We start from the raw sequence: 72,089 nt of genomic DNA, 5'->3' as shown, positions 1-72,089 counted from the left end.
CAAAATTACTGGGTTTGCAATTGAACTATGGGGCCTATCCGGCGTTTCCTGCTAAAAATTAAAAATAAACTTGCGTTTTACTATATTTTCTTAAGGATTTTGGTTTTAATTTAAATATTTTTATTTTTCAATAATTTATGTAAGTGTGAAACAATTCATTGATGTCGGACCACTGCTAAGAATCGGGAATAGGGCCATGTAAGAAAAAAACAAAATATACAATTTTAAGTGGTTGCAATTGTGAAATATTTGTGATAGTCATGCATAAATAGTTATCTGATTTACAAATGTACATTTTTGGTAAATAAACCGCCGATAAAAACTCAGAATTAATCAAATAAATTTCGTTTTAATTTAATTATCTTTACTTGGCAATAATTTCTATGAGTTTAAAATAGGTTTAATCTAAAAAAAATATCTAGTGTTAATGCCTGTTTTCGTAAAACAAGTCCACTGATATCGGTCCACTACACGGCTCCGTATAGTAGCATGTGTGAGAGAGAGAGAAAAATACTTAAATCTGTTACCAATAACAATATATAGCTGTGATTTTCACAAGTAATACTAATGCATTTAATATTAAGCAGATTTTAAAGTAACCTTTAGCTTAATAAACCGGCGAATAAACAATCCCTCAGTTTATTTATTTGGAGCAAAGAAAATTATATAAAATACAAAACAAAAAAAAAACAATTTTAAATGTTTAAATCCTGTACTATGCAAAGAGCTACCGAAATACACGTTTTAAAACCCATGCTAAAGATAAAAAAAAAATAAATAACTTCCGATGTAATGTGGGCGGGAAGGGGCACATTTTCACGTCAATGTCTTTACCTATGTAAATTTATGTAGTAAACGTATCCGAGAGGTGGAGCGGTTCAGGCATGCGCATATGCTAAAATACTTTTTAAAAATACAGTTTTACGCTGTCCTCCATCAGATTACCCAGTCCTTAAGGTAGTAAAAGTGAATATTTTGTTCTAACTTACATATATTGTGCGTCTGAATTCCTGAATTTAATGCCAGTTCGGGAATCATTATTATCCGCTTTGAATTGCAGAAGTTTAAGCGAGGCATACATACACATATATGCATGAAGTCAAGCATACTAAAATACATTTTCCTTAAATATAATAGATAACATATAATGGTTTATAAACCAAAAAACAAAACCACCAAATAATACAAATTAATTCCTCTCAAAGTCCATCATTACATTTCCAAACAGAATCTCCCCAGGCATAATAATATATTTATAAATGTATAAAGGAGAAGTGCTTTCCAGCTCCCTGGAAGACCTCATCAGTTTGCCCTGTATTTAAGAACTCACGTGATAAGTCATCTCCCTCTCAGTACAGACCAATAAGTCTCCTGTGTGTTATGAGTAAGTTGCTGGAATCCATATTAAATAGAGAAATAGTCAACCACCTCAACAGAAACAACCTTCTTAGTGACACACAATAGGGTTTCCGCTCTGCAAGATCTATCGAAGATGTGCTGACGGTTATATCTCACAGGATTAGTGAATCTCTTGACTAAGGCTTCCTTTCTAGGGTAATTGCTCTTGACATATCAAAGGCCTTCGACAAGGTATGGCATAAGGGTCTACTTCACAAGATTTCCAGCTACGGTATAACTCGAAATGTTTTCTCAATCATTAAATCATTTCTCTGCGATAGGCTCATAAGAGTAGTGGTCGATGGACAAGAATAAGAGGCCAACAGTATAAATGCTGGAGTTCCTCAGGCGTCAATCCTGGGCCCAACTCTCTTCCTGATCTATATCAATGACCTCCCTAAACACATACTTAAATCATTCGTTGACATCTATGTTGATGACACGACTATCTACGGCAACACATCAAAGGCTGTAACTGACAAAGTTCTCTCTGATTCTCTCTCCTCTGATCTCGAGCGCGTGGTTCAGTGGGGGAAGACGTGGCTGGTTTCCTTTAATGCATCTAAAACACAACTCCTATCCTTACATCATCAACGCTCTGATCTCCATCTGGCATCAATTGGGATGGATGGCTCTCTTCTGGGAGAGGCCCCGTGTTTTGACAAGCTTCTGGGTTTAACCTTTACTCCTGATCTGAAATGGAACACGTACATCAAGTCTGTTGCAAAGGTCGCTAGAAATATGGTGGGATCCTTCTACCGCTCCAGAAGATATCTCACTACTGATGCAATTATCTATCTATATAAAAGCCAAGTACGTCCAACGATGGAATACTGCTGCCATAACTGGGTACGAGCTGCTAAAACACATATCCTGCCTTGACAGAGTACAAAATAGACTTCGTGGCTTAGTGGGTGATACCCTTTTATCTTCCTTGCAACCTCACACCCACAGAAGAGACTTGTTTTATCGTTATTTCCATGGCAGGTGCTCGTCTGAACTCCAATCTGTGGTCCCCCCTCTCCAATCTTTCACGAAAAAACACCCAGGCAGGATAGGCTGTTTTTAGCAGCTCTTTCCCAGATATGGCAGCAGTATTCCATCGTTGGACGCTCTTGGCTTTTATATAGATAGATAATTGCATCAGTAGTGAGATATCTTCTGGAGCGGTAGAAGGATCCCACCATCTTTCTAGCGACCTTGGCAACAGACTTGATGTACGTGTTCCATTACAGATCAGGAGTAAAGGTGAAACCCAGAAGCTTGTCAAAACACAGGGCCTCACCCAGACGAGAGCCACCCATCCCAATTGATGCCAGATGGGGATCAGAGCGTTGATGATGTAAGGATAGGAGTTTGGTTCTGGATGCATTAAAGGTAACCAGTCACGTCTTCCCCCACTGAACCACGCGCTCGAGATCAGAGGAGAGAGAATCAGAGAGAAATTTGTCATTTACAGCCTTTGATGTGTTACCGTAAATGGCCGTGTCATCAGCATACATGTCAACGAATGATTCAAGTATGTGTTTAGGGAGGTCATTGATGTAGATCAGGAAGAGAGTTGGCCCCAGGATTGACCCCTGAGGGGCTCCAGCATTTATATTGCAGACCTCCGATTTTTATTTGTGCCTAAATCAAAACGTGGATTCCATGAACAAAGCTTATTTCTTAGAACCGCGCGCCTGTGGAACTCTGTTCCGTCTGCCTGCTTCCCACCTGACTACAACTTGGATGTGTTCAAGTCCAACGTTAACAAATTCCTAATATAGCGCCGCCTTAAGTAAACATTTCATCAAATCTCCACACTAACGTAATGTACTTGCAATAACCCTTACCCCTGAGTGGCTTTCGGGCCTCGATAAGTGGTGACCACTGTGTAAAAAAATACGGCTACATACATTTTTTTCTTTTACATTCATTTCATTCACGGAAGGAGGGAATCATATTTTCTAACCTTATATCTTAGTTATTTCCTTCATCACTACTCTATTTTTTCATTATGAAGGACTTTCCTCTATAATTCATGACTTTAATATTACTTGTTCTCATAGGATTAGTGAATCTCATTACAACGGTTTCCTTTCCAGAGCAATTACTCTTGACATAACGAAGGCCTTCGATAAGGTATGGCATAAGGGCATACTTTACAAGATTTCCAGCTACGGTATTACTGGAAATTTTGTCTCAATTATTAAATCATTTCTCTCTGATAGGTTCATACGAGTAGTGGTTGATGGGCAGAAATCAGAGGCCCACATTATTAATGCTGGAGTCCCCCGGGGGTCCATCCTGGGACCAAATCTCTTCCTGCTCTACATCAATGATCTCCTAAAACCCATAATTAAATCATTTGTTGACATCTATGCTGATGACACGACAATCTATTGCAAAACAAGAAAGGCTGCAAATTACAAAGTTCTCTCTAATTCTCTCTCCTCTTATCTTTAGCGCGTGGTACAATGGGGAAGAGGTGGCTGGTCACTTTAAATGCATCTAAAACCAAGTTTCTATCTTTACATCATCAACGTTCTGATCCACATCTGGCATCAATTGAAATGGATGGCTCTCGTCTAGGGGAGGCTCCATGTTTTGACAAGCTTCTGGGTTTCACCTTTACTCCTGATCTGAAATGGAACACGTACATCAAGTCTGTTGCCAAGGACAATGGGAAAATGCTGTTATCCTTCTACCGCTCCAGAAGATATCTCACTACTGATGCAATTCTCTATATGTATAAAAGCCAAGTACGTCCAAGGATGGAGTACTGCTTTTTTAAAAAAAAAATATTCAATTTTATCCCCAAACGAGGCACAGTGGCACTTTGAAGCAGGGGGCTACTATTAGGGACTTAATTAGCGGGGTATTATGGAAGGAGATGAGTAGAAAGATGTGTGTTAACATTACACTTGAACTTCTGCATATCATTGCAGTTGGGAAAGCAGAATCCCGAAAGGGAGTTCCAAAGACCCGCAGTTCTGGGGAAGAAACTATTGGAGTAAAAGGCTTTCTTGCACCTAGGGATCTCTACTGTAAAGGGATGAGACTTAGTAGCTTGTCGGTTTTGTCGGGGGTAGTTACGTCGGGGAGGTACAAGTGTTTGCAGTTCGTCAGAGCATTCACCATTAAAGTATTTGTAGAACAGGCAGAGGGGTGCAACATCTCGTCGATGGGACAGAGGCTGAAGCGTAGATGACAGTTCAGGACCTATCAGGTTGGCGACTCTCTTTTGAACCCTGTCCAGGAGCGAGAGACAAGCAGCAGATACACACGTCCAGATGTGACAACAGTACTCCATACATGGGCGAATGGTGGCCTTATAGAGGTATAGGGTACTGTCAGGCGTAAGTAGTTTTCTAGCACGGTAGAGGGAGCCAACCTTCCTTTCAGCAGCCTTGGCAATGTTCTCAATGTATCTATTCCAGTTCATATTCCCTGTAAACGTTAGGTCGAGGAGTTTAAAAGAAGTACTTTCAGGCAATGTGTTCTTGGTCATTGCTATTGGTGGTAGAGAAGGTTTCTTGTAGATATTGAAGGAAACAAGCTTAGTCTTAGCAGCATTGAATTTGACCAACCATTTTTGTCCCCATTCCACTACGGATGGGAGGTCATCCTCTAGAGTTTCTGCCATTTCCTTGGATATGTGTTCATTTGTTTCCCCTCATATCTGTTATAGAGAGTGGTGTCATCGGCAAATATACCCATCTCCGAAACAATTTTTCAGGGAGGTCATTTATCAATATCAGGAATAATGGAGGTCCAAGGATAGACCCCTGAGGTACTGCCGCATTTATGTTATATTGTTTGGATGTACGACCATCGAGGACAACTTTGATTTTTCTATTACTTAAGAAGAATTTAATTACATTATGAATTCTTCCAGTGATTCCATATGATCTAATTTTCCTTAGAAGAGCATCGTGCCATACCCTGTCAAAAGCCTTAGATATATCAAGGGCCACCGCTCTACCCTCCCCTGTTTTATCCAATGAACTGTATATACGTTCAGAAACTACAGTTAAGATATCTGCTGTTGAATGGGCTTGCCTGAATCCATATTATTGGTCAGTCAGGAGTTTAGCAGCTGTTAGGCTTGATTAACTAAGGACTCAAATATTTTGGCGAAAAGTTGGAGCAGGCTAATGGGGCGATACTTTAGTGGGCCAGTTCTTTCACCAGAATTCTTGAAGACTGGTACCACAGAGGCAGTTTTCCAGCAGTCGGGAAAACAAGATTGGTTAAGGCATTTATTGTAAAGTTGTGACATAACTGGAGAAACCTCGACTGAGCATTTTTTTAATAGCACAGCCGGGATGAGATCTGGTACACATGCTTTTTAAGGTGTCTAGGTTTTTTATAATAGCATGTACCTGAGAAAGCGTGGGAAAGGAGCTGCTAAAACAGCCTATCCTGCCTTGACAGAATACAAAATAGACTTCGTGGTTTGGTGGAGGATGCCCTTTTCTCTTCGCTGCAGCCTTTCCCCAACAGAAGAGACGTTGCGAGCCTGTCTTTGTTTTATCGTTATTTCCATGGCAAGTGCTCTTCTAAACTCCAACTTCTCGTCCCCCCTCTACAATCTTTCACGAGAAACACCCGTCTGGCTTAAACTACTATCAATAATTTTCCCCACTCTTTATCTGTGCCTAAATCCAAATTAGATTCCATGAGCAGAGCTTCTTTCTCAGAAGTGCAGGATTGTGGAACTTTCTTCCGTTCGTCTGTTTCCTACCTGACTACAACTTGGATGTCTTTAAATCCAACATAACCAAATTCCTGACGAACCGCCCTCTTAAGTAAGACACCTTATCAAATATCCGATACTAATGATCACTACAATACTATCTCATTGATTACTGTACACGCAATAACCCTTATCCCTGAGTGGCCTCCGGGCCTTGGTAAGTGATTTTAAAAAATAAAATAAAATAAAATAAAAATATATATTCGTTTCATGAAGTCATCCGTTTTTGGGGCAGTTTTTCACTCATATATAAATTTTTATTAAGTTAATAGCGAAATCTTGATTTTTCTCACATAATGTATTTGTTTTAAATATATTTTTTGTTAATGATTTCTCTTGTCATATTTTTATTTAATTATATATCCGTAGACTACCTTATATTAAAATACACATACTTATTTTAAAAATGTTATAAAATCCAAGTGCTTCATAATTGGCAGGGAATAGATGCAATTCTTTTTTCAATCCTTGCCACTACTGGTATATAAAAAAAATTCTTGGAGTCCATACACATTTTACTGCTTATGGTTTTCCAAATTTCTGTTTTGTAAAATGTTTAGTTTCTGAATATGTAATACACGTTTATAATAAAGCAGTGATTTGATAAACCCGCTATGATAAATATTCTTAATTTATTTATGCATTATGGTCTAACTATTTATAAGTAACGAAGGGTTTAGCTATTGACAAACTGATAAAAAACTAGTCGCCTGAATCTGTGCGTGTAATTATATTCGGTTATTAAACTCTATATTATATACATCATCTTGAATGTTGCTCATATAATCTATGTTTATCTGTTTTCTAGTTTCAATGTTTTATTTAGAATAGCATCTTATTGTTTTGCTCATCTTTTAAAATATGAAAAGAGATTTTATAAATTGAAAGTTTTCAATGTTTTCCGCAGAAAACCTTTTGTCTTCATTTGGAAACTTTAACAAATATCTACTTTAAAATAAGATTTATTATCATATTGATTAAATTATTCATTACCTTCGGGAAACAAAATTTACATTCAAATTTTTAACTAATGTTCAACGTCGCAAACGCGGACGAATCATACAATACACTTTATCAAATAAAATGTTCCTTCTTAAACAATATCATGTATATGATTATGACGTCACAGGATAAAACGCCCGAAACAATATCTGATATATGTCTGTAGTATAAACTTACATTAAATAAAATCCTGCAATATAAATGTTGTTATTGTGCTCAGTTATTCAGATAAGGATTAATTATCTGTATTATTTCAGTCTGTTGTACGATTGTTCTCATTTTTATGTTTTTCTCATAACCTTCAGTCGAAGTAACCCCGATCTTCCTCGGGTGTATTTTGTCGAACTGGAGAATTTTTTTTCGATGTTTGTGTTTACCACACAGTTTCCTGAGTTAAGCAAGGTAGAGTCAAAGACAATGTGAGGTTTCATCGACTGAGACGTTGCGACAATAAAACTCAAGATGAAGAAAGTAGTCCAGAGAATACACATAATACGTGTAATGTCTTATGTTCGCCTTATGATTATCTAAAAGTGAGGAAGTAATTATTTCTTTATTTTCATAAAACCATACGTGTCTACCAAGGGTCTTATTTGTCATATTCATTATTTTCCAGTATATATTGCTTTATTTCTACGTTTAATTTTGTACAGTAAAGCCAAAACTGAAAATATATCGGTGTTCAATATTCAATGATAAAAACGTTGCGCATTTCAATGAATGTGTAACTGCAGATTTCTTTTACATTTTTATCGGTCTTAATTTAAAATTAAAACAATGAACGACCTTATGATAATTTTTTTCTGATTTAAATAAGTTCACATATCTTATAAAATATTTTTAACTTAAGAGACATTATATGAAAAAATGTAGAGATACATCAAATTAGCTAATATATAATTTACTATGTGTTAATGATTTGCAAATTAAATAACTTTCAATTCATGTTTTATATTTAAAAAATGCCAACTAATATTGTGAGATTAATATTGTTCTATACTGTATACATCTATAAATGGCGATATGCTTTAACACACTAAAAAATAGAGCAAGGAGTATGATACAATTTGTTTCGTAATAGAATAGGAAATGTACGTCCGTACGAAAAATATACTAGTATGAATAAAAGAATAGTATTATTATTTTCTACTACGAAATCGTACACCTCAATTTTAATAACACAGACGAACCGATTAATCGCATGAATCATCATGCAATGAAAAGCGATTAATCGCACTGAACAACTAACAAATAGTTTATTGTTCGTTATATCGTCTTCCATACTGCGTTATGAAATTCTTTAATTTATCATAAAACAGGCAAAAACAGCTGACGAAATCTTTAGCAGAACTTTTCTTTACTCATATATGATATTAAATGTATATAAATGATAGAATATATAATCAATAAATTGTTTTGTATAATTGCCTGCAGATCCATACATCTATATTAATAGATTTACATGCTTATATGTTGTACATGTCTAAATATTCACAAATGATGTAATATTAAAAATGATTTTTTTTCAAAATTAGCAATGTATATAGTATAAGTATATTCATAAATATTCAAATAACTAATAAACAAATGAATAACATAGTAATCTATTTCTGCTTTCTCGTGTTCATATTCTTTTCGTGATATAAACATTCACATATAATTGCAACATTTATGCGCTCTTATTAAAAACAAACATTTGTTTTCTAAGAAGGGGATTTATCCATCAGTTGTACAGTATATATAATTTCCATTATCCTAGTAAATAAAAAAAATGTCTCAAATGTACATAAATACGTAACACAATGCTAAAATCGATTGACCTATAAACGTAAATTCCATGTCCAAATGAATGGTTATCATTTCAGTAATTCGGGCGCATGAAGTAGAATGATTCAGGACTCTATTCTGTTATTATTTCCTGGGGAGTGATGGCGTTATGAAGCGCCGTTATCGTGAATGGTAATCTACAATTATAAAAAAAAAGTTTATTACAATCGCGTTAGTTTACATTGACAAGATTAAATGAATCTGTCTCTGTTTCTACACCATTAAACACGTGCAATCGCGGCTCGCGATAGCGTCTCCTTAAATTTCGTTTTAGAGCAAAAACACATTTATAATATACTAGACCCGCTGGGTTAGTATATGTCATAGCTTCCTATGGAATAGTAGTTATACAGCAATAATTAGTAAATTGCAAATCATATAAAGCATTAATATATAAACGCGCGTGCGAACACAAACGTGACGACCAGTAAAAACAATACACAATTTCGCGCACAAAATATTGAATGCTAACGCGCGCAAAAACCAACATGGGGACCAGTAAAAATAATGCAGAATCCATTGAATAATAAAAAGCCTTAACATCATAGCCGTTAAATTGAATTAAAACATACTTTAAATAAAGTGGGTGTAAAAAAAATGAAAAGAAAAAATACAAGGAACGACTGTCCATCTTATTTTTTATTGTGTGTGTAAATAACCTTAAAATCAGGAAATAATAATAAACTGATAAAGTAATATTTTACGGTGAGACATTTTCAAAACAAATTTAAAAAAAAAATTAATACCCCCCGTCACACGTTTTGAAATGTTTCTAAGTATTTAAAAATTGTTTTGAACTCATGAGCCTCTACCCTGTCTCCATTTCCTTTTTCTGCACCCACCACGCTACTAAACTTTAAGAATTTCTAAAGGTTACATGTCTCGCTACATAGTCAAATGTGAGGTCTTATTTAACGTTTAATTTATATAGGAAACTTATAGTCCGCGCTAGAATGATAAATTTTAATTATTAAGAAGACGAATCCATTTGTTAATTTATGTTTAGAAAACGTTGAAACGTATTAGACAAAAAATGTAGAATTTAGAAAGTAAACTACGCTGGATTAGGTCGTAAAAACATCTAAATATATTTTTTTTAAATATGCAAATCAATCAAGAATTTTTTTATATTAGAAAAAAAATGGTTTGTTTTTTTTGTTCGAAAACAATTTTAACTTGCAATGAAAAACAAAATTAAAACATCCATGAATAAATAATTTTGGATATGAAAACGTAGTTTTTCTTATAACATTCTAGTTCTTGTCACGAAAAACTTGGGTAAAGAAAATATCTAATAAAAAATATGTAAGTGCAGTTGAACAATCGGCACTCATCTCACAATGTTTCCTCTTCGTCTGTTGTTAACTATTTCTGCGGATTTTAATACACTAAGCTACCGGATTATAAAACAAATTCAATAGAGCTAATATTTTAAGATTTGGAAGGGATTTCGGTTTCATATACAGCGTTCAAGAAAATCGATTCCCCATTTTCATAACCGATTTAGAGCCTCGACTTGACGTTGCATCTTTAACTCCTCGGGACATTCTTATTATTTTTTTTTATTTTTTGCGACTTTGATAAAAGTTCCGTCGCCCAGCTCCGACATTATTTATTTATTTATTTATTAACGGCTTTTTAAAGGGAATATTTTGCATTTATCGAACTGCGCTATTTTTAATAATATTTTCAAGTTAAATTTAAGTTTTACAATATATTTTTTAGTTAATTGTTAAGTGAAACTGCAGAATATTTACAAAATACCATAAACTCCCCATGTAAAACAATACGATCTAAATAATAACGTTATAATTTCAACGGGGATCGTTCAATACAAAAGAACCTTTTTTGTTTATCGTTATTTGTTGTTAATTAATACATCTCACCTATATAGTCTATATGTATTAGCGCGAAACCGGAGATCCTAAACTAGACCCTTAAATCAGAACCGGAAGGACGGTTTAAACACCAAATCAGATAGGCAAGCAAGGCGATTTTGTAATCATATAGTTATAAATGACGTAGTTTATCTTTTATTATTGTTATGACCGCTTCGAAATTTTAGTTTATAAATTAATTTATTGATTTTTGTTTCCCATTATTATATCTCTTACACTGTCACAGCTTAACTGCATTGAAAAAAACTGTGAAATACGTGTTATTTGTTTTATTTTTGTTAGTTTTAGTTTTGCTTTTCATAAGATCAATATAAAACATTTATAGGATAAAGACTTAGGCATGTATTTTTCTGTCAATGTATACCTAGTAAGTATCTAGAAATTCTACCCCGGGAGACCGTTCTCTCATGTATGGCACTTACAAGTGCTCCAATAATCTTAAAGTGTCAATAAGATACCTAAGACGGTAAGAATTAAGGGTTCTTGAAAAAGATGTGGTTAGCCATTTAGTGTATATGAACACATTATGTGGTATTATAAACAGAAGTCTTTCATAAAAAGTATGAATGCAATGATTCTTTATTTTATCAGAATTTTCGCGCAAACGAGTTATTACGTCGCTTTTCTAGCATTAGGCAAAAAAGTTATAATCATGTCAAAAGAGAAAAAAGTATAACACGCACAAGTTTTCGTAGAAATTGTTGTAGTAAAATTATTTCAGCCGTGCCATGATACTTTTTATCACATTTTTAACCCAAGCAAGACACAGTGCCACTTCGATGAAGGAGGCTATTATCAAGGACATAAATGTAAGGGATTATATGCAGGGAGTTGAGCGGTAAGATGTATGTTCACATTACACTTGACCTTCCGCGTATAAGCAGAATTGGAGACACAGACACGCAGTAGGAAAATCCAAACCTTACAGTTCTGACGAAGAAACTATTAGAATAAAAGGCTTTCTGAAATCTAGGGATTTCTACTTTATATGGGTGGGACTTTGCTGTTTTTCGGGTTTTCGGGAGCATATAGATTGTAGTTTGTCGGAGCTTCCAACTTTAAAATACTTAGAAAAGAGGCAGAGAGATTCAATATTTAATCGAGAGGACAGAGTTGAAGATTAAATGACAGTTCAGGACGGACCAGGTTGGTGATTCTCTTTGAACCCTGTCAAGGAGTGTGAGACTATTAGAAGATACACCACCCCAAATTATATTAGTCTAGCACACCTAATCGCTAGTACAATTACTACTCTGACTTAATTCCGAACATCTTGATCTAGAAACTAAAAATGTTGTTACCAGCTATACTGAGATTTCACTCAAGTGAAAACGTCACACAGAAAAAAAAATCTAATTAATCTACTTTGAAAATCATGAACACCCGTTATAAAACTAACAGCACGTTTATATTTTTATTACGTTTATAAAAAAGTCACCCGACACATCCAAGTTATAGGCAGTACTTATTATAATAATGTTTAACGGTAATTTTTTGATCTTTTTTATTTTTTTAAGTAATTTATTTCTTTTTAACCATCAAAGTTGCTTAAAGCGGCTTCCATTTTTATTAAGAATTATTAAAATATTGGGCAAATCTTACCTTAGCAAATTAAATCGGTTTAGACACTATTTCGAAAAAAAAACTTTCTCTTTGGTTATATATCAGGAAAACAACATTTATATTTTCGATGGCGATTCATTTATTATTATTACATAAATAATGAAATTATGTAATAGGGTAGAGAGAGTACGTCAAAGTAAAACATTAAGTAGATTTTATGAAGTAAAAATAAAAATTTGGAGAGGCAAGAATTATGTCAGGTGAAAAGGATTAGTTCTCTTCTGACTGATGAGGAAAAAGCAGATACAAACTTTTAAATAATTCCTTGGAAAATAAAATTTTATTTTTCCCATGATGAACACTATACTTCGGGATAATTTATTAACAAATAAAACACATTTTATTTATACATATTTTAATGAGTTCTTACAAATGTCAGATGCAAAGAAATAGATTTTCTTTACATGCCCCGTATATTTTAACAGTTGAATTGATCAAATTAGAACATCATTTTTAAGTAAATATCATTTTCAAAATAGGAAACAAAATTTGGTTATAGTCCTCTCATAAAATCTCACTTTATCCAAAAACAGTTTGGAAATACATTTTTATGCGGATGGATTTTGAGACGTATCATTTTATGATCAGAAATAATTTCTTCAATAGTCTTAGCAATAATGAACATCTTTTCCATCAGTTTGCAGTTGATAAGTTTGCAAAAGTTAAGCAGAAGGACGTTTATTTATCAAAACTCATTAAAACAAGCTGAAAGTAGGTCCCGCACCTCGAAGATAATTTAATTAATATATAAGTCGGATATGCATATTACCTTCATGCTTGACAGATACTTTACTATATATGCTTGATAGGACCTAAAATACAATAACTTATGCCAGAAAAAACATACCTTTGACCAGAGTGTTTCGCCTGAGAATAATTCTACCGATGAATCTGATAAACTAATCAAAAAACTTCGGCCCACTACGATGCTACATGTACATAATTCATTTACTTACAAATCGATTCTAGTATATCAGCTGGCTTACCTGATATACAAGCTGATCCACCCTTATTTGAAAGAACCACATAGTGCATGTGACTTATGTAAAATCTATGGAAATTACATTGTTTGATACCTAATGTACAAAAATACATCCTCAAAAACTATTCACTTGAAACTCAGTTTTGTGAGGAGGGTTACCAGTTTATAGATGTTGACTTTAAAACTGATTAGCAAGCTTGAATGAGAGAAGGTGGATTTTAACTAAGTCTTCCTCATTTTCAAATAGATGCAATGCTCACATAAATGTTTGATTTTGACCCTCTGTGAAATCTATCAAATATGTTTGCAGATACATTAATAAGGGATCTGAGGCAGCCTGGTTATCCGTACAGAAAATATTAATTATGAAATTACTCGATATGAACTTGGTAGATATATCGGCATCAATCAAGCATTTTGCCGTATTTTTTGGCTTTCATTTCCATCAAAAACATCTTCAATTCCAACAGGAAAAGTGTCAAAGTGTGTATTTCACAAGCAAAATTGTTGGTCGAATTGACCCAAACCAAATGATACAAATTTTACGTCATTTTCTAAATTTGTGAACAAGAAAATTTTGCAAAAAGATCCCATCTTATTACACATGGGAAACACACACACAAGGAGTTGATTTTGAGGGTCATCCAGGTGTAAAGTTTGACACTACAATTAGAAGAGTTCATTTATATTTCCAAAAAATATTGACGGACAAACTGTTCGCAACTATTATATAGTTTTACATATTTTACATTCTCTTGCAATAAGAAAAATGAAATATGTCCATATATGATGATGATAAACTCTACGATTTTTCTGCTTTTGTAAACCGATGAATTTTCTTGGTTACTCTTAGTTATGAAGGACAATAACGGTGATATAAAAAATATATTTCTGCAACATTTTACTTTACTTTTTATTATATTTTGCTTTGGTTTTGATACCCAAAAATTTGAACTTCTTTTCCTTACACGCACACTTATTTTCCAGGACTTTTCACATTATCATACAGCAGAGTCTATTTTTGAAGGCTTCTTCTTAAGCCAGTTAATTACACACACACACACACATATATATATATATATATATATATAGTATGTAGCAAAGGTTTTTGACAACTTAATTTTTTCATAGTTCTCAATAGAATATAAAGTTTATTTAAATGAAATTTACTCTCGATCTCTGAAGATATATTATCTATCTTAAAATAAAAATGAATTTTATAAATACTTAGTTGACCAATATTTATTAACGAAATATTAAATTATCCATATCCATATTTAGTTGTATATCCTCTGTTTTGCCTTACAACCTCCAGACGTTTTCCATAAGAGCCTACTAGTTACTTCCAATCATTTGCTGATATCTCAACCCATTCATCTTCGCAAACATTATTCAATTCCTTGATATTCTTAGGATATCTTCCATGCTCCCTTTACTTGAAAGTTTTCTACAGATTTTCGATGGGATTTAGGGCAAGTGACTGGCTACGCCACGGTAGTACACCACGCCTATTATACTAAAACCATTTCATACTTATTTTAGCCGTGTTCTTGGGATCATTGTCTTGCTAAAAATCACGCCCCAATCCTATATCAGCGGCGCTCTTGAACAATTCTGTTGAAAAATTCGTCATGTTTTTGTTGCATGTATTCTTATTTTGATGTTAAGAATTCCTCAACTGTATTTGCAGCAAAGAAGCATCAAATAACCACATTACCACCCTGACATTGAATGGTATTAGATGATTCAAATTTGTGCCATTTTTCTCCATACATGTGTGGGCATGTTTCTATCGAAAAGCTCAAATTTAGTTTTACCTGCCGAAATGACTTTGTTCCCGAACTCATCCGATTAACATTGATATTTATAAAAAAAAATCAAACGATCTTTCACGTGTTTTCTCGATGATTTTGAATACAGACCATTACGATTCACTGATGTCTTGATTGTTTCCTTGCTTATTTCAACACCTACTTTCTGCAAATCCTTCGGAATTTCTGGCCGAGTTAGAAAGAGTTCTGTCGTCTCGTTACGAGCAAAGCAACGGGCAGTAACATCATTTAATTTACGTGCCCTTCCATTTATTGAGTAATTTTTTTATTACCACCTGTTGTTTTTCAAATTTCTCATGACATTCCTAACTGTACTCACCACACAATTTAGTTGTGAGCTCATTTTGCTGAATCCCTTTCCTATCTTTATACTTTGCTATCATTTCCTTGTGTATATAATTAGCCAATTCCTTTGTTTTAACCATGTAAAAACAGTAATAAAAGGGGAAATCTGCACAGTGTCTGGGAGCTGTTTTCAATTGACGTATGAGTCAAAATCCTGGGATGAACTTTGATTGGCTGAAATATTATGGTAAGATCAACTGACCGCTTAAAATAGAATTTATGATTGGTTGAAAGTATTATCGAAAGTATCGTAGTAAGATAAAACGACTACTTAAGAATGAAAATTGCAAGTGTGCTAAATACTTTTGCACATGAATAATTTGATTTTTGTTAATACATGTTTGTCAACAAAGTATGTCTTTATTTCCGTTTTATTTTAAATAGAAAATATTTGTTTAAAGATCGAGTGTAAATTGCATCTACATTAATTTGATATTTCTTGAGGAATACGGAATAAACCAATGCACCAAATATTTTTACTACTCACTGTATATATATATATATATATATATATATATATATATATATATATATATATATATTGTACTATGTCATTTATTGATCCGTGCGGAAATAAATCGTTATTATTTAGAAAGGCATTCTTAACATGGAGAAGTGAGGGTTTTTTGCATCTACTCCGTACTTTAACCGAACAATTTAATAAAAGACTGATATAATAAAAGTAATTGAACTTGAAAATACTATCTAAAAATAGCGCGGATAAATAAGTTCACTAGCGATATATATATATATATATATATATATATATATATATATATATATATGCAATATATATGTATATATATATATATTTTTATAATGTTTATCGGTTATAAAACTACAGCCTGCACAAGGCAGTGGTGAATAACACCTTGAAGCATGTTGAAGTTTATAGTTTATTCAATAACATAACTTAATTAGTTACCTATGCATGTGTAAACTGTGACGGTATTAGAGCTCATACAAAAAAAACTTAGAAGAAAGATTAAAAAATGCAAATAGACTTGAGAATACGGCATCCCAATTCATGATAGGGAGAACTAGTATAAGAGCAAAAGAATTCGGAAAATGTATGATGTCAACATTTTATTTGGAAGTAATGTATTTAGACTTTTATTTATATGCGTAAGCACACACACACACACACATATATATATATATATGTGTGTATGTGGTTTTGTGTGTGTGTGTTTGTAAATAAGACGTACAAATAAATATATACATACATGATGAAGGATACATAGATACAGTTAAAGTTATTGTGTGCACTTTTTTCCCTAAGGCGATTGTGAAGCAATATCACCGTTTACTTGATGTACAAGATAGGTAATAATGGACAGAGTCTGTGATTTACGATAAACTATGTATCTAAGTCTAATATTCGTTGTTGTCACTGGACAAGCCTGACCTTCTTCGCAGACATTTTATTGCATCGCTAATAGAAGCTGTCTGTCTTTCGACTGCGAGACACTCTCCAGTCCATTTTCTAATGACAGTTTATCTGATGGAAATAAATCGAATCTATTAACTCACACATAGGTGTTTGCACAGGAACCCCATGCTATTAGTGATGTAAAACCAGTCGTCAATGTTTAACGCTATTGCTAGACAGAGATTAATCCAAACAATTCTTGTTGGCTTTTGTTTATTTCTTCATACGTTTTACTGATCTGCATCTTGACAATCGTCTTATAATCACGTACATGTCCATTTCCTGTGCCTTTAAAGCATACAAGCAATACGAAACAACTGTATTGTAGGTATCAGTCAAAAAATATAAAGTTATTCAACGAAATACAATATTTTTTTTTTTAATATTATAGTGTAAAGTATGTTTAGGTGACTATCACTTAATCGGTTTAATATTTTTTAGCTTTTGTGTATGCAAGATGTTATGTATATTAATATACATATACGTTTATATATATATATATATATATATATATATATATATATATATATATATATAAATGTATATATACATAAACTATAATGATACATGTTTATTAATAGACATGGTTTTTCAATGAGGTCAAATACATTATTCATTGTGCGTTTTTATACAGTTATATATGTAACTGTTTTTGTTTTATTTTAACACTTCATTAGTATAAAAACATTACTGCATTTTGCTTAAAAAATGTAATAGCTCTGCAATAAAATTAAAGTAAATATTTTAATTTAAAAAAACGAAAAATGTGTAACTGAAATTTTATTCACTTCTTCAATAGTATTATTAGGGTATGAAAAAAATGTTCCGCCAAAGTAGTTCTAGTTCTCTCCAAACTTTACAACAAATGCATATTGCTTTACTTACTGCTTGGAAACTGCTTCTGTGGTACCAGTTTTCAAGACTTATGGCGAAAGATCTGACACATTAAATTATCGCTTCATTAGCCTACTCCCACTTTTCTCCAAATATTTGAGTTCATAATTAAGCAAGCTCAAGTCCATTACCTTACATATGCTACATTCTGACCAGCCTATAATATAGATTATGGCAAGCCCGTTCAACAGCAGATATCCTAACTGTAATCTCTGAACGCATATATCATTCACCAGAAAAAGAAGGGGAGGGTAGAGCGGTAGCTCTAGATATATCTAAAGCTTTTAACAGGGTATGGCATGAATGTCTTCTTAGGAAAACCAGACCATAGGGTTTCACTGGACGAATATTCAACATAATTAAATCGGCCCTATATAAGAGAAAAATCCAGGCTGTTCACGACGTTCGTGCATCTAAACAATATGATATAAATGCTGGAGTGCCTCAGGGGTCTACTCTTGGGGCTGTATTATTCCTAATACTCATAAATTACCTCCCTGACAAAAAAGATGGGTATATATGTGATGACACCACGCTCTATAACAGGCAACACAGGAAATAAAATTAACACATATCTAAGGAAATGGTAGAGGTCCTTAAAATTGACCCCAACTCTCTAGTAGAATGGGGAAAAATGGATGGTCACACTCAATGCTGCCAAGACTAATCTTGTTTCATTCAATAATTACAAAAAAACCTTCTCTGCCACCAATAGCAATGGCCGAAGACTCATTATCTGAAACTACTTCTTTTAAACTTTTCGGCCTAACGTTCACAGAAAACATGAGTTGGAACAATTATATTAAGAGCATTACCAGGACCACTGCGAATAAGATAAGGTGTCTCTACCGTGCTAGAAAGCTACTAACGCCCAAAAGTATACTGTACTTCTATAAGGCTACCATTCGCTATGTATGGAGTATTGTTGTCATATTTAAGTTGGTTAATCTGCTACTAGTCTGTCGCTCCTAGACAACATTCAAAAGAGACTCGCCAAACTCCTAGGTCAACTGTTATCTCAGCTTCAGCCTCTGTCCCATCGACGAAATTTTCAATCCCTCAGCCTGTTCTATAAGTTATTTAACGGTCAATGCTCCGACGAACTGCCAATACCCGCGACAAACCCGACAAGCAGCTAAATTCCACCCGTACACAGTAGAGATACTTAGATGTAAGAGAGCTTTCTACTCAAGTAGTTTTTTTTTTCACCAGAACTGCTAGACATTGAAATTCCCTTCGGGTCCCTGCTTTCCCAACTGTATTATTAGCAGAATTTTAAGTGTAACGTGCATCGACATCTTGCTGCCCAACTCCCTACAATGTACCCCTGTAATGTGTGTGTTTTGGGGTGAAAATGTAAAAATAAATAAATAAATAAATAAAATAGCACTATTTATATTTTCGTAACTTTTAATAAACCTAATTTTTCCTGAACAAAAATATTAGGGATCTTATCAATACTATTGTAATTTATATAAAATACTTATACATCAAGCCTTACCAATTGAAGCATAAAATCCCTTACGCACGCAGGCATATATTCTTATCGTAGTTATCACCGCTGTGCCCAAGGTGGTGTTCTTTTATATTAAACTCGAATAATTCATGTTTAAACAAGATTTTTAAAACTCCCCCCCCAAAAAAAACAGGTGCGTGTATGTTAGAGGGAAAGAGGAGGAGAGAAATGCAGGACCGACTAGTCCCTCTCACATGTACGGCACCCGCCACACACAGTGCCAACACTTTTTAATATAAGCTGCTTAACGCTTCTAATCTAGTAGAAATTTCACCAATTAAGAAGATAGCAGAGGTCTCATCGATTGTCACTTGACTCCGGGAATTTTAACACTTTATCTCTTTTAATTTCGTTAAAACATTTTAATGACAGTTTACTATACACTAATTATATTATATTTAACTCTATTTCATTCTAAAACTAAAACCCCAACAACAACAGTCACTACCATTAAAGATTGCCTACTTTATTTTTTAGTGGCTCAGTTGTCTTTTTTCCTATTAAATACTATTGCTACATTTATACTTGACGCTTTCATACGAAAACACGTAATCCTAATTTCCACCGCACTTGTTCGATCAGTCATATTATTACATACGTTTACCCAGAAGCTCAAATTATTCAATCATTGACTGTTCCCGCGTGATCCAAGTAGAGGAACGTGATCCTGTGAATTTCAAAAAGAAGTGCACAGCTATGCACTTAGTAGCACCATATGGATTAAAAAGAAATGTGCACATAATCGTGCGTGGTTATAAATCAATCAGACTGTCACCTGTGCATTGAGTAGTGATCGCGAAATGCGCGTGTGCTTACGCAGCGGGATATATAAACCATGTGATTAAGCTAATAATTTACATAACGTAAGCACACCACAACACCTAGTCGTATGAAAGGTCGCTTTTGACGCATGCATCAGTCTGTATTAATCAAATCAATCATGTCAAAGTTTAACTACCAAGGATTTCCAATGCATATCATTTGAACATATGCACTTATTTAACTTTCCAATACTTTTGTCTTATCGGAATTAATCGAATGCGAGGTTTGATATGCCGCCTTTTGTTATTGTTAATATTTTACTAAAACCTTTGTGGGATGAACCCACACCCCTGATACCGTTATTAAAATGTGCGATTTTGTAGACTCTTATGCTGTAATTATCTGTGTTCACATGCGCTTGAGAATTGTTACCAAATATCTTAATTTTAAAGACATTCGTCCATACATTTCTTTCATAAATAGACACATTCATGCGTTTTTTTGTCCTATCCAAATTTAACAAACAATAGATTTTGTACGTCTAATGACTTATTATACACAGACACAAATGAATATATATATATATATATATATATATATATATATATATATATATATATATATATATATATATATATATATATATATACTAGTGGATCTATAAAATAACTGCGAGCAAAAGCTGATCCCATAATATACAAGTAACCCTATAAATACAAGAAAAATGTTACTGTTCGTTGAAGTGTGAAACGCACATGGAAATAAACAGTTCGTTTCACTTCAATTTTGCACATTTCAAATGCAGCCCCCGTTGAAATTGTATCAATATTTAACATTTTGATTGTAATCGTTCTTTCCTTACGTAGAATTGTTATTTGCAAACTATTTACTAGTGAAATTGTTAGTTGATTTTTTTTTATGCTGGGTAAATTTATCGTCTACGATTTTTTTTGTTTTGGTGATCATTCTAGAATTTCAAGATACTTTTTTGTTTCTTTATTTTTCTTTATCTTTTTTTCTGATTTTGTTATGAACACTTTAGTGCTACTTTTAATTTAATCAATTACAACCATGTTTCTCTTTCTGGTTTATCACGGTTGTATACGGCTATAATCGCAGAACAATGAAAATCAATAGCCTGCATCTTATTATTTAATCGACACGGCTTCAGTATTTTTAGTAGTGTCAGTTGTTGCAATATTTTTACTCAATAATGGGGTAAATATTTATTTTATTGAAATAAATAATACAACAAAAATGTGGCACAAGTCCAAAAAAGGGGGGGTTAATGTTAGCCAAACTAACATAACGTTAACTTGACTAGACTGTCACCAAAATACCAGAATAACTCTGTGGAATTATACTTAAACCCCGAAAATTGCAAATATATATGCATGATATGGGGGGGGATAAAAATCTAATTTGCAAAACATATGAGAAATTTACAATGAAAAAAGTTGGTTAGTAAAAGGAAGCTAATAATCGTGGCAGATAGAAAGGTTTTGTCAGTCAAAAAGATTTATGTCCCCCAAAATTGACTTTATTGAATAAACATCACAAAATGGGATACATAACTGACAAAACAGTCTATCCGTCACCTAATTAGGCCGGGAGTGCGGATTATCAAACCGAAAGAGGGAGAAAAAAACGGGGGGCGATGGAACAGGGGATAACTTACAAGCGATTGGGACGATGACAACATGCATACTCTAGCTATGTTAAAACTCGAACAAAAATGCCTTACTAGCCTATTCTAGGTGGTCCGATGCATGTTTATGTTCAGGCTACCCTAAAACCTTGAAACCGAAGCAAATTAAAAAAAAAACTCAATATCAGCTCAATTCACTCTACACAGTCGCGAAACTTTCAGCCACCTGTCGTTGAATTTTGCCGGAGCGATTTTCACCTTCTCCAGCTTAATTCGCATTTTAAGTCTATATTAGAAAATGAGAACAAGCTGGGGAGCAGTGAAGGTCTCGTCTTCTTAAACCTCCTTCTGTCGCGTCGTCCAAATAACGCCTCTCATAACTGCTAGCAAACACAGAAAAACATAGCGTTCTTCTTTCTTCATGGTCGGTGCCCAGTTGCAGCACGGGGAAATCGAATCCAGACAAAAAAATCTGCGCGTTCAGCATGCGAACCGTGAAGCATTTAAATAACTCACACAACGGTCGGAGGATGGCGCAGTGGAAGAAAGCATGATCAAGGTCTTCCTCCCAATCTCCGCATCGGACAAAATTATGTGTCTCCGTAAAACCCGCCGCATAGAGTCTTTTGCCGACCCAGAGGGCATTTCGAAAAACCAGCCAGGTGAGTGATGCCTCGTAATTATCGCAGCTCGACCCAGGCGCCCAAGGCCATATTAAGCGGCGCTCCTCCTTCGTAAAACCGAACTCCTCAATCTTTTCGTTTCGAAAGGATCCCCACACTAAAACCTGATATAGCGCATTTCCAGACAACAGCTGGGTGTCAGAGAGGCTTTCTTTCACTCTCGCGATAGAAAGGGCACTCGTTTCGGGGCAACTTGTGTGCCTCCTCATCAGCCGAATGTACACTCTCCAAAGCATGAAAGGCATTCTTAGTGTCTTCCATCCAGAAGACACCGTTTCTCTAACTACGTGTACACATTCGATACAGATATATCAGCCTAAGAGAGTGTCTACGCATTTCCACACTTCACAGACGGATGCAGGTAATATACCTCCCTGATAACCATGGCTTGCTTTCCGCGCCATAAGAACGCGAAAAGCCTACGCACCAGATCAACTAGTGAGGCCTCCGGGAGTGGGAGTACTGTATAGGTATAGGATCAGGGGGTAGATATGAGAATTGCATACCTCCGCCCGACCCTTTAATGACAGGTTTCTCAAGGCCCACAAATGAGATGTGACCTTGGCCGCTTCCAATTCTTCCGACCAATTTTTCTCCAACTGAATGTCGGGGCCAAACCCGACGCTGCGTAGCTTTCATGGACCACCAGTCCAACTAAAGTGTCCCTGAAGGGGCATACCTCTCCAGGCACCGATACGTAAGCCAATAGACTTAACGTAGTTTATTATGACCCCTGTGACCTTGGTATTCCGACTTGTTCTATGCCGACGACTCGAATATCGCCATTGCTCGTTACAAGCACGGCCACGTCGTCGGCATAGGCGTATATTTTACCGGGGTAGAGCCACCTGCAAAAGTAATCCCGCGAAGGACCGGATTCACGCGTAGCTGGCGCAAATATGGCACAAGCGCCAGCACATACAACATTGGGAAACATGAAGGGTTTCGACCTCACCCCATTCACTTCTACCATAGCACCGGGGTTGGCATACAAGAGGCGAATCCAAGAGCGAAACTGGGGTCCCAACCCAGCCAAGCGTAGAAAAGCCTCTATGTATCGATGGTCTAGTCTATCGAATGCTTTGGGCTGATCTAAATTTATCAGCGCGGCTTCTATGTCGACTTTTTCTACGATCAAGCGTATCGTGTGAAAATTATCTGGAGTCCTCCAGCCCTTAACAGAACAAGTCTGCTCGGGACTTATTAGACGGTGTAAGGCAATTTGCAGACGATTTGCTTAGATCTTGGCCAAAATCTTTAACTCTGTGTTTTACATCGTTAAGTGCCGGAAATTATCTATCCCATTCCCTCCATTTTTATCTTTCCGTAGCAATTTAATGACCCCCCTCGTAAAGTACTGAGGTATGCACCCGTTCCAAAACCAGGAATTAAAAAGTACGATTAGCAAAGGAATAAAAATGGGCGACAGCCTCAATACATCTCGTAGGGCAGACCATCAATCGCAGAGTCCTGTCTAGCCCGACTTCTTTCTAGGCCTACACGACTTCTTCCTCTTTTATGCTACCTTCACACCTAGCCGCTTCGTTCGCCTCAAGGCGCCAAAAGTCAACTAAATAGGTGTCAAACTGTTCAATAGTAAGACCAAGCTCCTTGGTGAAAAGCCCTGAAAATGAGTTCGAAAATTCTCCAACATTCCGTCATTCAATGTTTCGGTTCGTCCGTCCGTCCTGTGACACTGGCGATGTGTCTATCAGCAGAACGTCGAAACTGCTCCGCACGCAGTGACGCGGCCATATTTCTTGCCTCGTTTGGCGCTCTTTTTTATCTAGCCCTAACTAGTTATCCCTGATCCTCCCTCCAGGTTCAGCCGGCGACTAAAATCAGCAGCGAAGGACCTAATATCTCTTTTTAGGTTACCTCACCATTTATTCGCGATAATGGCCCCCGTCAACTCTTTCTGTATGGTTAGTAGAAGCTGTTCCCGGAAGTCCTTCACGCCGATGAACGACGTGTTGAACTTCCAGTAACTAGCCATCCTAGGTATAACACTATCAAAGATTACTCGAACCCGGACAAGCCTATGGTCCGAATAAACTATATTATAAAAACTTGGACAGTCTAAAAGCCGTAGGTCGACTCTGCTAACAAAGAACCGATTGATGTAACTCGAAAGTTGCATCGGATCAGAGCCGCGTCTACCTGTCCAAGCCTATGCTAAACCCCCGGGTTTTTCGTTTCGAAATTTGTCGACAAGATCAAACTGGTCGATAAAGTCTCGAAACGTCTTAGCATCTCGGTTCTGGTTAGGATCCCTTGTGGTATTAACCCCGCGATCTAACTCGGGATCTAGGACCGCGTTCCAGTCTCCCGCTAAAACTAACCGACGAGACGAATTCATGAAGGGTTCGATTCGCGGAAAAAAGGAACTAGCTCAGTACGGTTGTTGGGCGCATAAACCACAACAAAAAGAAATGCCACATCCTTTACGGTAACATCCAGAACGAGCAATCTTCGATCAGAATCTGAATAAATAGGGTCATACGACGCATCAAGAGTGCACTTAACTAGCCAAGTGCCCCCTTACGTGTATATCAAAATGTGCTGAGTAGAGCTGAAAGTCTCTAAGGAGCACATGCTAATAATCACTTGGAATAAAGTGAGTTTCCTGTAAGCAACATATATCCACACCGAAGCGTTGAAGGTCGCGTACCACTCGAAGTTTACGAGAGGCGTCCCTCAACCCTCGGACATTCAAAGTAGCTTATCTTGATTTACTTAGGGTTGGGAGTCCGGCCCAAATATAGACGGTGTCAAGACATCAACAGCTGTCCTCATGTATCTAGTGGTCATCTCAGTGGTGATTGACACGTCAGGGGACAGACGGCTGATGTCCAGAGGGAAGGTTAATTTGATCGCCCTATATAGTGATGGATGATGTTAGATGGGGACCCCTCCAACACATTGAATTTTAATTTGGGTTAGGTCGTTGTCATTAAAGAAACCTGGAGGACGGAAAACGTTAAAAGCACTATTCGCCCCCCCTCCTCAATCGTTGCGCATAAGCCTTTAGCTTCTTCTGTTTCTCACAACAGTCAAAAGTCTTTTACCTTTAGAGAAATTTTCAAGTTTGGTGATATCTTTCTTTCCTAATATCTTTTTTATTATGTTACTTACGGTTTCTCTGTCAGGTGTTATTTTCCAAACGTCCTTTCCGGTGTAAAAACAAGAGTTTTTTGCGTGTTTCTCTTTCGACGGAAGGACTCCTTTGCCTTTTTTGTCGAAACATGGGACGGGGGTAGGCGGGTAAGATAGTGGCGGCATGTCTGTTTTCATTGGGGAGGCAGCGGGTGTATTTTGGGGCGTATTACAGGTGGTAATAAAAGAGGAAGGTTTGGGAGATGTTTGTTTTTTTTCTTTGAGGATCATAATAATATCATAGTTTTTTGAACGTCCGTTGTTGGGGAATTAACAGGGGCTGGGCTTTTACCGCTGGGGAGCGTTTTTCTTTAGAGGAGGAGGTAGGTTTGGTTATTAAACAGGATTCAGGGAATAATGAATCCGAGAAGTGTGAGTTTTTTCTCTTTAGGTTTTTCTTTGTTTTTTTTTTAAGGTTAATTAATTCTTTAAATTTGTCGCCCCCAGGTATTTACTAGAGATTGCTTCGATTTCTTCCGCTTTTGTTAAGTATTTCGCGTAAGTTTTTTTGGTGGGGGATTCTTTTTCTGTACAAGTGTCCAGCCATCTTTTTGAGGGAATCTATTAGGGGTATTAAATTTTGTCTCAAACTAGTCGGGGGTTAGTGTCTTTGCTGCTGTATTTTTTTGTGTGGAAGGTGAGGGGTCGGTGTCATCTGTTAAGGCTTTCTCCTTTCTTGGGAGGTTTAAGGTGCTCCACAACCCTATTTTTAGGGTTTGGTTGAGTCGACTTCCTGGTAGGGCAAGTAAAAGTAAGGGACCCTACCCCCCACATATCCAAAATGTTGGTCTACGGCCTGCTACTACGATGAGTACTTTCTCCAGGCCCGCTTCCAGGTAGTAAGGTACTTTTAAAAACGCGTTCTCATTAAACAGGGTGTCAAAGAGCCATGCTCCATTAAATTTATCCTCTGTTACGTTGGTTATGTCTCCGTATTGAAGAAAAAATGCACAAAGAAACACTCCCGGCACAATGCCGGGGACTTCGAAAACTGAAACTGTGGTCCTTCTTCGACCCATATACTCCATTCTGAGAATAAGGTGTTTTGTGATTATTTCTTTTTTGGGTAACGTTAAGCAGCCTTCATGTGTTTTGAACAATGCGCTTCAGGTGTTATACCCTTTGCATTTAGTGATCCTTTCTGGTCTCATATTAACGGTTGCTATAAGCTGTGTGACTTGTTCTTTGGTGGATCTTATCAATTGTATTGTTTTTCGATCAATGACGAATAGCAGGATTGTTTTTTTCGAGTATTCTTCGATTCTTGATTGCTCCAGTATAATTCCCTTTTCGGTGATAAACTCCGTACTTTCTCTGGCTTTAGCAATGCATTCTTCCACGTTGATAGTGACCGTAGGTGGCTTAGCCCATTCTGACTTTTCTTTTGGTTGCTCCATATTTTTCTTGGTGTCATCCCCCGGCGTCGAACAACTGGCTGACGCCATTGTCGACGAGTAATAATTCAAACTCCAATGTAGGAAGAAGTTTGGATTCAAAAAGCAATAACAAGGATTTTACAAATATAACAAATTTAACAATAAAAGATAACGTATAATAAATATAAAAATAATAGAACGAAAAATACGAACCTAGCTGACAGAAAGGACTGCAGTCGGGACATTCTATATATGAACGATGATGCTAGGAACTGAAGAATCGAATTAGTTCACACTCTGTTACCAACCAATCAGATACCAGAATTGCTCTATAAATATTAAACCTTTCTGTGGCAACTTCGCATATATTTTTCTTAGTGTCAACACGGGAAGACTCTGTGGATTCCAACACGAGAAAGGTCTCCTGCGAACTAGTCACCTCCGAACTTGTGTAGAACAACTAACCATCGGAAACTAAACATTGCTTACACTTCTAGAGGGTATAGACCCGAAATGCGTCTTTATTTCGACTGACCCGAATCCAAATTCGAATTGTGGCAAGTGAAATGTTTAGGATATCTACGAATCCAAAATCTACACAAAGTATTTCAGGCACAACCTGAAAACAGAAACGACCCCGACTTTTTGAAAAGAACGCAACTGTCTTTGCGGAATGAATGCAGTGCTATGATCAAAATCCAGAATTATTTCTTTATATACTAAACTGACCTCTATAAAACGAACGAAAGTCGACACCATTACTTGTTATATTATAAGAGCTAAAACGACTGCAACATCTTTAAAAATATCTGGGGAAGTTATTAGCTACAGTCTGTTAATTTTCATGGTTCTCAATCGATTACCGAGTGATTTCAAGCAATTTACTGCCGTGATAATCCAGAAAGAAAAACGCATAACATTTAGTCAATTGAAGGTGGCACTCAGAAGGTACAAGAAAACTGCAAAAATTATCACAGAATAAAACGATTCTCCACATATAATGACATCTAAAAATACAGACATTAATACACCAACATTAAATAATACTAGAATACGGGAATAAAAACCGTAACTTTGCCCAAAAACAATTTTTGTCCTTAGAAAAGTAGAAACGTTATTTGCTATAATTGTGGACGACCTAATCACAAAAATTTCCAATGTAGATACAGGACTTTCAAGGGAAACTCCATTAAAAATGTGGGGATCTCCGTTAGCGAAGATACATTCTTATTTTCATGTACGTGTATCGCTTCAACTAACAATAATATTTTTTGAGAAATTGGTGCATGTGGTTTTTGAGATTGTGGTGCATGTGGTTACAAAGAATCTGATTTTATCAATTTTGATACTAACTTTAAGCCTCAAAGTCATTCTGTAGAACTTGCTGATATCGTTTTGCAAAGAGGTGATGCGAAAATCTCGCTAAGGAACAATAAAGGTGAACTAAGTTTCTGCATTCTAGAAAACGCTTTTCTAATCGCGAAATTTAAACAAAATATACACAATATATTTTCTGTACAAACTGCCATCAAAGAAGGTGCAAATATAACCTTTTGCCCCAATAAATCAAAACTGATTGACCCAAATGGAAGTGTATTTGGCATTTAAGAAAATGGAAAACTATATTATTTAAGTAGCGTGGCCCCATCGAACACAGCCTGCCATGATTTACAGACATGACATAAAATTCTTGGACGCTGCAATATTTCTGATATCAAAAAGTTGCCAACTGCAGTTGATAAAATGAAAAAAAAACATTAAAACACTTTAACTGCTACGTTTGTACGAAGGGAAAAATGAAAACTATCAAAACAGGATACCAGTAAAAAAGGCCAAGAAAGTCCTATAATTGGTGTATTGTAACGTGGAACTGATCGTCAGAACACTATAGATATGTGTTGAAATTTGTAGATGATCATTCAGGTTTAATAATGGTTTACTTTTTAAAGAACAAATCTGACCCTGCTAGCAATTAAAAAAATATTTAGCCGACATGCTCCTCTACAGTGAAGTTAAGTGTATTCGCTCCGACAACGGTATGGAATTCACTTATAAAGACTTTGGACTTTTATTAATTAACCATCGTATCAAGCGTGAAATATCGGCCACTAGATCGCCACGCCAAAATGAGACCGCGGAAAGATCATGGCTAACACTTTTTGAAATGGCAAGATGTTTACTCATTGAATCCAAACTCCCCCAGAACCTCTGGAGTACGTAATTATGGCGACTGCCTATATACACAACATGTGCTTTAATAAAACACTATCTAAAACGTCATATGAAGCTTTAAGCTGAATGCATGTATTTGGTTCAACCTGCTTCGTATATATATATATATATTTATATATATAAAAGAATGAATTAAATATTAAAACCGATACAGTTTTATTTCTTGAATACGATGAAACAGTCCAGTCAATTTAGTATATTTCCAGAGAAAAAGAAAATAAAAAATATGCGATGTGTAAAATTAAGACACGTTTAATTTTGTGTTTACTAACACTTTAACCTACTAATGCGTAATTAATACTTTTACTGAAATAAAAAAAGAAACGTAAAATAGGTAACTTTTGTAAGCATTTTCTTTGTGAGTTTTCTTTTTGAGAAATAATTTTTGCATCACTATTTGAAAAAAAATCATTTTAAATTTTATTTTTGACACATACTTTTTGCATGCTTATTTTTAGGCGCGCATAAATTATAATCGATTTTACATTTTATGCACATTGGTTTTCTTTATTATTATCAAAAGTGTCCTACTTTTTGGCATTGTTTTAATTAACAAAAACAAGCAAAAACATCTCTTTTTAACGGTACATATTGCATATATGTTTATTTATAAGTATAGTTATTCATATGTATGTATTATGCGTTTTAAAAACAAAACTGTATAATCAAATTTAAGGAATGGCATTATTTTTCATAGGTATACCCCATTTTTAAGGTAAAAATACAAATCCATTTCTTTTATTTCACTTTTCTGTACATGTTTGACATGTAAGAAAATATAAAAGTGGCTTCTTTTTACATGCTAAAATTTTAAGATTCAAATGATTTTTTATTTTGTCATGTATAATTGAATATAAAAATATATTTATATTTGGGCAGAATTCCCCATTATAATAAATAGGGGGAATGTTGCAATATTTTTACTCAATAATGGGGGATGATCCCACAAAGATGGAAGATGCTATTTATAAACAATGTTGCTTGGAACTGACGAATTGAATTAGTTAACTTTCTGCTACCAACCAATCAGAGACCAGAATTGCTCCACAAATATTAAACCTTTCTGTGGCAAAATCGCATATGTTTTTCTTTCGTGTAAACATGCGAAGAATCGTTTGCTCAGTGGATTCCAACTCGAGAAATGTCTGCTGCGAACCAATCTTACACTTCTAATCAGTTTTATATAAGCAGAGAATATCTACATTGATAAATAATACTTTATTAATATAAATCATGCTTGTTTTCATTTTGGAAAATGTATAGCACTATCAAACATATATCTTAGACATTTAAGATCTGTACCAATTCTTCAAATAAATAGCTGGGTTCTTAGTATAGACATTCCAGTCGTTCCATAGTCTGATTTTTCAGAATTAATTCGATTCGTCAGTTCCTAGCAGCATCGTTTATAAATACAATCTTTCGACTGTGTGGGATCGTACCCCATTACACATCCAAAATATTGCAACATCCTCCCTATTTTCATAATGGGTAAGTCCTCTGTGTTCGTTCTGCTAAAAAATAATTATATATTGTTATAAAAAAACAAATGATTTTAATTGTTTTTAAATGTCAAAAGAGATATATGTGTACAGACAAGAGAAATAACAGAAATGGAAGGTATTTTAAACTGAGGAAGGGCTGGGTATGTGAAAAAGAAGCCATTTCTTTAATTTGATTATGCAGGTTTGTAAAAAAAAAGAAAAGAAAAAAGAATACATATAAATATACATAAAAATAAACCTACATGCAATAAAAGTTTCTTTTTGCTAATTAAAACAATGCAAAATAAAAGATAGGGCATTTTTGAAAAATAAGAAAGAAAACTAATGTGCACAAAAAATAAATAATAGGCAATTGTAATTTTTCCGCGCCTTAAAATAAACATGAAAAAACTATTTTGTCGAAACGGAAAATTACAAAGAGGTTTTTAAAGAAAAGTGACCTCTTTATTTAAAAGAATGTTTTTTTTGTTTTATTTCAGCAAAAGTATTAGTTACGCATTAGTAGGTTAGTGTTAATACAAATAAAATGGATACAGTTTAATGTATTGTCCAGGACTGTTTTTGGTTGATATATAGAAATTTATATACATACAGGGCCGTGAAAAAAAAAGAAAAATATTCAGTCGAATCCCCCAACAAGTTTTGAGAAAAAAACTCTTTAACTTTATTCTTGTTGAGGGTTTCGTGAATACATCAGCGATATTTTGTTCTGTTATATAAATCAAAATAATGGATTCCTTTTACACCTTGTTTATTATGAAATGGTATTATATATATATATATGCGTAGATCTTTGGTTGATTATCGTGTTCTGTGCTAAGACTATACTGGCTTGATTATCACCATTACTTACTACGCAGCTTTTAGTTAACTCTGGCTCTAAAACAGTCTTTAGAATATTTTTTTAAGGTAGAGTGCTTCTTGGGTCGTGTGTGTCTTATCCCGATGAATTCTGCTTCACACGTAGAGATAAAATCTGTAGCTTTTTAGATTTCCATGAAATAATAGAGCCATTTACTGAGAGTCTTAAACAATATCCAGGTATACTCTTTCAGTCTTCGTCTTTTCCCCAGTCTGAATCCCAAAGCCCTTCTAATTTTAGGTCATTTCTTGATTTTCGAAATACTAAATCCTGTTCTTTAGTTCATTTTAAATAACGTAGGACTTGTTTAGCTCTGTTTAAATCCTTCATTGTCGGTCGTGATATTTTTTTTTGACAGTTTTGTTACCGTATAGCATATGTCGGTCCTGATTACAGTCATTAAATATGTAAGATTGCCTATAATTTATCGGTATTTTTTGTCATTTATTATTTCAGATTCTGTGTATATTTTTATTAAATCATTTTCGACCGGTGTAGAGCGTTTCTTGCACTCTCCCATTCCAAAATTTAGTAGTATTTTGTTGATGTATCTCGATTTATTCATCGTAACAAGTCCTTTGCTTTGAGTAAATCCTATCCCCAGAAACCAGGATATCTTGCCAATATCGGTAATTTTGAATCTTTTACTTTATTTGTTCTTTAGATGGTTTAACATTATGTCACAATTTGATGCGATTAAATATCATCGATCCACAAAACAAAAATCAGTAGGTTATCGTCTTTGTGTTGGGTATATAAACAGGGGCATACAGCGCATTGTCCAAATTATTGTTTAATAATATAATCATGAAATAATGTATTCCAACATTGATCACTCTGCTTTAGACCATATAATGACTAGTTAAGTTGCCACATGCTATTTTAATTTTTCATTATTAATCCCTCTGGATGGCTAATATAAACTCCACAGTCTATTGGGGCATTCAAATAAGCTTTTTTACGTCCATTTGATGGATGTTTAGGCCATATTGCGATGCGATTAGCAGTAAAATTCTTATTGTCGTTAGATTTGTGGTTGGTGAAACGTAGAAAAATATTCTCTACCCTAAATCTGAGAGTGGCCTTTAGCAACAAATCTAGCTTTGTACTGTTCTGCGCCTGATACTGTAGCCTTTTTGTAAAGCCCTATCTTGTAGAAATAACATAATTATCTTTTGGGAGAGGCACTAACATATAGGTATTATTTTCGGTTAAGGCATCTATTTCTTTTCTCATGGCAATTTTCCATTCATCACAATGTTCTGTATCAATTACTTCGTTAAAGCTTTTTGGCGCATTTTCCATTGAATAGCAATAGTCGATTTGATAATCTTTTATATTGTCGACCACAAAAAAATTGGGTCGCCTTCTATTTCTTTTGGGATATCGTTCGACTTCATCATCATCATCATCATCATCATCATCATCATGCCCACTCTTTTCTCCGTCATTTTTACTGCCTTCGTTTGTTTTAATTATTTGAGGGAATATAATTTCATCGTCTTCATATGACGAGTTGCCGTCTGTAAATTTAAACATGCCTGTAAATTTTACACATTCGACTATTTTTATTTTATTGTTTTCTTGATAAATTACTAAGTTGGCTGGACTGTTTTTATCGTATCCGAGAAATATACCTCTATCGGCTTTAATATTCAACTTACTCTTTTTATCTATATATGCGAAGCCAGTTGAAACAAATATATGCATTCTACTTAAATTTGCGTTTTTTACCACAGAAAGATTCATAGTGAGTTTTAGACAGTGTTTTGTTGAAGCACGTGTTGCGTATATAACCTGCCGCCATAAGTGCTTACGTTCAGGGGTTTTTAGGGAGTTTGATTCAATGAGTAGGCATCTTGCCATTTCAAAAGTGGCCGCCACGCACGTTCAGCAGTCCCTATTTGGTGTGACCATCTAGGAGCTGATGTTTCATGCCTGATATGACGATTAATTAGTAAAAGTTCAAAGTCTTTATTGGTGAATTCCGTACCGTTGTCAGAGCGAATACACTTGACGTCATCGTAGGGATCCATGTCGGCTAGATATTTTTTTAGTTGTTAGCAGGGTATCATATTTTTCTTTAAAAAGTAAACCATTATGAAACCTGAATGGTCTTTTACGAAATTCAACGCATATCGATAATATTCTCTGGCCATCGGTTCCAGGGGACCGTTCAAGTCACAATGCACCATTGATAGGATTTTTTTTTTGGCCTTCTTGTCTGATATCCTGCTTTGATAGTTTGTCTTTTTCCCTTGCGTGCAGACATCTCAGTTGAAGTTTTTTAGTGTTTGTATCTTCATTCCATCTACTACATTCGGCAACTTGTTGATATCCGGAATATTGCAGTGTCCAAGAATTTTATGCCATGTCTGTAGATCATGGCAGGCGGTTTTCGAAGGGACTACGCTATTTAAATAATATAGTCTTCCACTTTCTTTAATCTCGAATATAGTTTAATTCGGGTATACCAGTTTTGATTTATTGGGGCTATAATTCATATTTGCACCTTGTTTTGTGGCAGCTTGTACAGAAAATATATTCTGTTTAAATTTTGGGATTAGAAGAGCGTCTTCTAGAATACAGAAACATAGTTCACTTTTATTGTTCTTAATCGAGATTTTAGCATCGCCTCTTTTCAAAACGATATCATTTACTCGACTCCCGTCAGCTGATTCTACAAAATTATTTTTTGGCTTAAAGTTGGGATCAAAATTGATAAAATCAGATTCCTTTGTAACCACATGTGCCGTGGCCCCACAATCGACAAGAAAATTATTATCGTTTGTTGAAGCATTAAACGTAGACGAAAATAAAAAAAAATGTATGTTCGCTAACAGAGCTCTCTACATTTTTAATGAAGTCGCCATTTGGTAGTCCTGTATCTACATTAAAAACTCTTGTGATTAGGTCGTCTACAATTATAGCAAATACTTTTTGTACTTTTCTTAGGAAAAAAAATGTTTTTGGCAACGTTGCTGCTTTTATTCCTGGCCTGGGTATAATTTAATTTTGGTGTTTTTATGTGTGTATTTTTAAATTACATGACATTTGTGGATTCGTTTTTTCCTGTGATTATTTTTTCAGTTTCTTCGTAAATTCTGAGTGCTGCCTTGAATTGACAAACATTCATGGGTTTTTCTTTCTCGGTTATCACGGTGGTAAATGGCTTGAAATCACTCGGTAAGACCTTAAGGACCATGGAAATTAACAGACTGTCACTTATAACTTCACCAGTCTTTTTTAAAGAATTTGTAGTCGTTTCGGCTCTTATAGTATACTCAGTAATAGTTTCGGCTTCCATTCGTTTAAGAGAGGTCAGTTCAGTGTATAAAGAAATAATTTGGGGTTTTCCTTTCGATAAATAATGCTCTACCAATATGTTCAATGCTTTGAGCCATCGTCCAGGGCTTCTTTAGTGACCAATGATAGACTTCGGTCATCTAAACACTGTATTGATTCCGCAAAGACAGTTGCGTTCGTTTCAATGAAGTCGGGGTCGTTTCTGTTTTAATGTTGTGTTTGAAGTACGTTGTGTAGCTTTTGGATTCGTAGCTATCCTAGCAATTTAATTTGCTGCAATACGACTTTTGATTCGGATCCATCGAAATAAAGACGCACGCTGGGCGCATAACCTCTAGAAGTGTAAGCCATGTTTAGTTTCAGAACAGTTTCTGATGGTTCGTTGTTCTAAACAAGTCTTGAGAAGTGACTGGTTTTCAGTAGGCGGAACAGTTTCCGATGGTTCGCTGTTACACACATGTCCTGAGAGGTGACTGGTTTGCAGTAGACAGTTCCACAGAGCAAAATATTATTACCGTGTCGAGACGGAAAAAACATGCGAAATTGATACAACAAATGTTTAATATTTATGGAGCAATTCTTGTTTTTGATTGGTTGGTAGCAGAACGTTAATTAATTCGATTCGTCAGTTCCTAGCAGCATCGTTTATAAATACAATCGTCCGACTGTGTGGGATCATACCCAATTACACATCCAAAATTTTGCAACAATTGTTTTACATACCGAACAGTATAAAACTCAAGTCAGATAATTCTAAGAGACATAGCCTCGTAAAGAAAAATGTCTTGTTCTTAATACAGAATTATTAAATAGCACAATGATTTAAAATATAAGTTTTCTTTTTCCTAATAATTAAAGTTTGTTAAGGCATAAAATGCAAATTGTGATTATTTTCATATTTTAATTAAGCCGGTCAACGTAAAATGACCGAAACATAATGATTTTAACCATTCTACGGAAGGGATGAAATGTTATTTTTTCCTGACCAGACAGATTTTCAAGAAAATCATTAGGTTATGGGTCAAATAACCCGGCGTATCAAATGCGAAGTAGGAATAAATTAGATTAGACGGGTGAAAGAAAATGTGATAATGTGATACGAAAATATTGGCTTTTATATGCACATATTCTTATTAACAATAATAGTATATTGTCATCGGCAATACTTGCGTGTACGGTACACTCACGTTGACACGCCAGTGCTTATCAGATCACTGAAGTTAAGCAACACTTATCCTGGCAAGTACCAGATGGTAACGATTTGGGAAGGCGATGCGCTGTATGTACTCGAATTAAAATAACAGGTGGAGAAACTGACGCGATCTATCCTCCTCTCCAGGGTAGATGGGCCTCTCTTAAACAGTGGTAGTCCCCCCATCTAGTTATGGAGACACGATAAATATACCCTGGATAGCCCTGGTGAAGCATTCAGCTACCTACAAGATTCGAATAACACTACGATCTTTTATGGTAAGATAAATTTAAGCTACGCCCGCGCTGGTCATTAGTAATATAATAGAAATAACATTTATGACAATCATAAGAATAATAAATAAAGAATTATAATAAAAGGCAATAATAATACTAAATGAAACAGTAGGACCATCATAATATAACAGGACATATGAGCTGAAATAAAAATCTTGTTAACGATAGTTATAATAAAAAGATGATTTTAAATAAATAAAAAAAACTTAGAAAGTGTTGTATATAGTTATTTAACTTTTTGTAATTTTTGGTAGAATGAGGTTTTTATTTCTTGGTGACGGGTACGCAATTATTAATATTTATATTATTTATACGTTTACAGAATATATCGGCTTGTGAACTTAATCTGTACTTCCAGATAATATATATATATATATATATATATATATATATATATATATATATATATATATACATATAACCATATACACATATACAGAAATATATGTATGTATACAAGCAGACCGCCCGGCATTACCCGTCGTAAAATACGCTTTAATTTGATATTATGATTAATGCAGATTTCGTATTTATTAATAGATTATATTGAACCCAATATATAGTTATGGTATAAAAAGTTAAAACAATGGCGCGTGTGCCACCACCGAGAATCGTTTACCTTAAGATTTATTTTTTATTTGACATTTATACCTGATCTATGGAGACATGTTTTCTACATAGCTAAACATTAATACATGAACCAATACCTATTAGGTTACACATACATATTCGTACTGACCTGTTCACCTGCAAATTACTAATTCCATTTCTTTTTTAATTTTCTCAATTTTGCGTCACTTTTTTCCAGCTAACACCCAAATATAAAGTTCCGGATGGGTTCGAGTACCCTACCTATTAAGTTTCATGTCTCTACACTAATAACTGCCAGAGGGGTTTGGTAGGCAGAATATTTTAAACAAATGTGTATATGCAACGTGGATTTGGATAGACATACGTTTTGTTTACTATGAAGTTTTTACGCTAATATGACTCAAGTATAAATCATATAGAATATCTGCGTGAAAATAATTACACGCAATATTTAACGAAAACTGACGATCCCATAAGTAAACCTAAAAAATTATATTGAATTGATGCATGCAATTCCAGGACTTATATATAACAACGTCGTACTTGTTTTTTTTTAATTAATCGAAAAAAAGGCTTTGTAATATGACTAATATGAATCTCAATACGCAAAAACACATTTACAGGAGTATATATATATATATATATATATATATATATATATATATATATATATATATATCAAAAGATTGCAAGAGGAATGCTGAAATAATGTTGGTACCCAATAATAAATCGTTGTTTACTATGAACTTTTTAGAATTGATTGGGCTTAAAGATTTATGAGCGCTCCCGATTTGTTTGGATAATATCGGATATTGAAGCGTAAAAGTTGCGTTCTGCTGTCAACACACCATTTGATCCTTTATAAAAATCATTTATAAATTTACTTCCACTTCATCAAATGACACATCAACTAAAACATTCGTTCATTACACTTTCGTGATTTTATTTTTTAAGTAGAAGAAAAATCTTCGTAGCAAATGATTGAGTTTTCTATTTGGTGAAATGACTTCTTGTGCAAAACGTAGCAAAGTTCAAATCAATAAAACAATGAGTTTAGAAACTCTAGAAGACGTGATGTTTACTCATTTTGAACGTTTCATTTCTTGCTAGATATTATAATATAACAGTGATAGAACATTGAAACTTTACACTTTATCACCGAACTGTATAGAGGCGTCTGATATCGTAATCAAATAACGTTCCAGGATTACACCAACGTACTGTATTAGCTTACGCAATGTGTATGGCTCTCAGAGTAAACACATAAAAAAGCAAAGTTTCCGTTTAATTTGGTCTCCATTGTTTACAGTGTATTACGATTCGCCCGGTTATTTTTCAGAGAAATCTTTCATATTTTTACATAGCTTTATAGGTAGATTTTAATATTTAAGATGTACATTTATCTATACTCCCGACCAAAGCATAACTAATATAACATTTTATACACCAGCTTTTTCTTACAGCAAACGGTACTTGTGACCCCCTGAAACTGCCATATTCGGGTTTGTTTATAACACTGTCATTTCTTTTTAACACCTAATTATATTTGACACAAGGACATTTTAGCTTATTCCTGACTTGTTCACAAGTCTCAATTCATAATAGTCAACAGTTGTTTAATGTCAGTCACGATAATCAATAGCGTGTACTAGCCATAAACAATATTACGTCAGCTTTGAAATGTGGGAAAAAGCCACTCGAACTTCTCAAAGTGAACAAGGAAATAAATTACAACAAAGGTATGTTACGACCGTTCGCTTTAGGTAATGTATTACCTTGGTCTTGTAAAAGATTATCAAATACCAATTCCACTGGAAAAATAAGTAAACTCAATTACAACAATCTGTTCATCAACTGAAATTGGCGCCAAAACACCCTCATGATCGTTCCCAGAAGACCCTATTATATGCTTGCACATCCAATCAGAACAATGGTACAACAACACCTATTGCTATAAAATTGGCGGGAATTTCTGGGGTAAACGTTCCATCTCTCCCTCGCCAACAGCCGGTAACTCCTGTTCTTGTATTTCCAACACGTTCCCCCCCCCAGCCAAAATGAAAATCAACTTCCATTTGATTTTTATAGATGTCCTATGCTTTGAATGTTAATCCCCCCTTAAACACCTGCGACAGAACCATTCATCCTCTTCTAGTTGTGGCCCGCTTATCCCTACACACCCAAAATGGAACCATAAATTGCACCGGTCACGACATATCATCGCATACCCATCATCTGGAAGGTCACATTAAGGGCACATCCAAAGTCGTTCGTTATTTTGATCTGGGTCCTCTTCCTCCTGATCGTCTTATGGTTCCAAGAGTTCCTCATTAACATCCAAGGTTTGTACAGCTGGTAGTTCTAATGGATATAAGTGGATTATACTGTGATTGTGCATGATTCCATCACCTCGCATTACTTGAGCCGAACGCACCAGTCCATCATCTCGATAGAACAGTTTAATGACTCTTCCTAAAGCCCCGAAGGGTCTTGCTTTGTAAGGTAATTTGATAGACACAATGTCTCCAACTTGGATAGTATTACTGATTGAAGTATTCATTTCTAGATGTTGCCATCTAAGAGAAAGCAGGTAGTCTTTCTTCCAAATTCTCTTAAATTCCTTTAATAGCCCATCTCTATTTCTAAGAGAAGCTATTAATCTTTGTTTGGTGGGTACTTCGAATTCATTAATATCCGTGTTCTCCAAACGCACCAGAAAGTTGGGATTAAAATCTGGGTGCAGGAAGTGATTTGGCGTGATTACCTCCCAGACGTATTGGTCAGAGCTTATGTAAGTTAGAGGTCTTTCGTTTACTGCACGTTGTATGTCTGAGACTGTGGTAAGAAGTTCAGTCTGAGAGCACACTGATCTTCCTCTTGACTTATAAAGGAATTTCTTCAACGTCTTAATCAGCCTTTCCCATAGACCTCCATACCAAGGAGAATGTAGTGGTATCCTCACATGTTTAAAATTGTAGATCTTGTATTTATTTTGAAACTCTTCTGCAGTGAGCGCCTGTTGAAGTAGGTGTCCTCCTGCAATGAAGGACTTATCATTATCGCTATATAGGTGTGATGGTAAACTCCACATATTGGCAAATCTGGTGAAGGCCAGAACAAAGGAACGAATTGTCATGTCCTCCACCAATTCCAGATGTACTGCTCTTATCTCCATACACGTAAAAATTAATATGTAAACTTTAGACCGCTGACTAAGAGTGTCAACCCACAGGTGCCCAGTGTAATCCATACAAGTGTGCAAAAATGGTCTTACTAGATTGACTCCGCACCTGGGTAAATTCGTTAATCTTGGATAAGTGAAAGAGATAGCATTAAACTTGCGACACAGTCTGCACTCCCTTAAGATTTTTTTGACTGCTTGCCTTCCTTGAGGGATCTAAAATCCAGCCAAACTAGTCCTACTTAGAGTAGTGGATACTCCAAGATGTTTGACTTCTTCATGCGTGTCCGTTATGATCAGAGCTGTCAATCGATGATTCTTCCCCAAAATCAATGGATTCAATACTTTGTATTTGTGTGTGAGATTTCTTCCAATCCTACCCCATGAACGAATCAATCCGGCTTCATCCAAAAATAAGTTTAGTTGCCCTACTTTGGTCGGAATCGGTTTTCCTTCGGGACAGCGCAAGAAATCCAGTTCCAAAGGGAATGCTTGCTCCTGCATTGATTTAAACAGAATGTTCCTTGCTAACTGTGTAAAATCCTGCAGTTTGCCTCTAATTTTGTAGAAAATTCATATACCTTGGCCATTTCACCCAATAGTTTTTTATAGTTGGAAAATCTATTCAAACAAATGATAGGTTCGTTGTTCCCACCCTCTAGAGTACAAAAGAGACCCCAGCGGAACACTTGTTTGTTATCAGCACTCAAACAGCCAAGGTCACTGTTTGTCCAGCAAATGGTCTTGTCTGACAACCAAACCGGTCCGGAACACCAAAAAGAAACATTTTCTGTAAACATGGTTGGTGTTAATCCTCTAGTTATAAAGTCCGCTGGGTTCTGTTTCGAGGGGACCTATTTATAGCTTATCGTCAAATTATGTTTTTTCTTAATCGGTTCCTCCATACACATAATATCCTTTAATCTGTTTTTTACAAAGACACTCTTGTTGTTGGTTACCTTTGTCATTAACCAAGTCAATACAATTTGTGAGTCAACGGCCAGATTCAATTCCACAGTTCTCATCCTTCCATAGGTCTCCAATATCTTACCAATGCACTTTATAGCGAGGAAGGCAGCTAACAGTTCAAGGGTTGGCAGAGTCTTTGTCTTTAATGTCGCAACCTTAGCCTTGGGAAAGAGCAACGAACTCACTCCTCCTTGGATGACATTAATCGTAAATCCATAGGCCTTTCTTGATGCATCGGAGAAGATGCATAAAGAGGCATCTTCATTTTCATTAAACGCTCTTCTTTTGAATGGCAGTGAGTGCAGTTGAGACAGTTCATAAGAAAGAGATCTCCAAGCAGATTTCATTTCTTCAGGTAGTGTCTCATCCCAGTCCAAACCTGCCTTCCACATGTCTGCTACCAGAATTCGGCTCTGAATTGTGACTGGGAGGCAAAGACATAAGGGGTTAAACGCTCCCGAAGCTGCAGAAAGTACAAGTCTCTTTGTAGTCAGGTCAGGGCTACAAAATCTCTGAGCGGTACTGATAGTGTCATTAGTGGGATCGTATATGTGCCCTAAGACCTTCTCCCATGTGCAACCGTGGAAGGTTAGTGTTTCTTCAAGTAACATTGATTTCCGTAACTCGGAACACTTTGTGTTGCAAGAACGAAGTTCAAACCCACCCCTTTGCAACCTTTTTCTCACTTGTTGGTAAGTGCTCAACAATTCGCTCTTAGAATCGCAGGAAGTAACGAGATTATCCACGTAAAGTCTTGATTTTAGTACACTGGAACACTCGTCGGCTGGAAATTTGTTTGCATGAAATTTTAAAATGCAGTTCAATATAAATGGACTAGCGTTGAATCCAAATATAAGCGTGGTATAACGGTAACACCTCAAGTAGCCTCCCTGCTTCCGGAAAAAACAAAATCTGTTTTTGTCTGATGTTTTTGATAGCTTTATCATCAGAAACACCTTTCTGATGTACCCCAACAGAGTATATTGGTTCGTTCTTAACAGCAAGGTTAAATTCAACATATCTCGAGTCAACTTTACTCCTGGATAAACCGCCTCATTCAAGGAAACTCCTCCTTTAGTCTTCAACGAACAATTGAAGACTGGTCTGATCTTGGTCGTAGTGGTTGTGTCAAACTTAAACACCGGACGGTGAGGAATCCAAATATATTTATAGTATGAGTTTGTCAAGCGTTCAAAAGGCTCAATGATGTTCTCCGCTTCCTGGTCTGCAAACACCTGCAAATAATTTTCATACAAATTCCTTCTTTCTAAATCGCTTACAACTCTGTCAAGCACTTTGAGGGCTACATGATAGTTAGAGTTAACCTTGGCTAGTTTATCAGTATGCCATGGCAGTTGTACCCAATAACAATTTTCTTTAAACTCTATGTGACTCATAAAAGTTTCCACCTTTTTGCATCATATTCAGACAATTCTTCCTCCGCAGAGATTCCCAAGGATTCGATTCTGTATATCCACGCTAATCCCCTTTCCACCGCACTTTTAGCAAATGCATCCGCATATGGGTCCGGATAAGTGGAGACACCTTCAAGGACACTGTTCACAAGAGAAGCAGAGCATCTTACAGAGTTTATTGATATGCAGTCATCACAGGAGAGTCAATTATCCTATGCTGTCCACGAAGAAAATTTCTCGGGTCACCAAATTGTATTATTCCGTCGGGAGTCGACCAGGCCATTCCATTCATACATCTAATCATTTCCCATGGCCCCATAAATTGCAAAAGATCTACTCCTAATAGTCCATTGAGTAATATCTCGGGAGAATCGTCTAGATCAGTGTCTAATTTAAAGTTTAATTCTTGCAGAGTTTTGATTACACTAGGAAGTTGATCAACTCTGTGACGTAGATCCAATTCATCATCTATTAACACCGGCAGTTGCCGGGAGATTCCTGACGGAAACAGCACCGTTGTAGTTATTTGTTGGAATCTGCAGCGTCCTTTCCCCAAAAAACGTGACTATTTCCAGATCTTTGTTAACTACTGACCTACCGTCACATTGAAGATTACCGTTCTATTCCCCCTCTTGAGAATAATTTTGGAAATAGGAAGAAGACATTGTCGGTCACTCACACCCGTATTAATACAACCGTTCAAGCCAGAAGCATCGGGAGACATGGGTGTTGTAGGATTATCCTCAGAACACCTAAGACCGGGGTTCTTAAAGGGTTTTTTTATTGGACATCTATCTCCAAAATGGTCGGAGCTGGTACACCTGAAACAAAGTCCGTACTCTCTGCATCGCTGCTGTCTTTGTTCCAAGCTAGAATAATTTTTGCAGTCTGAAGCCTCGTGTCCGACATGTAAACAAAGGTTACAGGATTTGTATTTTTCTTTGACATGGACGTTTTCCAACGTTGATGGTGTCAATCTGTCTCTAGGCGGGCGGGTAATAAGCCGGGTGTCATTCCTTCTGGATGAATTCGGTCCTGTTCTGGTTTGGCTTGTTCTCTAGGATTTTTAAATTCTAGTTCCACCATCAAGAATGGCGATGAGAGAAGGGTAAGGAGTCTCTTCTACTCGCACTTATTCCTCTCTTAGGCAGGCCGGCAATCGTTGAAAAAGGATGTAAGCAGCTAATGCCCCACTATCAGACCCCTTTTTCAAGAATCTATAATGCATGGATGAATCGAGTTCAGCCAATTCATATTTCAACTGCGATAGGTAGCCCTTAAGGATATTGGAATCGTAACGGTGTCCAGGTTCCAGAAAAACAGTTTAGAGAATATTTTTTCCCTTATAGCTTCTTCATCCCAGTAATTATCCTTGAGGATCTGTAGAGCAGCCTCATAATTGTCAGAGTTTTCATGCAAATGGTGTATCAGTCTAAAGGGTCCTCCAGATAAACATGTTTTTAGAAACGTCAATTTTTCTCTTTTGGACTTCAGTCCAGAAGTACAATACTCAAATCGAGTTTAAAAAATCTCCGAAAGCAAAATTATTATCTGCATCAAGTCCGTCAAATTCAGGACACTTAACGATAGGTCTAGCTGCCGAAGGCAGTCCTTGAGCAAGATTCTCCATATCCCTTATAGGGTAAGGGGGAGGCAGCACATCCTCATATACTTCCACGCTCAAGGCATCCAGATTTTTCTTGACTTCTTTCGTAAACTCTAAAGTATCTTCACTTACAGATATCACCTCTTCCCGGGGCAGTAACACTGTCAATTTAGTCTGTATTTTCTTAAGTTCTGCCAGACGCATATCAATATCCTCCTTGAAATTCTCAAAGATACAGGCATTTAAAATATCACAATTATTCAATTTTTCAAAGAATTTTTGATCACTAGTTTGTGTCTTTCCTCATGATCAAATACCTCTGTTAGTTTATCCTTTTGTTCAGAATCCTTTGTTAAGCGAAGGTCGAAGTTAGTATTGTAAAGAATCAGTTTTGTTGCAAAATTGTGAGAAAAAGCCACTCGAACTTCTCAAAGTAAATCAGGAAATACATTGCAACAAAGGTATGTTGCGACCTTTCGCTTTTGGTAGATTTCTGGGGTAAATTTTCCATCTCTCCCTTGCCAACAGCCGGTAAGTCCTGTTTTTGTATTTCCAACAGAAATAAATAAATAAATATAACGAAATATATTTATCAAGGGAGGCGCATATTATACATTTAACGTGAGTCATTCGAATCATGTCATGGACAATTTAGGAAACATCGAGATCAAACATATTTTGAGACAAAATGTGTTATAATCAAAAAGTTAAATATAAAATCTTGTAGATTTACAAATTGTTAATTACAAAATGAAATTTCAGGTGAAATTAATGATTTTATAGAATGAATAAACAACTCATTTTCTGTTTCTTAATAAATTGTTTTCAGGTCAGTATTGCTCTTTAAAACGACTTAGCTTTTCGAAGGGAAACCGACATTTAAGTATAGTATATCATCTAAGCACTATGCTTGATTCATCCTAGTTTTATTTAAATATCTTCCAAAAATGTTCTCTAAAACAAAATATCATTGGCCAATGTTATGCATCACCATATTAATTTAGTATCGTGATATATCGCTAACCGCTGTGGTGATAAATACTATCTAGAGTGGCACGTGTAAAAGCCGCCATGATTGTAACGAAACAGTTCTGCTTAATGGATTTTATGTCAGTAATTATTCTTTGGAAATTTTGTTTAGTTTCTACGATAGTTCTCTAATAAAAAGAATCATTATGTGTAAATTTATAGATTTTCATTTGTCTAATAAATGCTAAAGTAGGTATAATTTTTATCATATATTTAAAGAAGCAATGCGAACAATTTTGACCAGTACCTCGGATATATTTACGCAGCATATAAAAAATATATCATTGACATTAACATGTTCGCTGAATTATGACAGGATGAAACACATTAAAAAAGTATTCATTTATATCATTAATGGGTCTATGCTAACAGCATATTCTTTGGTTTGTTCCTCATGTCTATATCGACTGATATCTCCTGTGTGTTTTATTAAGAATGATGTGGTTATCGATTGATTAATTTTGTCTAGCTGTGTCGGATATATACTTGAGAGGCTAACCAATGAACAAATATGCTGCTGTCCTAGCCCTAGTTATTATATTTTCTTTCTACTCTAAAAAGTCAAAGTTCTTGAAGGCAGAATTATCTATACTAATATAAAATATTTGAGATAAATGATGTCCTTTACATGATAAAAATTTTCATTTAACAATATTCAACTTAAAACATTAACATAATATCCACCACATTATATCGTTTATCGGATCCAACATTTACGTTATTTGAACAATATAATTTTGCGTGGTCTTTTTCTATCTATGCTTGTAACTATCTCTAGTGAAACCGAGCTAGTGAAGGCATTAGCCTTCAAAACACGTGTGAGCAAAACTGATCAGAATTTTAAAAATTCAAACGATACAAATCGCACTATATGTATTTATAAAAAAAACGACACCTTAGCATTATCCAGTTATCAATTACATATAGAAATTAAAGGAATAAAATAAGAGAATTTTTCACGATAATTTTATTCGACATAAGGTTAAATATTTACTACTCTTCGACATAATCTTGCATATTTAAATGACAAGTCGTGGATTAGAAATCATATTGAATGACTTAATCACCAACCCTATATGGGGCCTTGCAGTAAGGCAAAATGCGAGACACAAGATGTTAATTGATTTTAAATTCATTTTCTGAAGGAACCCCTTATCATTAGTGACGTAAATTGTCAAGTGCAAAGTGCAAATGGGTTATAAAGTAAATATGTTTTTGTTTAAGATTTTAGGTAAATTGTCATGTGTATAAACAGGATATAGGTCTTTTACATCTCAGTACCTATTAATTACACTTCTCTCCGCTAAAGTTGCTTTTAATCCGTGCTAAATAGAGAATAATCAAACACCTAGGCAAAACAATCTTCTCATTGACATGTAAGATGTTTATTGTCCTACTTAGGTATATTGCTGATATAGGGACTGCAATTTTACAAGGGCTTACGGTCTTATATTTAAAAGAAATAGCGTTCGGCATCGCTATAGCATTTAATAGGGGTTAGCATAAAAGTCTACTTCATAAGATACCCAACAATGGATTATTTAGAAATGCCTTTTCGGTCGTGGAATTCTTTCTCGCCGATAGGTTCATCTAACTAGACATAAGTGAGCATAAGTATGAAGCTCCAGGTTTATCGCTGGTATACCAAAAGAGTTGATCTCGGGCCCAACTATATTCTTATCTTAATCGCGTATCTTGGAAATTACATACTGCATGTAACGTGGTCCTTACATTTTTACTCGCATACAACAGGTTGTATGTAGAGACAGTTGAAAAAAAGGATTAACAGAAAGGCATTTGACATGGTTTCCTTCAGTTTTTAGAAAAGCCATTTATTAACGATTATTGTTATACCATGTCCTAATCTTGCTTTTTACACTTTCTTTCGTCTCCCATGCGCTTAACAGATGTCAACCGTCATGACGCGTGTTTTCACTTCTCACATGTCGCCGTGTGATTACACCTCTATCTCACGCTAACATATGCTCCCTGGTCGCTGTCAGCGCTATGTAGTTCCAACCTTCTATCCGCTTTTTCCTTTATTTGTGACGTTAACTGGTTTCAAATCTTAGTCATTTGCATACGTCGATACGCCGTTGCTTTAACGTACGTGTCCCTAGCTCCTTTACATATTTACTCATGCTTACATTTTTATAGGATTTATGAATTCAACACCTGTATTTAACTAATAAATAAAAATAGAAAAAGAACTCAAAAGTTAAAAAAACAAAACATGAACAATTACACCCACATGAAATGTCAAAGTGTATAGTTTGTTTGACATTTAGATTTTTTACTCTTTTTTTCTTAATTTTTTCTTTACCTGTTTGAATTACCTGTATAATTATTTATATGTTATTCATTTACATTGTTTGTAAAAAAAAAACGACATTCTAATGTATTTATTAATATTTAAAGGCAACGTTTTGATACTGTGACACAGGGAGAAAATTCAGTTAACTGATAAAATAGCGATTCTAACCCATCCCCAACGAAACTCTTTTATTTTTACATCCCAAATTTTTAATCCTCACTTTGTGGTAACTGATATTAATAGGTCTCTTCTCAAGGAGGTACCTTACTTCGAGCTATGTCAGGTAATTACTTACAAATGAAAGGCGAACCCCGAGTCTTGAACTTCCGGATTGTTGACTCTTGTAGGCTGCGATCAACCATGCAACACTACTATGTAATTAGGAATAGCATTTCCAGAATGTGAGAGAAAATATTGCAGTAATCCAGAATCCCGCTGTTCGCGAGCTGGTACTTCCCAAAATAAAAACAGCCTTGTGCCTTATTTAATCCCAATATGGAATAAAGTAAACTCCAAAACTTGACATGTGACAATAGCCCACAATATTATAGCATACAAATAGCCCATAGAAAACTTTAAAAATACATTTTGTAATGTGAATGCCTTTCAATTTTGTTTAATTTCAAAGTATAAAATAGAGGAGAATAAAGGAATGAACGTAGAACACTTGAAAGATGAGCACAAGTTATTGCTATTGGGATTCGTTTTCTTGTCGTTAAATAGAAGCGTTCTTATTGAACATTCAGTCTTTAGGGGGTGAACCTAAAGAAATCAGAAGTAAAAATGTAATCGGCATGCGTCATATGATATTTGAACAAAGCCACAGAGATGATGGGAATCAGAAAGGGGTTGAATAAAAAAACAACAAAAACAAAAAGAGCAATCATTATTTTACGAACTTCCGAAAAGTTAAAGGAACGAGTTCTGTTTGGATATTTCGCGACTATTCATGATAATGCTGACAGCATTTCAGAATCGTCACGTTTTCATTTCTGAAAGGATCAGTGCAAACTGTATTGAAAGCAAAATGCATTAAAAATCGATGTTAAATAGGTGTTCTCTTGGTCATTCCTCTTTAAATATGATACAGATATGGTTTTCTTTTTAAGTAGTATTTTAAAGATAAACTATTTGCCTAAAATCAATATTTAATTCTTATTATCAATATACGTTTTATATATTTACACTTAAGCTTCGTTCTCTGTGCAGTCACGGAGGGGGCATGCATGCTTGATTTGTTTTTATTTGCACGAATTCAATTGGTTTTTATTTTTGTTATTTTTTCGTTGGTTTTAATTTAAACTTATCCAGCGTTTGTTTTTCTTTAAAAGTTATTTACTGTTGTTTTGAGTTAAAATCGTTTGTTTAGATAAAATCGTTTGTTTAGATAAAACAATGGTGTTTTTCGTTTTGATTTTTAATTATTTACAGTTTTTGTAATATGTATCATTCGATTTAAATTTAATCTTTAATAAGTGTTTTTTGTGTAACTTCATATTTTATGTTTTGTAACATTTGCTTGTCTTCTTCTTCGAAACATGCGAAATTGTTTCTCATATATATATATATATATATATATATATATATATATATATATATATATATATGTGTGTATTTTTTATCTTGATTCAATTTCAATTTTTCTCTTCTTTTAATGTAAGCCATGAGTAGATTCCGAACGTATTTAAACATTTAAAATCCACGAAACAACGCTTAAACTAACAGCTTTCATTATTATTATTAATTTTTACATCAATATTAAATGAGTTTTAGTACACCTCCACTTGCTCCTTATTTTTCTCTTTTTTAAATGCACTTATAAATTTACTAATACCTTTAAAAAAATTTTTGATTCATTATCGACATTCTAACAGTAAGGCAGATCTTGTTGGTAAGCCCCTCAGCGATTACGTCATATATCAGCTATCGGACTTAAATGGTATATATTACGACGGCCAGAATATTATTCTTATTGTTTCTGATTAAATTTAACTTAGAGTGATACGGCTGATATAACCATCAATAAACGAATAGCACATCAATGTTGCAGTAACCTGTTTCAGATGAACAGATATTGATAAAGAGATTTACATTTGTCTCTACGCCAATACATGCCATTCTTTCTGTCCGTAGACTTATACGCGGCAGAGTATATGACATGTCTTTAGACATTTTAAAACATGCGTCACTATTATAGTTTTATTCATACCATTTTTTCTGATCATATTAAGAAGGAAAATGCCTATTTTGTAAACCTTTTTCATAAAGGTCTGTCTTCCCGGGAACTCAAATCCTTCTGTCTTACGGATCAGGGTCTTTTTCTGTCTAGTTTTACAAAACTAGGTAATCAAACTCCAGTCGATAATGTAATAAAATACTCTAGCTATATTAATTAGTATGTGTAAGTACATTTATATATTAAAGATTTCTTACATTTTCAGATAGTCCTGTTTAATTCTGTTTAGTTTTGCTGTCAGATGTTGCGATATAATTCTATATGAAAGCAGTTATTAATCTTATCTACTACAAAAAATGGAGTGGCTGTTGAATGTTTATATAGTCTCCGGAGATATAGTTTCGGATAAAGACTAGTTAAAAAGGAATAGGTTATAGATTTGATCCATTGCAAATAGTTGCGTAAGTCTTGCTACATTATACATCTGAAATATATAGAAACACTATATATATATATATATATATAAGATAAACAGAAAGTTCAAGCAGTTAATAGATTATATTAACCCATCCACGAACATAATAATACACTAAAGTTGGTAAATAAACCCCCCTACCTTCAGTACAATATTCAGTAAAATGGTCGCCAACATCATTAAACAACAGTCAAGCCTTTCCTTAAATACTGAATTTTTTAAACAGCATGTGTTGTATTATAACGAATGGCACTATAAAAGTGGCTTCAATAAAACATTTCATATCAATCAGCCCGGAATTAACAAAAAAAAAAAAACACAGACACAAGAGAAAGAGTAAAATCATTTGGTTCTCGCGGCCCTATTAATTTCAATTACTTCCTCAGCACAAAGGTACGAGTTAGCCATATATCCCCAAAACTATTATACAAGAATTTATATTCTAGTAGAAGCTACACACATTTTTATTACGAATTGAAGAAAATAATCAATGCTACGACCCTATTAATAAAACTATCAACTCAAGAGGGCCAATAGAAATGACAATGCTAGCTGCTCTTGCAGAGGCAAATTTTATTACACACTAGAGGGAAACTACGAGTTGAAATCCCTTCTTTACGAGCCGACGATCATAACCTAGATCTATGGCCCGCCATTAAACATGAAATAAAATAAAGTGATATAGATGCAGGTATATACGTGTATGTTTATTTAAATTTTATAGTCATAATTACAAAAATGCACAAATATAATTCTGCGTAACCGTGAAATTAAATTGATAAAAAAATAAGAAACTGTAAATTGGAAAATTTCGTTTTTAAGGAATATGAAAATTAGTTATTTATGAAGCCAATGCAATATTCATGTTATTCCCTTTTACAATAGAAACGTATATTTATGATTCTAATGTAACTGCAACAATAACTGACTTATTATATATATATATATATATATATATATATATATATATATATATATATATTTTACAAGGACGTCACCACTTATCAAGGTCCGGAAGCCACTCAACAATAATGGTCATTGCATGTACAGTACGTTGTACGTTAGTGTTGAGATTTCATAAAGTGTCTACTTAAGGGGCCGGTTCATCAGGAATTTGTTTACCTTGGATTTTAAGACATCCAAGTTGTAGTCAGGTGGGACACAGGCAGGCGGAATAGAGTTCTACTGGCGTGCTGTTCTAAGAAAGAAGCTGTGTTCATGGAATGTAGGTTTTGATTTTGGCACAGATAGAGAGCGGGGAAAATTTTTTATAGTGGCTTCAGCTAGACGGGTGTTTTTCGTGAAAGATTGGGGAGGGGACCATAGATTGGAGCTCAGACGAGCACTTGCCATGGAAATAACGGTAAAACAAAGACGGGCTCGCAACGTCTCTTCTGTTGGAGAGAGGTTGCAGGTAAGAGAAAAGGGCATCCCCCACTAAGCCACGAAGTCTATTTTGTTTTCTGTCAAGGCAGGATAGGCTATTTTTAGCAGCTCCTACACAGATATGACAGAAGTATTCATCCGTGGACGTACTTTACTTTTATATAGATAGAGAATTCCATCAGTAGTGAGATATCTTCTGGAGCGGTAGAAGGACTTCACCATCTTTCCAGCAAACCTAGCAACAGACTTGATGTACGTGTTCCATTTCATATCAGGAGTAAAGGTCAAGCCCAGAAGCCATCCATTACAATTGATAGGGATCAGAGCGATGATGGTGTAAAGATAGGGGCTTGGTTTTAGATGCATTAAAGATAACCAGCTACGTCTTCCCCCACTGAACTACACACGCGAGATCATAGGAGAGAGAATCAGAGAGAACTTTGTCATTTACAGCCTTTGATGTGTTGTCGTAGATAGTCGTGTCATTAGCATAGATGTCAACGAATGATTTAAGCGTGTGTTTAGGAAGATCATTGATGTATATCAGGAAGAGGGTTGGCCCCATAAGCTCATCAGACTTCAACAATTCACTTATGTTCAATCTTCACAGTAAATCAATTCTGTTAATCATTGTTTTATAAATGGCTAAGTAGTGTGTTATAACTACGGTTTGGACAACAGCGTATTCTCTTTATTGTTTTAACTCTCGAGTGTTTTGCCGTTGATATCTTATATACTTTTATATAGAGTGACGTGTTTATTTACTCTGTCTAACTGTCGGATATATACTCGAGAGTCAGGACAATGAAAATAATATGCTGGTGTCATAACCCTATTTACAGCTTATAAAATAATAAAGTTTGTTTGTCATAGTATTTAAGGGGGTATTGATGTTACATAGGAATCTTTTTGAGAACGGTTACATTAATATTTATCATTATATCACTGATAAGGGTTTCAGGAGAATGTATTATACGTTCTTTAGATATATTAGGTTGTTTTTACTTGATAATGCTTGATAACAATAGAAATAGTTTATTCTAATCTGAAGGTATAAAATATACAGTCAATATGACAAAGGTTGTGTGTTAGTTAATAGGTAGAAATAATTATTTTATCTTAGATAATTCATATTTTTAATATAGTATATATTTCTTCTTTTGAATAAATGTTTGGCAATGAAAACTCCACAGATAGAAGATATACACATTTCAATCAATATCAACTAAACTACTTGTGTAAAAGAATAATCTTTAGTATTTGACTGATTCGATTTGTTTTTATCAATTTAAAACTAGAATGATTTGATTATAATCGATGATTTAATTCAGTTCTCTGGGGATGTATTGCTATGTTTCTTGATGTTTATGGAGCAATTTTAATAGGCAATTGCGTTGAATATATCAAGAAGAGATAAGATAATCTGTATTTAGTGAATTATTGCTTAAATTGCGTTTTTTTTTCAAATAAACGTTTTTGTTGATTACGTATTTTATTTTTATAAGAAGGATTTATAATTTGAAATAGCACTATCCAAAAAATGTCTATGAATACATAAACATATAAGTAGGAAAAATAAGAGTGCTACCAAGTTGAATAAGCATGTTTTTTTATCTATGGTAATTTACAAAATAAATGCAATGTTTGCGTGACCAAATGAAATCAAAGATACTTTTGTAGACGATTCAATAATAGGGTTTCTATATGTAAAACATAAATATACCAATTAATTCAATTCTTCTTACATATGTATAGATAGCCAGATAGCCAGATAGCCAGATATATATATATATATATATATATATATATATACACGTATATATATATGTGTGTGTATGTGTGTATGTGTGTGTGCCTTCGTGCGTGTGTGCTTAAACGACGTATAATAATTGATTAGACAAGTACTTCAGATATGTTTTAACGTTAGTATACGATTTATCTACTACAGCATTTATTTGTTGTTTTTATATTTATACACATAGAAAATAGAGATCATATACTATATCAATATATTTTTTCTGTCAATAACCGCTTTATGTTTTCGGAGATAAACATCATTTTATTCAGAATTTAAGACCACACTTTTATAACCGATTTTATTTACTCAAAACTCTTATTCAAGTGGAGATTATTGCGCAACTATTTATCCCCGATAATTCATTCAGTATTCTCACATCTACTACGTTGCCCGCATGAAAATAAAGCGAAATTCTTGCGTGATACTGAAAATTATGGCATAGGATTTTGTAGAGAGGGATAGACAAAGTATAATGCAAACGCAGCGATAAGTAAACTTTGATGATTTACATTTACTTTGACATAAACAGGATATTGTTGAAATAATATAAAAATATTATATTTTCTCATGTATCTGGAATTGCTAGGATTTTACAGATTATTTAGTACTTATAGGCTGTTTCTGATAATAATTGATTTAGCAGATTTCTTATAAGAAACCTATACGTGTCACTTCTACGAGAAGATATATTATTTGGCGTGTCACTGTGTTAGATAACGAAGCAAGGCCTTCTTCAACATTTTCGTTTCGTAGTTGTATTTTTTTTTTGGCCGAGGTGAAATCCTTGACTATTTACGCATGAAATTTCTGTTTATACTTAGGTAAGTAGCTTGCCGTATGGCAGAACTTTAGCATTGAATTAAATGTAAGGTCCGTAAGATACAATTAGGGAACTCTGTATCTGCATGTCGGTTTGGTAATAAAGTGTATCTAATATAGCTTACAGATAGCTGATGCTGACTTTTACGTGATATGATGCATCAGAACGATTTCTAGGATTTGAATGGATGGCTTTAGTTTCTATCTGGACCACTTGTTCAAGTGTAAAATATCTATCTCGAAAATAAAAAAATAGGGGTTCTATTTTGTGGATATGATAAGGAGAATTAATTAATAAGATAGTTTGTTATGTGAATCAGTTTTTGTTTTGTGGATAGATCCGTACAGCAGAATTGTCAAATGCGATACAACATGTTGAATTTATAGATTGTCGAATACATTGTAGTGTATATTATTTTTTGATTGTTAGCAGTTGTTTGAAACGTTTCCATTCCTCGTAAGGGAAAGCATACGACAATCTATCTAGAGCGTTATGAGGTTTGATTTATAGACACTTGAATAATGTATCAACATTATTACTCGATATAAATCCTATCTAGCCCACATTTTTCAATGCTTAACCTCTTTCTTTGTAACGTCTAAATATCCATCCTGCAAAAAAATCCTGTGGACTTCATGCTGGATTATTATTTCTGTAATCTCTTTTCAGTTGTCTAAGGAAGTTATTGATTAAGTGTTTTCTATCTGAGAGAATAACGTAAGGCAATTCCACAGTATACTTTTTATTTTGCTTACTTCTGCCTCTTGAAAAAAGACATGTAAACATTTTACAGAGATAAAACAGATTACAGCCGTTTAAATAATAACACAAGAACCAATGGTATTGAAACGAAAAGTAAAAAAAAGGAGTTTAATATATCATTCAGTACTTGCAAATATGGGATATTTCCATACCTTCAGTTTGACAATTAAATAATGTTGGAAACATAACAAATTAAAACAAAAATAAATGAAAACTGTGCAGCATTAATTAACAGCATTGTTATGATTTAATTTGTTGTTAAGAGTTATCCCCCTTGGGATTGACATTCATAATAAAAGCGCCCTCTGTTTCATTTTCCCGCTCGATCCTTTTAAGAGCGTACGTGTATTTTACAGTTAATAAAACCTTTCTAAAAGGCAATTCTTTACTTACTGATACTATTCACTTCAATTTTATTAACTGTAAAATAAAAAAAAATAATGGATCGAATCTTACGTCCCGACAGATTCGAGGTGGAACCTACATGCCCTAATTTCGAAAAATCCTATAGGCATTGGAAATTAACCCTCCAGAATTATATCCGCTCACATAATAACGGATTAATCGAAAACACTTCAGATAATTTCTTTGCCTTGATCAATTGTATTTCAGCCTCTGTTTTCGATTTAATAAGCGATAAAACCGACTACGATAGTGCATTAAGAACATTGGACGCCGCTTATTTAAAACCTGAAAATATTGTGTATAATAGATATCGATTGATGACGACGAAGCAACAAACAACACAAAATATAGATGCCTTCATACTACAATTGGAAATGCTTGCCAAAACATGTAACTTCGAAGCGGTTTCTGCTGAAGAAAACAAAAATCAATACATTCGGGAAGCTTTCATCGGCGGAATTTCTTCTTCGTCCATCCGACAACGACTGTTAGAAAAACCCATCCTGACTTTACAAGACACATATGCCACGGCCAGATCTCTTGAACAAGCAGAAAAGCATTCGATAAGCTACGCAAATAACTTTACTGTAGCAGCTACAAATAATCCTTCGGACTACAATCGTATAGCTGTGACTAAAGAAAATATGCATCCAAAAGGGGTTTGTTTTTTCTGTGGAAAATCACGTCATCCTCGATATTTATGTCCTGCACGAAACGCCGAATGTAAAAAATGCAAAAAAATGGTCATTGGGCTAAAGTGTGTAAATCTTCTATTTCTAACACTCATACTGCTGTTCTTTATGACGACTCTGACTACCCCTCACCTTCTCTATCCTGACTAGGAACTAACTCCAAAGATGTCACATTCACTCAATGCCAAATTAACGGGCACTTCGTGAACGCTATGGTGGACTCCGGCAGTGTAAAAACATTCATTAATGAAAATACTGCTAAAAAACTTAAACTCTTCACAATACCTAAAAACAAAACTATAGCTCTGGCTGCTTCCGATCAACATGCTAAAATAACTGGCGAAGCTGTCGTGGATTTAATACTGAAAGATAAAAAACATTCTGGAATAACAATTGAACTCATTGAAAACCTTTTCATTGATTTAATAATCGGAAAATATACTTTAAAAAAATATAAAAAAGTAACACTTAAATTCGACGGTCCTAGAGACAAACTTATAATTGGAGCTATAAACACGAATAATTTTTTTCCTACCATAAACGTTCCACCCCCTCCTCTCTTTTCTAATCTTTCTCCTCATACTACTCCTATTGCGACAAAATCCCGACGTTACACTTTTGCCGCCAACAAATTCATAAAAGAAGAGACTGCTAGAATGTTGAAAGAAGGCATAATTGAACCTTCGATATCTCCGTGGCGAGCGCAGGTTCTTGTAACTTCGAATGAGAATCATAAGAAAAGAATGGTAGTCGACTACAGCGATACCATCAATAGATTCACGGAACTAGACGCTTACCCAATGCCTAATACCAATAAGATGGTAGACGACATCGCTCAATATAACATCTTCTCTACTCTCGACCTAAAATCTGCTTATCACCAAATACCTATAAATCATGCTGATCGTAAATTCACTGCGTTTGAAGTAAGTGGCAAACTTTTTCAATTTACTCGTCTTCCTTTTGGCGTCACCAATGGAGTAAGTGCTTTCCAGAGGAGCATAGACTATATTATAGAAAAAGAAAATCTAACCGATACCTTTGTGTATGTTGATAACGTAACTATATGTGGGAAAAATCAAGAAGAACACGATTACAATCTTCAAAAATTCTACAAAATTGCTAAACAATATAACATCACTTTAAATGAAAATAAAAGCATAATTTCTTCTAGTTCTATTACTCTACTCGGCTACACCATAGAAAATAATCAAATAGCTCCCGATTATCAAAGACTACAACCATTACTCGAAATGCCACCTCCGCTGAATCTTAAATCTCAAAAAAGAATAGTTGGAATGTTTTTCTATTACTGCAAATTCATTAAAAAAATTTCTGATAAAATTTTATTACTAAATCAAAACAAAGAATTTCCACTACCTCCATCTGTATTACAATCTTTTCAAACATTGAAAAATGATCTAAAAGACGCCACTTTAATAACGGTAGATCCAAATAAAGAATTTGAAGTAGAAACGGACGCTAGTAACTATTGCATTGCTGCAACACTAAATCAAGAAGGTCGTCCTATTGCATTTTTTTCAAGAACTCTCAATACTAACGAAATTAAGCACCATGCAGTAGAAAAAGAGGCAGCCGCTATTGTAGAAGCTCTCCGTAAGTGGCGACATTTTCTACTCGGCAGGCACTTTTAAGTCATCACAGATCAGAAGAGCATCAGCTTCATATTCGACAATAAAAGAAAATCTAAAATTAAGAATGACAAAATATGTCGTTGGCGTATAGAATTATCCCAATACAATTTCACTATAGTTTATCGACCTGGACCTGAAAATATTGCTGCTGACACATTCTCTCGCATCTCTGCTCTTACTTACACTCTACAAGATCTTCGTGATTTACATAAACAATTATGCCATCCTGGTGTTTCAAGATTAAGCCATTTTATAAGAACGAGGAACCTCCCTTTTACTTTGGATCAAATTAAGAATATTACTGACTCTTGCTCATCCTGTCAATTACTGAAACCCAAATTCGCCAATACCAATGGAGGGACTCTCATTCAAGCCATATTACCTTTTCAACGATTAAATCTTGATTTTAAAGGCCCTCTACCTACTTCTATACATGGCAACAAATATCTACTTACTCTAATTGATGAGTATTCCCGTTTTCCTTTCGCTTTTCCTTGCAGAGATATGACAAGCAAAACCATTATCCACTGTCTAAACAAACTCTTTTCAATTTTTGGTTTGCCTGACATGATACATACTGACCGTGCTTCTGATTTCTTAGCAAGAGAAATAAAGGATTTTTTACACAAAAAAGGAATTGCTACTTCTAAAACAAGTAGGTATCATCCTGAAGGTAATGGACAGATTGAAAAACTCAACGGTACCTTATGGAAGGCCATTCAAACAACATTACATTCTAATCAAATGAAACTACCTTATTGGGAAGACATACTACCGAACGCACTTCATTCAATTAGATCATTACTTTGTACTGCCACTAATATGACTCCCCATGATAGACTTTTTAAATATAGTCGTAAATCTGCTTCCGGAATTTCAATTCCTTCTTGGGTTAAACCAGGCCCAATATATATTAGAAACCACACTAAAACAAGTAAACATGACCCTCCTGTAACGCCTGCCACCCTAATAGATGTCAACCCCCACTACGCTTATGTTCAACTACCTTCTGGTACTGAAACCACTGTCAACGTTCGAGACTTAGCTCCAAACTCATCAAATGAAGAAAACTCTAATAATAATCCTACTACTTCAGAGACTTTATTTGAACCTTCTACTAATGAAAACATTGGTCATGAGGAAGACAAAAATCAATCGTCTGATCTTGAAGAAAATCAGATTTCACTAAAAAATAATACTGAAAATCAGCATTCCTGCCAATCTGTGCGGAGGTCGTCCCGAGTTCGACAATTCCCTAGTAAATATAAGGATTTTGTGACTAAATACTGAAAAAAACTGCAGTTTGGGTTCATATGTTATTTGTAAATAAAATGATTCTTATGTGATTGTAAAAAAAAAAAAAAAAAAAAAAAAAAAATTTGTCTATAATTAATTACCCCTTACTTGAATACTTTAGGACGGGGAAAATGTTATGATTTAATTTGTTGTTAAGAGTTATCCCCCTTGGGATTGACATTCATAATAAAAGCGCCCTCTGTTTCATTTTCCCGCTCGATCCTTTCAAGAGCGTACGTGTATTTTACAGTTAATAAAACCTTTCTAAAAGGCAATTCTTTACTTACTGATACTATTCACTTCATTTTCAGTTGTCTAAGGAAGTTATTGATTAAGTATTTTCTATCTGAGAGAATAACGTAAGGCAATTCCACAGTATACTTTTTATTTTGCTTACTTCTGCCTCTTGAAAAAAGACATGTAAACATTTTACAGAGATAAAACAGATTACAGCCGTTTAAATAATAACACAAGAACCAATGGTATTGAAACGAAAAGTAAAAAAAAAGGAGTTTAATATATCATTCAGTACTTGCAAATATGGGATATTTCCATACCTTCAGTTTGACAATTAAATAATGTTGGAAACATAACAAATTAAAATAAAAAATAAATGAAAACTGTGCAGCATTAATTAACAGCATAGAGTAAGTATAGCAACCCTTGGAAAGAGAAAGGAGCAAGGAGATTGTTCAACTCCCAGTTCTCTCTAACGATCTGCACAAGCCTTAGTTAATAGCAGATAAACTCTCTCAAAAATACTGCTTCTGGCTTTGAAAATAAACTGATTCACACTCGCAGTGACTGTCAGTCAACACTGTAGCTTTGTGATGTCAGCATCTATCTTTGAGGTGTCAGAATCTACTTTTGGCCTACTCTACTTTAGATCAACAAACAAGAGTGGTTTAATGTGATATTCATAGAGTCTGATGACGAAAGCATATCTGGACTTGAAAGCACAGCACATATGCTCTACATATCTGGATGCATGTGGCCACAAGTAAATCTGCAGTTAGTTGGTGTGCAGGTCGATCAGCATGTTCTGCAGAGTGATGCATAGAGGGTGATATCTATGTGGCGTCCCGTTGTCATATCCTACCCCTTTTAAAACTACCTTGATGCTGTCTGCTGAAAAGCAGTTTAACTAACATTATAATTGAGGAGACTACGAAAACTTAATATATTCATATTCGTGCCCAAATTTTGCCGGACAAACTGAAAAATGAAAATATATAGAATAATGACAAATTCTCTAGAACGGAATGACCGGGGAGGCTAAAGCATGCAGAACGAAACATGTTTCTTATTAGACACTTCAATTTGTGCGTTGGACTCCTTTGGGCGAGACCATTACCCTGTAGTATTGAATTTCCCTTAGCATATGCTTATTTTACAAAACATAAATTCCACATCAGGGCTCTTCTAGACTATTTCAGCTTTCATTCCTGATTTTACTACATGATTTACTAGAAAAGCACTTAAAATAGAGAGGACATGAACACAAGTATATGGATGAAAACTGCAATTGTTGTGCTTGCCTTGAAATGCGTCTGTGTTGTGTCGCTGGATTAATTAGTGTTCATTAAAACAACATTACTTTGAGGAAGAATCATCAACAAACCCATCAGCTTCTGGAGATTATTTCTTTTAAGTAAAACCTTCGTTTAACTGAACAGGTTTGTAGATGATTAGTTATTAAAATACCCCAGTTATAAAATTACTCCAAATTATACTAATTGAATATATTTTATTATAATCTTGTTTTAATCAATGTCTTTCAGTTTTGTTCTGATAAGTTATCTCAATATTGTATATATTATATTTTACAATTCCGTTTGATCTTCGGATTTCATTCAACAACAACTTGTTTAAATGTTAGTAGTTTGATGTACGTGTATCTTTTCGTCTCTACATTTTTATTGTATTCTTTCTAAATAATTTCAAAAGTCTTCTATTTATTTCATATTGTACCTTCATAGTAACATATTAATAGGTTTGTTAAATAAACAATGTATTTGTTTCAATCACGAACTATATTGGATGTGCTTATGAGAGCAATTTTGAACGGATTGGCGATGTCAAATTAAAAAAGCAAGACGGCATATGCTTTTATTTGTTGAATTGTGATACTGTTTTTCGATATGATTATGTAAAGTGATTTAAAAAATCACAATCTCCGATATTTTCGTTATTGATAATACTTAATTAAATTTGAGATCTCATGACGTCTGTGTCCATGTGGAATTCATTTTCTTAAAATTCGCTTTGAAACGTCGTTCATCGACATACAATTGAAATGTCTTTGGAAGCAAGATTTTATTTTTAGAGTTTATCGTATATTACATTGATGCAGTAATAGATAATGAACAAATTGTAATAACCTGCTTGTTGAGCAGGATAGATAAGTCTTTTAAAACGAATATTATGGAATTGTCTTCAAATATGCTTCTTGATTGCTACAAAAGTAACGCAGGATTTTGTTACTTGTCTCGTAAAATATTGTATAATCGTGTATATTTAGTAGGATAAAGTGTTAGTAAGGGATTTTAGTGAGTCACCACACTCACTGGTAAGTATTAAAAAATGCTGCCAATGTATGAAACTAAAATACTAATATATATATATATATATATATATATATATATATATATATATATATATATATATATATATATAATACATTCCAGAGCCAAACAACGTCGAAGCCAACAAGAGTAATGACAGTAAACGAACCGGAAGTCCAAGACTCGAAATTACTGTCATTTGGGTTCATAAACTTAAGTCTTGGACTTCCGGTTTGTTGACTGTCATGGCTCTTGTTGGCTGTGGAGTTGTTTGGCTGTGGAATTTATTATATATAATTTCTCACATTGTAAAAATCATATATATATATATATATATAGATATAGATATATAACTACTTAATTTACTCACATATAATTAATATACGGAAGTATAAATTTATGCATAAACTTAAAGCATTAACTTTCAAAGTGCTCACTACGTAGGTAGAGCTAGTTAGTAAGTTATAAATTATATATCGCGATTTAGCTACACTGAATATTCCGCGTTTCATCGACTGTTCAGGTTTATGCGCGAATTTTGTGGTTGTCTATTTAGCCTGGGTATCTCGTTTCTTGATCTGCTTTAAATATAGGTTAGGTTTTTATGTTAGTTTATATATATATATATATATATATATGTACATATATGTACATATATGTATATATATATACATATATGTACATATATGTACATATATATATACATACATATATGTGTGATATTTTATGTATATTCGTGTTTATTTAATATATTTATTTGTTTATTTTCTATTGTTTTTGTAAGTTTTAAAATTATTTAGTATCGCTATCTTAGAGTAAATTTTATCCTGTGAGCACAGTTGTTCGCTATTTCTCTTCTACAGTTTAATAGATGTTGAAGTTCTTTAAAGTACAGGATAGCAAATTTTTCATGAATGTATAATCTACATGGGTCGTCTAGGTCTCTACATGTGTAGCTTGTGTTATTATTTTCCATTCGACTACCGGCGAATGCCCGCTTTCCTTGAGTTCCCAGTATTTATTTGTTAGCCTTGATTTCATACAGTGCCTTTTTATTGTTGAATGCACTTTTGTGGTCATAATATTGAGTTTTGAAATCTAAGGAAGTCATACCTACGTAATATTTCTTGTTATTCGGGGTTCCTTTCGCAAATATTGTGGCCTGGTAAACTAGTTTATGGTTTTATAAAAACATTAATGACGAACAAGATTAATGCAACTGTAGACACCACACACTTTCCCACTTTCAAATAAATATCTTATTCATATATGGCTTCGCAATGATACCTGTTTTTCCCTATAAAGAATTTATTATAAATGCTGCCTTCCTTTCAGTTACTACACAAATATCTTTTCGGTGAAAACAAATAACCTACCACAATACTGTTTGTTTTTTTTTTCATTGTAAAAAGTTATTTTCTGGCTTTACGCTATGTAATTCTCTTTTCCTTAATTTACCCTGTAAATATGTTTTTATATAGCTCACCGTTATACTGTTTTTATTTATTTATTTTTGTATTTTCGTATTGTCGACTATTTCTATCTGTTTTTTTATTGTTATAAAGGTTATATTTCTTGGATTTACTGTCAAAATAAACACAGTTTTTATTTGTTTTGTCATACTTACTGTGTTTTATTTTTTTTATAAACGTCCCTTTTCTTTATCTACTGTACAAATATCGTGTCTGTAATTTATTCAATTTCATTGCCTACTTATATTTCCTGTTTTGTTTTCTTGTCTTTTATATAAAAGTTTCCTTTCTTGGAATTGCAGTACAACACATGATTTCTGTTTTGTTTTCCCGCAGAGAATGCAGTACAAAAATGATTTCTGTTTTGTTTTCCCCACAGAGAATGTATTTCAGTATTTCTTTTACACAGTAACTTGTGTCATATAATTTGATAAGCCACGTTTAACTTTGCCCAAAACGGTTACAGGGATTGAACATGCAGAAATGCACATTAAATAAATTATTAGGATTAAAACTTTCTTTTCCTCATTCAGATGGCCTAAAATCGGGAGCCGAAGCTTGAACAGTACATACATGCCGAGATTTAATGAATAATGTTCACTTATCTTTTTTATAATAATAATTTCCAGCCTGGGGTATTCATTATATTTTTTTTTCTTATTTATTAAATGAATCGAACTGAAATAATTATGTGATTTTTAGTAACACATTGGGATACGGTTCGGCTATTTTTGCGTAATTTCACCTAAAAAATTAATAACAGGTTTTGTAAGGGGGAAACACTTTACTACGGGCTGGAATTGTGCTAAAAATACAGTTACAACAATAATAATTGTTCATAAACAGAAACACCCATTCTGGTCACCTTAACATTATACTATTGTTCCTATATCCTTGCTTTTGAAGCAGACCGGATTTGAACAGAAGGTCGGTTTTTGATGTGGGGAAATCCACAACCCCTTAAATGGAAGATTCGGATAAGATCAAAAGTAAAATTGCCTCAGTCATGGAGGATTTTTCTTCCAATGACAAATGACAGAAAAGGTGAAATGTAGCATCAGAACAGATAAGTATAAAAAATATACATAACCCCTTCTAACACTCGATAATCTCGCACACATATAAAATAAATCAGCTTCTAAACATGATGCGATACTGCTACAGAAACTATATAGAAACTTGGGATAATTGATGGTCAATCAACATTATTAAAATTACATAATGGAACTCTTAAAATTTTGCTACGATGGGCTCTAACAAAAGCTTTCAGAATTACTGGCATTTTAACGCGCATTGCTAACTCTTTCCTTCGGCACACGTAAATTACATACAATGAACTGTTACACATGTTCGGGGGGGAACACTCTCAAAATGAAAACACAGCATTAGTGGGTCAATATTGACTGGTTGTCAAACCTCAATACGTTGTTTATTCCGAAAGCCGGACTTTACATGGGAAGGTTATGGTTGTTTATTCCTAAAGGAATTTTTTTTTCATTTTCAACTTAGCCATGTGTAGAGCAGCTTTCGGATGAGACATTCTTTGCAGTTTGGAAAACCAGTGCACACTGACCGATTTGTTTATAATATAATACAAGCTACAGCATAATAGTATTATGCAGGTATATGCAGATATTTAAGTTGCGACGTATATTATATTGCCTTTTGATACACTTATTGTTATATATTTGTTTTCTTAACACGTATTACTTTCTGCGGAGTATGCATTATATATAAGATGTGGTACAGCTAATTTAAGAAAATAATGCTTACAGTATACCGAGAAAAACACTGAGCGACTTGTAATATACTGTCTTGGATCGAAGGCATTATATCCATCTGTTTTCGCGAAGTCAAAATGTTCATAAATACTTTCTATATAATCACACAATACCTGAAGATTATCGCCTCAAACCAACTCTAGTCCCCAGTAACCAACAGTGATGACAATCACAAACAGTGGCCGCTACTGGAAACCAATTTCTCACAGTGGATACCAGATTATTTCATTTGGGCTACGGCCTCCAGAAACGATTCTGTTCTTAATGTCATTCTTCCAGTGGGCAACGTTGGTTAACGGGTCTTGCTAGTATACACAAACACACACACACGCGCACACACACACGCACACACACACACACATATATATATATATATATATATATATATATATATATATATATATATAACACAAGCTTTAAACATATATAACACTAAGTTCTAAGTTATATACATAATATATCCTATTTTATGAACTTTATAATCTGTTTGAAATTTTCTTGATGCGATGATGTATTTAAATTACATCTTTACGTCACACTATATCTAAGTTAACCACATCATGTTAGAAAAGAAAATCTGGGAAAATCTGTATTGATTTCCAGAAAAAAGCTTACATAAATCAATATTGTTTCAACACTTCTTGCTTTTCGCGATATATAACAAATCACCCTGAAGTGAGCTGAATTCTTGACATTAGAAATTTTTTTCCCATAATTTGGCTTTACAGAGTTGAACTATAATTATAATATGTATATAATAGTTACAATAATAATATGTACAGGGTTGAACTATAAATTCCCCCCCCCCCAATAAAACCGTATCTTTATTTAAAAACTTAGTTTAGGAATATAAATTCATGTAACTTTATTATGAAGTAGAGCTGACATCAATTCAATGTAGCCGTCTTCAGTCTTAATAACAGGCAAACATAGATACCACGCGTAACATCGACATGTGATAATGAATTTACATTTAATAGCGTCCTTATGGATATTAACATAGCTCTTTATAACTGATACCTTATTTTCTGTTTTGTTAATTATTAATTAGAATCATAAAATTTAAGACACTGGAGCGTAATTATTAAGGAGTGCTGTTACATATATATATATATATATATATATATATATATATATATATATATATATATATATATATGTATATATATATATATATCCATCCCAGGCTTTTGTAATTTTCTCTCAGATAGGTTCAATGATTCTTGTTATAAAATCAGATATATTCTCTTCAAATAGATTATACGTTTCCATGTTAGTGAACCTAGCTTTAGATCATTGCATCTGAATTAAGTGAATAATAAAACTAATCCAAATTATTATTAGTTTAATGCAAAAATAATATTCTGTTCGCACATTTTATATTTACATAGGACTAGCGGGGCTTCGACGTTGCTTAGGACCGTATAAACCATGAGAAAATTGAAGTTGATTTTGAACATATTTGTTATTCTTCGGGTAGAGGAATTTCTATCTATCATTAGCTTTTTCGAGCAAAATAATATTTTACCTACCCTAGGACTGGTATTACACGTATCAAACAATTGTATTTTATCTAGGAAAAGTAATTCATACCATATATATGAAATAATATTTCCTTTGCGGGGATGGGTAATATACAACACATATTTAAAATATTTTTATCTATCCTCGGACGGGCAATTAAAATACATACATGAAACAATTTCACATACTATCGACAGGTATTGTACAACATGTTAAATAATTTCTCTTACCATCAAATAATTTCTCTTACCACCATAATTTTTAGAAAACTGAAATAATTTTTAGAAAGTAGATCATTAGACTTTCCAAATTAGTACATAAATACATCAGCTTGGTTAAGAATTAGGCAAGCATTGTTTCATCATAAATGTCAATATTACTAGTCTTTTTACTTCGTCACTAACGGCATTAAAATTGTAAGAAAAATTATTACATTTTTTAACAATGACTCAGTAGGATTTTAAAATTAATGCATAAATACATTGCCACAGTTAGTGATTCCTAAGTAGTCACCCCTCTGATGATGACCAGCCTCAATGTTGCTTAACTTTGATGATCGCCGTACAGCATTTGTTATTCCCAAGTAGTCACCCATTTGATAATGACCAATACAACATTGCTTAACTTTGGTGATGTACAAAAAGCATTTGGTATTCACAAGTAGTCACCCATCTGATAATAACCAATACAATGTTGCTTAACATTGGTGATACACATGAAGCATCTTGTATTTCCAAGTATCAACCCATCTTCGAAATTATCAAATTGAACCTGTAGTGCAGAAGCACCTCAAAATTGTCAAGTCAGATCCATACTGCACACTCACCTTAAAAATTCTCAAATCGGACCAATACTGCACAATCACTTTCAAAATTATCGAGTCGGACCTATACTACACAAGCATCTTCACAATATCAAATAGGACCTCTACTAAACAACCATTTAAAAAAAAATATCGAATCGGACCTATACAGCACAAGCACCTTCAAAATTTTTCACATCATACTTATAGTGCATAAGCACCTTCAAAATGTTTCAAATCCGACCTATACTGCACATGCACCTTAACAGTTTGAAAATCGGACTTATACTGCACAAGGACTTTATTTTTTTCAAATCGGACCTATATTGCACCAGCACAATCAAAATTATCAAATCGGACCTATACTGCACTAGCACCGCCAAAATTGTCAAATTGGACCCATACTGCGAAAGCTCATAATTAATTGTCAAATCGGACCTATACTGCACAAACACCTTCTATATTGTCAAATCGGACCTATAACGATCAATCACCTTCAAAATTATCAAATCGGACCTAGACTGCACAAATATTTTCGAAATTATTAAATTGGACCTATACTGCAAAATCACCTTCCATTTTTTTCAAATCGTACCTATACTGCACAAACACTTTAAACAATTTTCAAATCGGACGTATTCTGCACAAGCACTTTCCAAATTGTCAAATCGGACCTATACTAGACAAGAACCTTCAAAATTGTCGAATCGGACCTATACTGCACAAGCACCTTCAAAATTGTCGAATCAGACATATAATGCACAAGCACCTTCAAAATTGTCGAATCGGACCTATGCTTCACATATGTTATACAATCCCGGGCGACACTGGGTATTCTGCTAGTACATATTCACCTATGGCATACAATTCCGGCCGATGCGGCAGGTCTTCTAATACATATCCACTTCATCCAATCCCTGCCTATGCCATGTTTTGCTAGTACATATATCCACCTATGTAATCCCTCCAGGGCGAGCTGGGTATTTGGCTAGTACATTTATCAACCAATTTTTTCCTATCTCAGGCGACGCCGAGTGTTTTGCTAGGAAAAATTCCATGAATTTTATCCAATCCCAGGCCATGGCGGGTAATCTGCTAGTACATATGTCATGCTAGTGCTATGTCATACACTCCCAAGCGACGCTGGGTATTTTGCTAGTACATATCCACCAATTTTATCTAATCTTGGGATACGCTGGGTATTCTGCTAGTACATATATCCAGCTATGTAATACAATCACAGGCGACACCGGGTATTAGGCTAGTACATATATCAACCAATCTTAATCGATCCCAGGCAACGCTGGGTATTCTGCTAGGAATCATTCAATGCATTTCCACCTACGTCGTGTAATACGTTTATATGAATTCCTTAACCCCCTTCATCTTTAACTGAAGATTATATAAAAAACATAAGCTCCCAACACTAAGAATGGCTTTCAGAATAATAATGTGTTTATTTCAGAATTTGGAATCAGCAGTTTAGCGATGTATGATCTTTGGAATATGAAATCTTGTCTTAATTTAATATAGGATAAATATATAATACACATGTTTTTTACTTGCTCTTTTGGCTACGATCCAAGTGAAGTATCTGTTCTTAGAATTCTAGCGGTCTTATCTTTCGCCCCCTTCCCACTAAGAAAATAAGGGGCAGGTAATACCTGGGATCTCAAGCTGTAGAGAAAAAAACGTTACTCGAAAATAAGGAGAATTTATGCCTGGCATGTCATCAAATCCATTCACATTTCGTATAATATTAAAATGTGTAAGTATAAGGGTATAGTGAAACAAACGCTGATTAACTAATATTATGTCTCCCACCTTTCCCTTTATACTCGGCTATATTTAATGTTTAAGATTTTGAAATGTATTATTTACATTTTAAAACATAGTAAAACGATCCCGCTTCCCATCTAGACATATATATATATATATATATATATATATATATATATATATATATATATATATATATATATATATATCTGTATGTGTGTGTTTGTCTGTATGTCTCTCTCACTCTCTCTTTCCCATAAACAAATAATAAATACCAAAAAGAAAATGACCGTATGTTAAAATTTTGTAAATTTAGCTATTGTTTCGTCTCATAGCTAATTATTTTTTAACGTATTGTTTTGGTTCTGAACAGTTTTGCTTTTAATGTTTTGTTTAACCATCGTATATAACTATTTTTAACCTGCTAATAACTTTGTAAAATTTTCATAACGTGTGAGTAAATATTTTAATTTGTATGATACTCACATATTTTTACCGATAAGAATCTCTTATTATATGCAATGCTTATGTATACAGACCGCAAACACAGCTTGCTGACGCCAGGTCATGAGACATGATCCAGCGTTTTTTCAAATACGTATGAATATCATTAGATTATTACTTTATTACTACATAAATACATAGGAAAAACGAACAAAATGTAACTTTGGGGGGTGCTGCAGAAGAACGCTAAGCTGAAACACTTAGAGTGGATCGTTTGCGACAAAACTTCGATATTTGTCGTCCGCCCATATGATATCAAATTTGTGATTTTTCTTGTGTCCGTCGAAAGTTTTTAGCGGACATACATACATACATACACGCATTTTTGCTTATATATATATTTTGTTTTCCGATGTTTTTCAATATAATATATATATAATGTATGTATAATATAATATAATATATATATGTATATATATGTATATATATATAATATAATATACCATTTTGAAGCGGGTTTTTCTCTGTATAGAGTTCTGTTATTCGTTACCGTGCACAATCTTTTCATTCGAATTTGTACATGTTTTTCGAGAGCATGGTCAGCATTAAAATCCGCATGATTTTCTTGTTCAAACGAGGCCGAAAACCTTCGGAGACAGTTCGTGTTATCAATGATAATTTTAGCACAGAAACCCCAAAAAATGTATAGAAGTGTAAGCCATTTTGAGTTTCAGAACAGTTTCAGATGGTTCGCTGTTACACACATGTCCTGGGAGGTGACTTATTTGTAGTAGACAGTTCCACAGAACAAAATATTCTGACCGTGTCGAAACCCGGGAAAGAACATGTGAAATTGCTCCAGAAAAGGTTTAATATTTATGAAGCAATTCTGGTTTCTGATCCGTTGGTAGCAGAACGTGAATTAATTAGCAGCATCGTTTATAAATAGAATCGTCCGACTGTGTAGGATCATACCCCATTATACACCAGTATAATGGGATTTGTCTCCTAGCGGCTTCGGCTGCAGGGAGACAGGGTAGTACAAGTCAAGGATTCGTCACTAGACACTCATCCGAACAGTTGGAGCGACGGGCCTTGCAAGATACTCGGCGTCTGGTTTGGTCCTGACCTCCAGCTGGAGAAAAATTGGTCGGAGGCTCTGAAAGCGGTCCGATCCCCAGCGCAGCTGCGGATCAGTAGAAACCTTTCATTAAAGGGAAGAGCGGAAGTGTGTAATACCCACATCTATCCAATCTTCATTTATCGTCTATCAGTGCTTCCAATCCCGTCAGATACACTGCTTTATCTGCAGAGGGCTCTTTTAAACTTTTTATGGCTTAGAAGGTTCCCTATGGTCTGTCGCGATGTCTGCTACCTACATCCTTCTGAAGGCGGTCTAGGTGTGCCAAACGTGGAGATTCCGCTCCACACATTACGGCTCTACTACCTAGATCGAATGTGCACACAGGATAGGGAAGACGGTACCCTCTGGATGGAGTACACAAGAAAGCCTTTCCGGCTTTGAGAGGGGAGCACGAATCCCAGGGGAGGCACACAGGTTGCCCCGAGGTGAATGCCCCTTCTACCGCGAGTGCCGGCGCGCGCTGAAGTTCCCCTTAAGAGTTAAGGAAAGTCTCTCCAATGCTCTGCTGTTGTCCCGAAAGGCATTATATCGGGTACTAGTGAGGGGATCCGTAACGGATGTTATTGGTGAGGGGCTCCCTTTGACGAAGGGGCAGCTCCGATCAATCTGGCCTTGGGCGCCTGGGTCGGGATGCCTCACTAATGAAGAGGCATCCTTGACCTGGCTGGTAATTCGGGATGCTCTCTGGGTCGGTAAGAGACTTCACTCAGCTGGCTTGGCGGTTTCGCCTATTTGTAAGCGATGCGGCGATGAGGTCGAGACTTTATGTCATACCTTCGTCTACTGTCGCATCGTGGTGCCGCTGATTGAGTTTGTTACAGGTCTCATGGTCCGCATACTGAACATATCGTCGTTAACTTTGGTTCCTATCAATATATGTAGCAATTGGGCTCCGACAACGGATAGGCTTAGAAAAGAATTGTGTTTGACCTTGCTAGCAGTAATGAGAGGTGTCATTTGGAAAACACGCATGAGAGTGGTCTACGGATCTGAGGACTTCGCTTCCCTCGACCTTATACGAATCTTCCGTTATCATTTGAGGAGTCGACTCTCTTCGTCAGACTTTGTTGAAAGGTGGGTGTCAGTTGCGCGTGTGTGTCGGGTGAGAGAAGCAAGTCTTGACTGGTTCTTGGATGCCCCTTAGGGAAAGAATTTTGGGTAACAGAAACGAACGTCAGCAATGACTCGTTTAAAGTCCAGAGTAGGTCACGGTTTAGGCAAGGTTAGAACCATTTTTTAGGCTCCTGCGTTCAGAGCCTAACTAGTGTGTGATATAGATCATTAGTCCCTTTTTAAGTTTGTCTCGTTTTTCAATTGTTTTTTTTTTTTAGCCCCGTTCCCTTCCCCAATTTAGGTGACATATTGCTTGATTCACCAGAGATGCGGGTTCCCTTTCGAAGTTTTCTTAAGAGGTGTTGAAATAAAGCGTTCGGACCCGCATCACCTTTTCGACTGGCGAATCAGCGCACCTGCCACAGTTTAGTAACAGGGAGGTCTTTTG

General features: G+C 34.8%; 2 protein-coding genes across 2 annotated transcripts; both read right to left on the bottom strand.

Annotated features, from left to right (window-relative positions):
* Window positions 1–39,407: 39,407 nt before the first annotated feature.
* Window positions 39,408–40,190, bottom strand: LOC145270703 (uncharacterized). Its single transcript, XM_080126322.1, has one exon. It carries the CDS (start codon window positions 40,188–40,190, stop codon window positions 39,408–39,410), a length of 783 nt encoding a protein of 260 aa, XP_079982448.1.
* A 944-nt stretch (window positions 40,191–41,134) lies between these two features.
* LOC145270689 (uncharacterized) lies at window positions 41,135–42,646 on the bottom strand. The gene has a single exon (XM_080126318.1). It carries the CDS (start codon window positions 42,644–42,646, stop codon window positions 41,135–41,137), a length of 1,512 nt encoding a protein of 503 aa, XP_079982444.1.
* Window positions 42,647–72,089: the final 29,443 nt, after the last annotated feature.

Source organism: Euprymna scolopes, chromosome 4 (genome assembly GCF_053919585.1).
Source record: "Euprymna scolopes isolate OS-2025 chromosome 4, ASM5391958v1, whole genome shotgun sequence".
Lineage (NCBI taxonomy): Eukaryota > Metazoa > Mollusca > Cephalopoda > Sepiida > Sepiolidae > Euprymna > Euprymna scolopes.
This window is presented reverse-complemented; position numbering and strand designations above follow the sequence as displayed.

Coding starts and splice junctions, on each gene's coding strand:
- LOC145270703 (XM_080126322.1), bottom strand. CDS start 40,190: ATGTGGAGTTTACCATCACACCTATATAGCGATAATGATAAGTCCTTC.
- LOC145270689 (XM_080126318.1), bottom strand. CDS start 42,646: ATGAGTCACATAGAGTTTAAAGAAAATTGTTATTGGGTACAACTGCCA.